This window comes from Monodelphis domestica, chromosome 1 (assembly GCF_027887165.1).
Source record: "Monodelphis domestica isolate mMonDom1 chromosome 1, mMonDom1.pri, whole genome shotgun sequence".
NCBI classification, from domain to species: Eukaryota; Metazoa; Chordata; class Mammalia; order Didelphimorphia; family Didelphidae; genus Monodelphis; species Monodelphis domestica.
In genome coordinates, this window is record NC_077227.1 from 581,868,757 (window position 1) to 581,929,704 (window position 60,948).

At 40.4% G+C, this 60,948-nt stretch overlaps 1 protein-coding gene, 1 long non-coding RNA gene and 1 pseudogene across 3 annotated transcripts; 2 read left to right on the top strand and 1 right to left on the bottom strand.

Moving 5' to 3' along the window:
* Positions 1-10,214: 10,214 nt before the first annotated feature.
* Positions 10,215-13,371, bottom strand: ADRB3 (adrenoceptor beta 3). 2 transcript variants are annotated; one of them, XM_056813513.1, is made up of 2 exons: positions 11,980-13,371; positions 10,215-11,053 (listed from the first exon to the last, which is right to left on the bottom strand). In XM_056813513.1, the coding sequence occupies exons 1-2, from the start codon at positions 13,181-13,183 to the stop codon at positions 10,929-10,931; spliced, it is 1,329 nt and encodes a 442-aa protein (XP_056669491.1). In that variant the 5' UTR covers positions 13,184-13,371; the 3' UTR covers positions 10,215-10,928. The 2 variants fall into 2 exon arrangements, with proteins under 2 accessions (XP_056669491.1, XP_001381860.3); XM_001381823.3 differs by having other exon boundaries at positions 11,874-13,362.
* Positions 13,372-34,747: 21,376 nt separating this feature from the next.
* On the top strand, positions 34,748-50,027 carry LOC130456535 (uncharacterized). Its single transcript, XR_008915548.1, has 2 exons — positions 34,748-35,361; positions 49,667-50,027. It is a non-coding gene; the product is annotated as an uncharacterized LOC130456535 (long non-coding RNA).
* A 2,477-nt stretch (positions 50,028-52,504) lies between these two features.
* Positions 52,505-53,218, top strand: LOC100029765 (60S ribosomal protein L12-like; annotated as a pseudogene).
* Positions 53,219-60,948: the final 7,730 nt, after the last annotated feature.

A 60,948-nucleotide genomic window follows, 5' to 3' on the forward strand; every position in this document is an offset into this window, starting at 1 on the left:
TAGTGAAAGTGTACACACTGCCTTCCAAGACAGCTCATTCTACTTTGGTCCAGCTCTGTTGGGCATTTTTTCCCTTATATGGAGCAAAATTTATTCTATGCAACTTGCACCCAAGGGTCCTAGTTGTGCCCTTTAGGGTCAAGTAGAACGAATCTAATCCTTCTTTCTGCCATCATGACAGCTCCTCAAATACTTGAAGACAGCTGTTGCCTCCTCTCTAGTTCATTTCCCAGGCTAAAAAAGACGTGTTCCTTCAATGGATCCTCACATGGCATGGTTTCTAGTTCTCTCACCATCCTGGTTCCTCTCTTCTAAACTTACTCCAAACTATCTATGTCCTTCCATAAAATGTGATCTGAACCCAGCCCTTTGTCTGTGGCATGGCTAAGGCACAGGATACCAGCACCATCATCTTCTAGGCTTAGATACTATTGTTCTCTAGGAAGCCCAAGGCCATGTTGTGCTGCTGACCTTCCATTGCATAGGAAGACCCCTGCTCTGCTCATTTTTATCAGTGTGATCTTTGGCAACTATTTCTACCTGTCTGGGCCTCCAGTCAGTCCATATGCATTTATTAAGTATCTACAATGTACAGAAGAATTCCAGTTTTTGGTAAAAAGTGAGGCATGGGGCTAGGGAATTGGACTAGATGTTCTCTAAAGTCACTTTCAGATCTAAGTACCCCTTTCCTTTCCCACATCAAGGGGGGGTTAGGGGCACTGTGCTCCCCTCAAACAAAAATCTACATAAAAATTTTTGACCCTCCCTTCTTCTCAGAGAAGCCTGAATTTTTTTTCTTTTTGGAATGTTTACAGTAAAAGAAATTATTTATACTTATGGTATTAAAAGATAAAATATGTTGATATCACACAATACTAAACATATTTTTGGCATTTCTCAACTTTTCTTTCGTTGTCTGCTGGCCTTTGTGCATTGTCTGCAGCTTCTGCAAAACTCCCCCAAAATTCCTATTTGATTTGTTATGCTGCCCCACAAAATAAGGAAACCATGTTGGGGAAAGTAGCAATGTAAGGGATATTGTAATGATACTATTGGGATTGAATCTCTCTTGTGTGCACCTGCCATGAAGATTTTTCATTTTCTATTTTTATTTTTTCCTTTTATTTCTTTTTCTTTTTCTATTTTTCTTCTGTGTAGGTCTTTTTGTTGTTGTTGTTTTGTTTTGTTTTGGTAACATTTAGCTCTTCCTATTGTAGGCAGCTAGGTGGCACAGGACTAGGGTGCTAAATCTGGAGACAGGAAGACTTGAATTTATATCCAGCCTCAGATACTTACTAACTGGATGAACCTGGGCAAGTCACTTAACCTCTGTCTACCTCAGTTTCCTTATCTAGAAAATGGAGGTAATACTAGCATCTACAGCACAGTGTTTTTGTGATGATAAAATATTAGATACTTGTAAAGTGCTTTGAAAACCTTAAAGTAAATGCTCTTGTTACTCATAATAGTTGATATTTCTGTGCCACTTTAATGTTTACAAAGCACTTCCTTCACAACAACCCAATGAAGTAAGTTAACACAAATTTTATTTCCCCCATTTTGTAAATAAGGAAACTGAGGCTCAGAGAACCAAAGAGGCATCCCTGGGCTAACACAACCAATACCTAAATCTCACCAAGATCACTTGAGATTGGTGGCATCTTCCACTCTTCCTAAATTTCCAGAAGACATATTGAGATATCGGCTATAAATTTGGTCGGAACCACTCATTCCCCTCACCCCAAAATAGAGGGCAAACTGGGAAGGCTCCCAGAATCTCTGCTCATTAACCTTTTGGTAGCAGACCTACCAGAAGCCCACAGCAAATCTGATAAATTTATTCAGACTAAGGTGTTGATGGCTTATAGTGGTTCGATGTATTCCAGTATTAAAGGAATATGTTTGCATTTTTAAAGGGGCTTTTAACATCTTCACTCAGATCGCCTGATGGTGGGAATTTCAGACACGTCACTGGGGAATATATTCATGGGCGAGTCAGCTTTACGCTGTGCCTCCAATTATAGGAGATTTCCCTTTCTGCCTAGGAGAAGAGATGTCTGTGGCTTTTAGCCAGCAGGGGAGGCGAGGAGAGGGGGAGGATAACAACTGTTTTCTAGTTTCAGCCTAGAATAGATGAAGCCCAGGCACCAGTAACAGCACCAGTAACAACTACTTCTTGTTTCCAGATTCTGCCAGCAGGGGGCGACAGATTCACCTACTGTTTTTAGAGGGAAATTAACAAGAATTACAAAGATCAGTCTTCAGCCTGCCACTCCGCAAAAAAAGAAATATATTTCAAATAATTTATTGATATATTTAAATATATAATGATATTGATTTAAATAATTAAATAAACATGTGGTTAAATAATTTAAAATTGAAAAATAAATATATTTAGTCTTCAGTCTGCCACTCCACATATATTTAAATACTTTAGATATTTAAATTATAAACTTAAATAATTAAATAAGTATGTATTTAAATAATTTAAACTTTAAAATATATGCATTTAGTCTTCAGGCTGCCATTCCACAAATATATATTTAAATACTTCATTTGTATATTTAAATACATAAATTTAAATAATTAAACATATATTTAAATCATTTAAATGTTAAAATAAATATATTCAGTCTTCAGCCTGCCATTCCACAAATAAATATATATTTAAATACTTTATATATTCAAATATATAAATTTAAATGATTATTTAAATAATTTAAATTGTAAAATATAGTCAGTCTTGAGCCTACCACTCTGTAAATATATATGTTTAAATGCTTTATTTATATATTTAAATAATTAAATAAATATATTTGAATTAAAAATAAATATCTCTATTCTAAGTGATTCTCATTGTCCCCTCTATGACAAAATGCTCCCCTTTCTAACTGAATGCAATTTTTGCTCTGACAGTATATTTAAAGCTCTAGAATGGGAGGGTGTGTGATAAAATGTTAAGGAGTGGTGAATTTGAAATCTAAGACACCATGTTCAAATCCTTGCTTTGCTACTTTTGTCCTATGGGACTTTGCCCAAGTCATTTAACTATTTCTAGGCCTTGGTTTCCTTACTGGTGAGTCTACCTCTGGTTAGACTAGAAGGTCTTTAGGGTTCCTTGCACCTCTAAATCTATAATTCTTTGGTTTTCCAAAAAGAAGCCTTCCCCAGTTGCCTCACTACTTCAATGGCACATCACAGAGGAAAAGTTGGATTTTCAGAAATTTGACCCACACAAGCCGTGTAGGCTTTGAGTTGGGGCTTGGATCATGTCTGTCACTGGAGAAAATGTTAACTGGAGAATTGGCCAGCAGGGTAATGGAATTTTCCCTACAGCAATCCATGAAACAAATGTGTAGCAGGATTGTGGTTGGTATAAGAGGAAAATTATAGATTTTTTAAAGTGAAAAAGTAAGAAAGATTGTATTGGAATTGGAATATTACAAAACTATAAAGATAAGATTCTGGGAAAGAACCATTTCCCTGGGAGAAAGGGAGTGAATAAACCCCTAAATTATCAACATGGGTGCATAGAGGAATAGGTGCAATTAATAGACTACACATGCATGTATACATATATGCATCATAATGATTAGATACAATTAATGTTAATCATGTTAGCTCTGTTAGTCAGCTAGAATTTCTTAAGCACCCTACTATGTGTCAAGCACTGTGCTTAGAGCTAGGGACACAAAGAGAAGTTTAAAAAACAAAAACCTGTCCCTACTCTCAAGGAGCTCAAAGTCTCCCTGATTTGGTAGACAACTACAATCAAGATATGTACAGATAAGAATACTCTCAGAGGGAAAGCCCTAAGATTAAGGAGGACTGGAAAAGGCTTCTCGCAGAAAGTAGGACTTTAGCTGTTCCCCAAAGGAAGCTAAGAGAAGCTAAGAGGAAGATCAGAGAGACAGTGTTTCAGGCACGAGGGATAAACGATGAAAACTGCTTGAGCCAGAGGTGGAACTCTAAATGTGCTAAAAGCTAATACCTGTCCCTCCCCTCCATCCCAGTTCCCATCAAACAAGAAAGGCAGTTGGTCCTGAACACTGATGAAGAGAACTCATGGCTTAAAATGCCCTGACTGTTAAGAATCCTTTAGACTGGCCTTGGGTTAGGGGTGACAAGGAAACTGAGTTTTACACTCCAGGTGTAAATAAGAGCCAATCTTACCCACCAGACCACTGATCCACATGAAGATCAGACCAAACTAGGACAAAATAATATCATACCGAATTAATTCATTGAAAATCTCTTTTCCTTTGGCATCTTGACAATCAACTTTCTATTACTTTATTTCATTTCATTTTAACTTTTCTTTTAAAATTCCCTAGTGGATTTTTGTTAACTCTATTCTTCTCTTAGGTGAATTAAAGGAAAAAAAGAGTTAGTAGAGATTAGAACTTAATAAGGGAGCACAATTTTCCAACTTAGGACTGGTGGCATGGGATACTAAGAATAAAATTCATATAGAGCTTACCATGTGCCAGGCACTGAGTTAAACCCTTTATAATTATTAATTATTTCATCTGATGCTCAAAACAATACAAGGAGGTGGATGCTACAATTATGCTCATTTTACAGATCAGGAAACTGAAGACCTGGGATGACATGCATAGCTAACAAGTGTCTGAGTTCAGATTGAATTTAGGTCTTCTTAGCTTCAGGGCCCTGCACCACCTACAGGGAGTTACAAGCCCTGAGAATCAACTATTAGAACTAGTCTTCATCTCCCAGAAGTATGACTTCTGTAAAAATTAAAATTAATCTAAAATAATTAAAAATATTATATTTTATAAGATTTATTAATAGTCACTAGAAGTGACATAATAAAAAAGGTAACAAAATAAAACTCGTGCCTATGGCTAATCTACCTGTTCAAACAGGTCCACCAAAGTCAAGACCCAGGAAAGAAAGAGCATTGGCCACAGAAGACCACTTTATTTATCCCCCTGTCTATGGCAGCCCATAAGGACAGGAAGTCAGTAGGCTCCTGAGAAATGTAGTTCAAAGGCACAAGATGTCCAATTACACACTTCTCAGGAGACTGGGGGGGGGGGGGGAGGGGGAGAAGGGGATAACAAATAAACATTGTACTTGGAATCAGAAGGTCTGGGTTTGAATCTAGCCTGCTGCTTCTTGTTGAGTAACTGAGCAAGTCATTTGCCTTCCTTAGACCTGCTTCCTCTCACAGGAGGGAGTTGGAACTAATTGATCCCTAGAATGTGTAAAGATTAAATTTAACACTTCCCTGATTATAACAATGAAAATACTTAGCTCTCCCCTGATTGTGAAGACTAAATTGTAATCCCTGTCTATTTTTAGAATACCCTCCTTAAAGTTGAGTATGAAGATCTGCCCATTTTAGATTTAATCACAAAAGGTGAAACACACTTGAGTGGGAGAGGTCTGTGATCCTAGTGTGTGATAATGGGTGACCAATAAGAATCGACTGACTACTTTCTGGGCAGTCCTAAAACAAAGCGTCAACTGTGATTGGTAAACATAAAATTAGGGGAAGACACAGGAAGTGATGCAAAGGAAGTATCTTTAAAAGGAGCTGTTACTTCCTGTGAGAGGATATTCTTCATTCCTTGGAGTGCTGACTGGGGCTGAGACCCTGTTTCCTGGTGAGGCTGATAAAGAATCTGCTGACTGGATTGACAGGTGGTGAGTGAAAAGCTGACTCTTAACTGCTGGATTGTCTGAAGAAAGTAGCCTCAGGAGAGACCTCTCCTCTTGAGAGAGGCTCCCTATATCCCCCTGGTGCCTCTGGCTACAAGGGCCAAGTCCCCTCTGGCTAAGAACTAACTCTCCCTGCCCAGGCTAAGAGAAGAGCTGGAGATAAATTACTTAGTGTTTAGGTTAGATATCTTACCTTATCCTCTCTCTGATTTCTTGCTTCACTCTTTCTATATTTTGTAAATAAGTTGTAAATAAAATCTCTTTGGAATTAATTAAATTCCTGGTGACCACACTCAAAGTCCAACTCTTTTAAAATAAACTCCTTTCCCCCCTTACAAATGCTTTTAGGCTCTAAATTTCCAATATTATTTATTCTTCTTTTCATTCTCAAAGAAACAAAAGAGCAGATCAAAGACTGTTCTCCACCTATATTATCATTAAGGAAAATTAGGGCATTGCAAGTGTGATTTATTTCATTTCAATAAAGCAAAGTAATTATAGAGGATTACATCCCAGTCTACTGTTCCTTCTATTAAACACTGCTGTAAATTCCTATCCTTGCCCCCATCCTGGTAGCTATTCCCCCCTCCCCCGAGGGTTAAGAGCAGATGGCTTGAGGTAGGGATATACCAAGGACATCTTGTGTCTTTAACAAGAGCAGTCCTAGTCACTAGCTGGCTCTCATCCCTCCCCTCCAGCTAGGCTCTGTTTGTCTACACACAGAAATGCAAACACACCTGCCCTATTGGGTTAGCATCCTGCAGGGAGTATGAAGAACGATTCTCTTCTTCCTGAGAAGTAATCAGTGGGGAGCATTACTTTCATGGAAATCCACAGTCAAATTTATGGAATCTCTGGTTGTGTGGCTCACAGGGTGCTAGGCACAATGGGACAGGATATAAGAGACACTTTCATAACTTACCATCCATTAGGGATTCTTAACCTGGGGGCTGTGAACATTTTTTAAAAATATTTTGATATTTGTATTTCAATATAATTGGCTTCCTTTGTAAGCCCATGTATTTTTGCATGCATTTAAAAACATGATTCTAGGAAGGGGTCCACAGGTTTCACTAGACCCCCAAAGGAGTTCATAACACACAAAAGATGCAAGAACTACTGCCCTAGGTGAGGGATCACTTATTCAAACACTCCCTCTCCCTTCACTTTCTGGACAACAGCCATAGTAAAGAACTTTTGGGGTAAGACTATTTTACCCCACCTAGGGCAAAAGCCCTTGTGATTACTAGAGTTCTCACATCCTTGACATGACCCTGGCCTCAAATTGCTTCCCTGAGGGAACATCACCTTGGGAATAACTGTACCTGCAATCCTTGAAGAAACTTTCTCTAAACTCTTCCACTCTAATTCTCTCTTTACTTCTTCTCAATCACAGACATTAATTTTTTGTTTGTTTGTTTCATGTTTCATCCTGAATATTTTTATCCCATGCTGCTGTTTAGTCATTTCAGTCACATTCAACACTTCATGACTTCAAAACCATTTGGGGTTTTCTTGGCAAAGATCCTGAAGGGGTTTGCCATTTTCTTCTCCAGCTCCTTTGACAAATGAGGAAACTGAGGGAAGGGTGAAATGACTTTCCTAGAGTCACACAGGAAGTAGCTGAGGCCAGATTTGAACTCATGAAGCTTAGTCTTCCTGACTCCAAGACCTGGTGCTCTAGTCATTGCACCTCCTAACTGTTTGACTCTATTGTATCCGTCTACTAAAATGTATCCTCTTTGAGGGCAGAGACTGTTTTTCTTCTGCATTTGTATCCTCAGTCTGAAGCACTTTCATCTTCTGCCTTAATATCAATTCTAAGACAGAAGAATGGTAAGGGCTAGGCAAATGGGGTTAAGTGACTTGCCCAGGGTCACATAGCTAGGAAGAATCTTAAGGCCAAATTTGAACCCAGGACCTCCCAACTCTTTGCCTGGTGATCTAACTCTTACACTACCTAGCTTCCCCTAGCACATTTTTTTTTTAAACTGGACCTGCAATATCCCCAGTATCTTCAATGAGGAAACTATCTTTGGAAATTAAACACTATTTTGCAATTTGATGGTTCAGAGGGTGTGGGGCAATGAGTGGTTAAATGACTTGTTCAGGGTCAGATAGACAAGATCTGTTGGTCAAAACCTGAACCCAGGTCTTCCTAACCCTGATGTCAGTTCTCTATTCATTACTCCATGCTGCTGGTGCTTAATGTTTGTCAATTGCTTGAAAGCAGTCTCACCATCTTGAGGGGTCCTTTTCTTAGGAACTTTAGGAGTAATGCATATTTCTACAGAGCTTTAATACTGAAAAAGAGTTCTCCATCCAACCACCCAGTGAAGCAGATAGTACAAGTATAACTTTTCCCATTCTGCAGACAAAGAAAGCAAGCTAAAAGAAGTTAAGAAATTTGCCCTGGGACCCACATCTGAAGAAGTATAGGAACAGGAATTCAAACCCATCTCTCCCATCACCAAGTTTTATGCATTTTCCACCACCATTCTGCCTTAATTATAGAATCAAGTACTTCTTAGGGGTGAAAAAAACCTCTATGGCCATCTAGTCTGACATTCTCCTTTTATACCTTGGGAAAATGAGAAGTTAAGTGACTTCTACAAAGTCACCCAGTAAATAGCAGAAACAGTATTTCAACCTCTGTCTCCTGACTCTAAATCCAGCATTCTTTTCCACTACACACCAAGCTACTAATCAAAAGGCTCCCTGGCCCCTTGGTTCTGCTTTTGACAGAGGAAGTGATGCTTTTGGAAAAATTGCTCCTCCATCCTCTCAAACCTCACCCCCTCTATGGTCCCCCCCAACAAAATCAATCATCAATCTTCCTGCTGGCTGAAGTCCTCTTACAAGGCAAGTGTGAGGCCCAACAGGCTCTTTCCAGTTGGTCTGTAAGTTTTCACATCTCTCTGTACATGGATGGGATGTTTGACTTCCACCCTTCAGATTGCCAGCAATAGGTTCCAAGAGCAGCCTGCTCCCCACCAAGGATGTAAATCTCTCTCTCTTTGCAGCTGGGCCATGGATTTCTGGAGAAATGCCAAGAGCTGCTGCCTCTTGAGCTGTCAGATGAAGGGGTAACAATCCACAGATGGAGCCTACAGCCTTAGCACAAGTCTAAACACTCAAATCTGAGGTTGACAGCTGGCACAGTGGAGGGCCAGTGGACTCCTGGCACAAGGAGGTCATGGATAACATTCAAGGACATTTCTACTAACCTGAGCTTCTCCAAATTACCTTTTTCCCACTCCCAAGTCAGTTAGTTTTGGAGATAATATGGAGTCCATACCCTCCCCTAGGCTAAAGCAAAGACTTTCTCCTACCATCAACAAGGGCTATTCTTCAAGGGCAGCTAGAAACTTGGCCAGAAAATCTTCTAGGGTCCCAGATGCCAGAGATGGAGTGATGCTTTGGACAAAAAGGAAACAAGTCATTCTGGGGAGATGTACATCCCAAGAAATAAAATCTGGGTTTCTTGGAAATGGATAGAGCAACACAATCCAGATCCCACTCATACCCAAATACCAATAAACAAAAAAATCTAACAACCCAGAAGACAGAGTCCATGACTTGCTTAAAAAAAAATCATCCACAATGCCTTGCATGTGGTAGGTGCTCAGTGTGTTGATCAATTATTTTATAAACTAATATGGACAAAATCTGTTGCAGAGGTCATTAGCAAGTGGATTTTCTAAATCTATAAAAAAGCAGTAGGGGAATATCTAATGGACCTTGAAATCAGGAAGGCCTGGAGATAAGCCCGAACATTTAACTAGCTATGTGATTATGAACAAGTCACTTAATCTCTTAAAGTCTCCTAAGTAACACTGGAAAACTATGAGTTACATACAAGTTATCAATCTGTAGCAGTGAAGGGATTTCTCCACTAATAGGGAGTCTATAGCAGTGGAATCACAGGTCCAGGTCAAAAAGAGAAAATATTTTTAAATGAGCACAGACATATTTTAAGCCATAGTTTTATGTCCAAGCAAATAATAAAAGATTTTTGAAAGGCAACTGGAATGGAGGGGAAGGTGGAAAGATGATCAGAATAGATTTACAGCATGATACATCTTTTCTCTTTGGCACACACAAACATTTACACATAGGCACAAACAAGGGCAGCATTTTACAAAACCATGTTGGATGTTTGGTGTGCTAGGTGCCCTCAGGCTCACAGCAGGGGAGGCAACATAGATCCTGACTTGAGGCCCAACTAACTATTCCTAAGCTAAGGTACAAACTCTGGACCATATAACTTTGCTATTTAATCTAGATATGTAGTATTTCAGATGAGGATTACCTAATTTGTAAAGGGTTCCAGGCCTTCTTGCCAAAATAATCTGAAGTTTAACTTGAAGATAGAAGTTTGGAGGAATGTGATGAAAAGGGGAAGAGGGAGGATTATGAAGATTATTTCTCATTTACTGAATCTGTTAAGAGCTAGACCAAGGATAAAGAGAAAATAGGGGAAAGAGGGAAATGAATTAGAAGGAAAAAGAATCAGAAGGGGCAACAAATTCATTTTTATAGAGTGCCATTTATTGATTTGATTTAAAAACAAAAGAATAGATTCACCTTTCTATAGACACCCAAAGTTTATAGAAACTTTCAGGGGGGCTATCCTCTTCCCACACCCACACAAAATAATAAGAGTCCCTCTGACACTACTGTGAGGTAGATATGAGCTATTCTCTTCCAAAAAATGAGGGTGAATGAGGTTTAGTGGTGAAATGAGGGAACCAGGAACAAAACCAAGACTTCTGGATTTTTCCAGTCCCCCTACTCTTACCACTGGGCAGCAGCATCTAGGGATATTCCCAAAGGCTTGAAAACTGCAAAAAGTCCTCTGAATGCCATCATCCCCTGATCTAGGAAACTGGAGAAATGGAACAGGGATGCTCTCTTTGCCCTGAGACCTGACTATGCAGCACCAACATGAAGAGAAGGGGTGCCCTCAGGCATGGCTTTATCCCTCCTGTTCCTGGGACAAATGAAGGTAGGCTGAAAGGATATACCCAGTTGCTGAGGTAGTGATAGGTTATTCGGTTTCCTTTGGAAGCTGATTCCTTTTTCTCTGTAACAGCATCTGGAAGGAGCTAAGATCTCAGTCTACTCACTCTCACCCAATAGACTCCTTAACTCCTTATCACAGCAACAGACAGCTGATCCTGAAGCGCACAGGGTGGAAGTCAGGGGCGTAGATCTAATAGTCTCACCGCTCCACAGAGGGCTTAGCTGGAAGACCCTCGTCTCAGGACACAGTCTGACTGAGCTCCCAGGATGTTGCAAGGGGTCTGGGATAATGAAATTGTTGCTTCTGTCGGCTGCAACCCAAGGCAAGGAACTCCTCGAAGTCCTGAAAGGCAGAAACATCTTGGGTCTGGGGAAAGGAGGGAAACGGGGCGCTGGGGAGGTGGATTAGGGGGCTGGTGAACGCTGGGCAGGACTTATTAAAAAGATCACTGAATAATGAGAAATGCCCAGAGAGACAGGGTAACCCCTTTCCACTTCCCAACCCTACACCTCTGCCCTCCCCCCAGTTCCTGCGGAAGAATTCTCACTCTCACAAGTTTTTCAAGCAGGTTGGTCCTTCACATCTCGGGAGCAGATTCTCTCCTTCTCTGCCAACCCTTTGGAGGGCCAGAGGTTGGCAGCTAAAGCCGGTTGGGCTTCAGTTCTCAGAAAGCTGGGGGTCTGGACCAGCCAGCGCTTGTACTGTAGGCAGTGATCTGGGAGCACTGACCCTAGCTGTAGCCATTACCCGCACCACCGTCACCTAACCCCTCCTCCCTCCCCTCTGTTCCCCTCCCCCACTCCCGCTCCCAGCACAGAGCTAGGAGTAGGGTACTAGCTTTTAGTCCCAGCATGGGGCACCGCCCTCCCTGTCTGCACACTGTAGCCTTCGGAAAGCTGAAGAATGCAGTGTTTCTCCAAGGGCCGAGTTCTGCCTCTTGCCTCGTGCCCCAGAATTACAAAAGAGATAAGAATCCCGAGTTCCTTATGTCTGGCAATCCCTTTTGGTAAGCATGGCAGATTCTCCCTCCCCGAAACATTTCTCCACCTTTCCCCATTGCGACCACCCCCTCCCCCAATCCACTTTTTACAAGTTTGCAGAACAAGGCACAAGTATCCCTTCCTTATCTCAGTACCGGGGCCTTTCACTTCTTGGTACCTACCCCTCGAGCTGTGGGCATAGTGCAGTCTGGGTTACCTCCCGCTGTTCCTCCCACGGAGAGCGTACCCTGCCGCCTTGCTCTATGGTCTCGGTCCCATCTTCTATACCTTGACTCTGAGCAGCCTTGACTGTGCCCGCGACTCCAGCGGTTGGGACTGGGGAGGCTTCAGGGCTTCGGGGGAGGCAACGACGGGGACTCGGTGAGCGAGGTCTAGCGTACAGCCGGCGGTCGCAGCGGCACAGCAGACGGCGAAAGGCGCTGCGAAAGTCAGGGCTGCGGCAGTATATTAGTGGGTTGAAGGCAGAGTTGGCGTAGCCGAGCCAGTTGAGGGCGAGGAATGCCGTACTGGGAACCAGCGTAGGCCCCCCGAGGGCGCGCACCACATTGGCGACGAAGAAGGGCAACCAACAGAGGGTGAAGGTCCCCATGATGAGACCTAGAGTACGCAGGGCCCGGTGCTCCCTGAGAAGCAACAGGCGTGCTGGTCGGCGGCCGCAGGAATGAACTCCCCCTGGAGGGGCGCAGGGCCTTTCCTGGGAAGGGGGCAACAGGGAAGGAGAGGGCTCCTCTGGAGGGAAGCGGCCAAGCTCCCGACGAAGCTGGCGCAGCTGGCGAGTAGCCACAGCAAAGACCCGTGCGTAGACAAAGAGCATGATGAGAAGGGGGAGATAGAAAGAGACAGAGGAGGAGAGCAGAGCGTAGGGCAAGTTGGAGGCGAAGGCGCAGCAGAAAGGATTGGAGTGGCAACTCTGTGCCTCGGCGTCTGCTCCTACGCGCCACCACTGGCTCATGATGGGTGCGAAAGACACTGCGGTGGACACGACCCACACCAGGACAACGGCTGCTCGGGCCCGGGGCTTGGTAACCAGGGAGCCATAACGCAGTGGATTAGTCACTGCAAGGTAGCGGTCCACAGCTAGGGCGCAAAGAGTCTCAATGCTGGCGGTTACACACAGTACATCAATCGAAGTCCACAGTTCGCAGACCGTGGCGCCGAATGGCCACTGTCCAGTCAGCGCCAAGGTGGCCCCCGGAGGCACCACAAGAAGCCCCACTACTAGGTCAGCCGCAGCTAGTGAAGTCACGAACACGTTTGTCATAGTCTGGAGCCGTGGGGTCCTGGCAATGGCCACGATGACCAGCAGGTTGCCTCCCACAGTCGCCAACACAGCTAGAGCCAAAAGCGCCCCTGCCACTGCTGCTGCCCACGGCGCCGCGGACAGCCCACTAGTGTTGGTGGTGGCAGACGCCACCGTTGGGTGGTTTGGCCACTCGAGCAAAGAGCTGTTCTCGTGGGGCCACGGAGCCATCCCCGCTTGAGAAGCAGGGGACGGAAGAAGGGAGAGGGGATTGCTGGGCTCGCCCAGCTCAGGGGAGGGGGTGGTAGGGTGTGGGAGCGGCTCCCCGGGCCTGGGCCATCTTCCTCTCCTGACTGGGACCAAGAACGCTCTGCCTTCCCCCCCTGGTGCCACCACTTCTGGGAGGAGTGGCGGCCCTTAAAGGGGCAGCAGCCAATAGTCCCGAGAGGGGAATAGAGGGGTGGAGAAAGGGAGGGGGAAAAGGAGGAAGGGGAGAAGATGAGGGAGGAGAAAAAAGAGAGGGGATAGGAAGAAGGATGGATGCTTGTCTTTTTCCTTTGCCAAATCTGATTCTGTCCTCTTTGACTCACCTGTCTGCTTTTCAACCCCAATTTTGTACTACCTCCCCAATTTAGTGCTGCTTCCCCATACCAACACAGGCTTGAGCTCCAAAGGAGAAATAAGATATCCAAGATGTAAAGAACAAGAATCTCAAAGGAGTAAAGGGACAGGAGGAGCTAGGTGGCTCAGGCCTTCAGACAGGGGTCCTGGGTTCAAATATGACCTCAGACATTTTCTAGCTGCACAAGCCACCTAATCCTAATTGCCTAGCCCTTTCCACTTTTCTGTTCTAAAATTGATACCAAAACAAAAGGCAAGGGTTTTTTTAAAAAGTCAAGGGACAGATTGGGCCCAAATATCTCCAGCAGCCTCTGATTTATGGGATGGCTCTCTTCTGGATTCTTTAATTTAGACAGAGACTTGGTACCCTCTCAGACCTCAATCCTGAATAGTACCCTAAAAATGAAGCAACAAGAACTTTCACTTACCTGTTTTTCTTTCCCATCCTTTTTACTTCTCTTTAAAAATTAAAATTAAAAAAAAATTCTATTCTCTCTTTACTCCTAGTGAGAAACTTACAAGTTTCTGGTAGAATTTGAAAACACTTCCATTAGGATTTAGAACTGTTTGAGAGCCTATGCCAGCCACAATTCTCTTCCCATTCTTCCATTCAAACCACCACAGTGATCTTCCCAAAGCATACTGTGTCACTCCCATATTCAATAAACAGCTCCAATAACTGAAGGATCAAATAGGAAATCCTTTATCAGTTCAAAGCCCTTTACAACTGGCCTTCTCCCCCCTATCTTTCTAGCCTTCTTACACCTTAAACCAACCCCTACCCCACCCCACCCCACCCCTAGGCACTTTGAGATCCAGTGACACTGGCCTTACTCACTATTCCTCAAACAAGGTACTTCATCCCAGACTCACAACATCTTAATGTTATTTATGCCTGGAATTCTTTGACTCTTCATCATTGCCTTGTGACTTTTCTGTTTTCCTTCAAGACCAAGCTAAAACCCCACCTTCTATAAGCAGTCTTTCTAGGTACCCCTTAATTCTAGTGCCTTCATTCTGTTGGTTATCTCCAAGTCAACCTCTATGCAGCTTGTTTGTACATAATCCTATGCCTGTTGTCTCCCTGCCTTAGACAGTGAGGTACTTGGAAGCAAGAAATGTCTTTTGCCTTTTTCCATACACCCAGTGCTCAGCATTTAATAAATGTTTCTCAGATTGATTTGGTAATGTTCATTGACCTTATATATAAAAGGCAGCTGTGATTTACTGGCTTAGAGAGCTTGCCTGAGTTCAGAAGATCTGAGTTCAATTTCTGCCCCAGACACCTGCAGTATGATCTTGGATAAATCACTTAACCTTTCATCACTCCAGGAAACCTGCCTAGACTATCTGAAAAGCAACTGTGAATCTCAATTGGTAGAGGGAATTCTGGAAATTCTACCAGTGAAATCACAGTCTCAATTTACAAACAAGTCATATCTCTTCCTCCTCCATATTTGTATTTTTAGATAATCTTTTCTCTTAAGACTGTTGGGCATGAATACATTTTAAAACATATTAAATGGGAGAACCTCTCAATTTAAGGATGAGATTTCCCCCATCTATTAATTCCCAACATATAAAAATAAATCCCATATAATCCACCCCAAATGTTTGAAAGTGATTTCCTTCATTTGCCTGAAATATATATATTTTAAACCCTTACCTTCTCTCTTAGTAGGAATTTTAAGCTAGAAGACTGACAAGAACTAGGCAATCAGGGTTAAGCAACTTGCCTAGGATCAAACAGGACACATCTAAAGTCAAATTTGAACCCATGTCCCTCCCATCTCCAGGCCTGGCTCTCACTCCACTAAGCCACTTGGCTGCCCTACCAAAATAATTTCTTATTAAGAATTTTTTATAATAGGTAAGTTGTAAACTGTCATCCTATACTTAGAATAAGACAGTATGACACTCATACCACATTTTCATGGGCACTATTAATTCTACTTTCTGGCTGAGGCAAGCCAAAACACCTGTTGAGACTTTTGCTTGACTTTACAGTTAGAAACAGATGCTCTCTGAGACCAAACTTCCCTTATATCTTTTGGCTAATATGTATCTGAGCTGGGATTCTGACTAATCTAATTTCTAATTCTGACTGCTGAGCCAATACTCTCTCCCCTAAACCCTCTGATTCTCCCACCTGCCAGACCCGAACCTCAATTCTGGGCTCAATTTTTGGCAGGTGATGCTCACATAATCACTAAGTCAGTTTCTTTCTAGCTAGGGTAGAGAAGGGATACTGGAAAATAATAGGCTCTGTATTGAAGCTGGGGATCAGGAAGATCTGATCTTTTCTTTTTATCAAGACCCTTCTAGGTTGGGCCCCAACTTCCTCCTCAGAAACAATGGGACAAAAAGGGGGAAAATGATCATGGAAAATGCCTGCAGGGCCATGGCCCCTCTTTTGAATGCTCTTGAGACTGGACACAGTGTGTAGCTAGGCTGAGTAATCCCTCAGGGAGCCTGAACCAGGAGCAGGGGATGAGGAGGGAGGAAGGTCCTATAATTATCCCTGGAGAAAAGAAAGCAACTTCATCTCCCAAGGACCAAATGGCTCACCCATGACCCAAGGTTGCCAGTGAATCTGCAGATGTCCTTCATGCCTATGCAGTTCTCAGCCTAAGCTTTGAGGTGCCAGGAAATGCCCAGAGTCTATAAATGGAGACATACTAACCTATAACTGAGGAATTCTTGACTTTTCGTGCGTTATGGACCCCTTTTGGCAGCCTGGTGGAGCCCATCGGACTCTTTCTCCAAACTTTTTTTTTAAACCCTTACCTTCTGTCTTAGAATCGATACTTAGTATTAGCTCCAAGGCAGAAGAGTGTAAGGGTTAGGCAACTGGGATTCAGTGACTTGCCCAGGGTCATATAGCTGTGTCGTTTGTTTTTAGGGGCAGTAAAATGACTTCCAAATTTGGGGAAGTTAAAGTTAAGTCATATAAGCACCAATAGGAGGGAAAAAGAAGCAATCTTTTTACAGAAAAGTGCATGAGGTAATCTAATTTCTAATATTTTGTACAACTTTGGTCAAGAAAATAAAAAGGGATATATAATCCTTCTATTCCAACATTTGAAGAAATGTTACATAGAAAAGGGAAGAGGCTTGTTCTTCTGGGTCATAAAGGGCAGAACTAGGGTCAATGAGCAAAAGTGAAAAACAAGGCAAAATTTAAACCCATAAAGGAAGCATTTTTTTTAAAACCTTACTTTCCATCTTAAAATCAATACTGTGTATTGGTTCCAAGGCAAAAGAATGGTAAGCAGTTGACAATGGGGATTAAGTGACTTGCCCAGAGTCATACAGCTAAGAAGTATTTAAGATCAAATTTGAACCCAGAACCTCCCATCTCCAGGCCTGGCTTTCAATCCACTGAGCCACCTAGCTGTCCTCAGAATGTTTTGAAATGAATAAAATAAAATACATAGGATTACAAAGGAAACCAATTATATTAAGAACCTCTGGTAACCCATCCCCCTAAAGCAGCAAGGAGTGGCATTGACTCCAGTTGGCCTCCAGTCTTTGTTGAGACTGCTAGCTATTTCTTAGGGTAGAAACCCTAAGAAGCCTTCCTAACCCTGCTTTTGCAACACACCAGGGTATTGCCAGTTATCAGGTGACTCTTTAAAAAAAAAAGTTAATTTCTAAAATACATAGATGCCATAAAAACCTTTTTTTTTTCTTTTTAATTTTTATACTCCATGACTTGGGGGGGGGGGCATCAAATCAAGTAATTCCCAAATGTTTGGGAATAGAGTTTACTTTAGAGGTTTGTAGTGTTTAAGAAGTTCATCCTTTTAAACTGATTACTTTTCCTCTCTTGGTATCATTTCCTCATCTGTACAACAGGATAATAGAATTGGAGCCAATAGAGAACTTAGAGACCATCCATCTGAAGCCTAGAGAGTTGGATCAATTTGCCTTTGATGCCGTAGTTATGTTTTGCAGAGTTGGGACTAAAATTCAAATTCTAGAACCCCCAAAAGAGCATTCTTGACTCTATGAGACTTCTAAGTGAAGGTAAGGGTTTGGTTTTGTTTTTAACCCAAATGAGGTCACAAACAGTTGGACTTGATTAATTGACTAAATAATCAAAAAGGCTTGCCAAGCATAATTTCTTCACCCCAAAATGTGAGGTACTTAGTATCAGAATCATTATTATTATCTTTGCTTTAAAATTGAAACACAAAAAAGTTAATGACTGAGCAAAGATCATTTAGCTCAAAAATGTCTGAGCCAGGACCCAAACTCAAGTTTCTCACTCCAAGGAGAGTTCTCTTTCCACAGACCCACTGACCTCTGGTTGTATGAATTATGGAAAGCCAAGGGCCTGAATCATTTACCCAAAACTATCCTTTGCTAAAAACTAAGGAAGACACTTCCCAGCTGTATGATCCTGGGCAAGTCACTTGACCCCCATTGCCTAGCCCTTACCACTCTTCTGCCTTGGAACCAATACACAGAAAGCAAGGGCTAAAAACAATTAAAAAAAAAAACCTAAGGAAGAGAAGCAATAGATAAGAGACAGCATGGAATTATGGAAAGAGTACTGGACTTGTGGTCCAAAGCCTTGGAATCCAAGTCTTGGTGGTACAACATTTTACTTTTATAATCCTGGTCCAGTCACTCTGAGACTTAGTCTCCTAAATCCATAAAGTAAGAATGTTAATATTTGTTCCATTGGGCCTTGCTTTACAGAAAACATTTTGTAAGCCTTTGAGAACTGTGGAAATTTGGATTTGTATCCTTTCTGGTGTTTGATAGATCTGGATGCCAGTATCAAGTAACAACAACAACAACAACAACAACAACAACAAAAATCCAATAGCAATACCAAGAAATAGGAAAGAAATCTCAGGTACCCCTTGGTAAAGGGGTTTTCTGAGGAGGAACAGGAACTCCTCCATCCTATTCCCAATCTCTCTTGTACTACCTTTCATTTCCTATAAAGACTTTTGTGATAACAGATCAGGCAGCCAACTGGGTCACCTATCCCCCATAGTCTCATGAGGTAATTCTCATTTTTTGGTGCTTTTCTGATTGATTCTGAGGGGGAACTGGCCTGTTGTTTTTGGAAAGTCAGTCTAATGACTTGGCACCATGGGAATTTGCCCAGCCCATTTGATGGAGGTCATCCAACTCTGAATAGAAGCAGACAACAGCCCTGGCCCATATCTTCCAGATGACTTTCAGCTTATGCCCTTGGAAACCAGCAAATGGAGGTTTCCGCAGTTATTAGGGATGAGTCTCTTGATAGGATATTTATGTGTGTAAAGACCCCAAGAGTATAGGCAGGCAGCAGCACATATTGTCCCACTAAATCAATAAGCACAGGGAGCTAACCACTGTGGCTTAAGATATGGGTCAACAGGGAGGCTTGAAACTCTGTGATGGAAGAAGTTGCAATAGTCTAGGACAGTGATGGAGAACCTTTTAGAGATGAAGTGCCAGGCCACCCTACCATACCCTGCTGTACCCCCCCTCCAGAGACCACCTGCTATGCCCCCCTTATCCCACACAGGGGAGGGAGGAAGGGCTCCCATTGGGTTGCTGGGCAGAGGGACAGGAGATGTGAAAAAAATGACTGTGGAGAGGGGGAGGGGAGCAGCTCTTCCCCAGTCCCTCTGCCTTTCTAGTAATGAACTCTGGTGTTGGGGAAGGGCAGCCATGCCTACAGAGACCACTTCCATCTTTGACACCTCTAGAATCTCTTTAGAAAACCTTTTCCAAGTTCAAGTGCCCAAAGGACAAATTCAAATTGTCTGTGAGCCCTCCACCCACCCACCCCATTACCAGAGAGAATTGAGGGAGAAAGTGCTTGCTTTGGGTAGTTAGACAGAGGGGTGGGGCATGGAAAAATGTCCTCAGGTTCAGGGAAGAGGGGGAACAGAGTAGTAGCTCCCCAAGTGCCAGCTCTGCACAGATGCCACATCTTCACTAACTCTGGTCTAGGAGCATTCTCATCCTATCATATGGCCACAGCTATGTATGCATGTATGCATGCACTAGATAGGACAAAGACTTGGGTACACACTAGGTGGGATTTGAAAATTGTATAAGCCATTCATCCTCACCCTCCCTTTAACAGGAAGGAAGGAAGGAAGGAAGGAAGGAAGGAAGGAAGGAAGGAAGGAAGGAAGGAAGGAAGGAAGGAAGGAAGGAAGGAAGGAAGGAAGGAAGGAAGGAAGGAAGGAAGGAAGGAAGGAAAGGAAGGAAGGAAGGAAAGGAAGGAAAGGAAGGGAAAGGAAAGGAAAGGAAAGGAAAGGAAAGGAAAGGAAAGGAAAGGAAAGGAAAGGAAAGGAAAGGAAAGGAAAGGAAAGGAAAGGAAAGGAAAGGAAAGGAAAGGAAAGGAAAGGAAAGGAAGAAAGAAGGAAAGGAAGAAAGGAAGAAAGAAAGAAAGGAAGAAAGAAAGAAAGAAAGAAAGAAAGAAAGAAAGAAAGAAAGAAAGAAAGAAAGAAAGAAAGAAAGAAAGAAAGAAAGAAAGAAAGAAAGAAAGAAAGAAAGAAAGAAAGAAAGAAAGAAAGAAAGAAAGAAAGAAAGAAAGAAAGAAAGAAAGAAAGAAAGAAAGAAAGAAGAGAAAATGGTTAAATAGATGGAAGGATGAGTAGATAGATGGATAGATAGGAAGATGGATGGATGGATAGATGGATGGATGGATAGAGAGAGAGAGAGAAAGAAAGAAGGACATAGCTATGAATAGATGGTTATCTCTTACTGTGAGAGACAACCTGACCTAGTGGACAAAGAACTGGCCTCAAAGTCCAAAAAACCTGCATTCTAGTCTGACCACTGATCAGTAGTGGCTTTGCAACCCTGGACCAGTCATTAAACTTTTTTCCAATCTCTCTAAGACTCTGAAGTTACAAATCACATGCCAGTTTGCATTGGGAGAGCACAATTCCTCCTCAGGAGTGTCCTATAGCAAGAAAATCACAAGTTTAATCTGAAAAAAAATCTTTTGTTTTTATATCACCTTCATTTCAAAATATTCCCTTCTCCCATCAACTACTCAAAGAGTCATTCCTTTAATTAATCAATCAGAAGGCATTTCTTAAATGCCTATTATGTGCCAGTCTTTATGGCATTTTTTTTTCAATCATGTCCAACTTTTTGTGACCTCATTTGGACTTTTCTTGGCAAAGATACTGAAGCGGTTTGCCATTTCCTTCTCCAGCTCATTTTACAGATGAGAAAACTGAGGCAAACAGAGTTAAGAGACTTGCCCAGGTCTAATAAGTGTCTGAGGCCAGATTTGAGCTCAGGAAAATGAGTTTTCTTGATTCCAAGTCCAGTACTCTATATCCAATACACCACCTAGCTGCCCTAAGTGTGCCAGACCTTAGAGCACAAAATTAAAAAAAGAAAGGAAAAACAGCAGTTCCATACTACTAATCAGCACATTAGCTGAATGTGATAGCAAATGCAAAATTACAAAATAATATTTCCCCCAGTTTGGCAATAAAGAAAGGGAAGGATATTTTCTCATCTCTCATTCAGGAACAAGTTGGATTATTATAATTATACAGAGTTCAGTTTTGGGTTTGGTTTTGTCTTTTGTCTTTTTGTGTACATTGTCGTAGTCATTGTGTAGGGTATAAGAGGTGTTTAGGGAAAACTGGAACCTCTGGTATGAGGGCTTGCTGAGCCCTTTTCAGGGCTGCTCAACAACCTTTGGGGTCCACCTTTCATCTCGCTCTGTCCTGTGGCTCCAAGAAGCTGTAGCATGTGCCATGATCCTGCCCTGGTAAACTGTCTCAGCAGACAGGATAAACCAGATTGAGGGTAACTGAGGAGAGAGGATGAGGCTGGGGAGGTGGGAAGGGGTACCTATGCCAGAAATGCTAAGATTTACCCTGGTGGGAAGTGCAGATAAAAACGATTTGTTCCAACAACCATGAAAGTGGCTGAATCAGGTGCTGTGAAGTGCTTAGAGATTAATCAGACATCAAAGACACTAAGATCATCCACTGCATCCTGAACTGTCAGCAGTTATCTTGATTTTTGTCTTGCCACTGGAGTTGGAAAACTCTGGAAGAGAGAGTGAGACTGACTTTATGCAACTCTGCTTCATTTAAATCCAATTTGTGCTCAAGTCAAAAGATATCAATCAGTTATGTCCTTTTGGTCCTCTTGGAGTAATGAAAGACAACAACCAACCAAGTCATTGTGCATGTTATTTTCTGTCATTCTGGTAACTTCATTTTGTAATCAGTTCATATAAGTCTTACCTTGCTTCCCTATATTCTTCACATTTGTTGTTTCTTATGGAACAGAAATATTCCATTCCATTCATATACCACTAATCGGTCTGGCTATTCCCCAAGTGATCGGCATCTTTTATTTCTATTGCTTGATTACTACAACAAGTTCTGCTATAAATATTTTGGAGTATATGGAACTTTTTTTAATCTTGGACTTCCTTAGAGTATATTCCTAGTGGGTCCATCACCAACTTTGAATCTGATCCAATCCAATTCACCAAGCATATATTAACCACCTACTATTTGCAAGGTTCAAAACTAGGCATTAAAGAAATAAGAACAAAATAAAAGAATCCCTGACCTCAAGGAAATTCAACTTTACTGTGAATTTACCTTTCAAAGGATTGTGGGGTTCAGTCAGACTTCAAGGTGCCAATTGTATTAAAATAGGATAATGGTGTGTCAATTGTAATAACTAGATACTTTGGTGTCAATTGTAATAAAATGGATACTCAAGAGATATTTCTACTTGTAATAAATGAGATACCCTGGTTTGACTAGAGAGATACTAGGGGAAACCTGAGGGTGCCTAGTTGTAATAGGGAGATACTACTATTAGGGGAAACCTTAAGGTGCTTAGTTGTAATAGAGAGATATACTAGGGGAATATTTGAGGGTGTCTATCAATTCCCTTGATGGCTAATTGATTATTTTTCCTACCCTCCTCCTCCCTCAATACCACCCTTCACCACCCTCTTATGAAGCCTTTAGCTTTGCCCCTCCCCCCTCCTTCCCTGAGTGGACTATGAGATTTATGAGGAAAATACTCTTTTCTCTTCCTTTCTCAAGTAAGGGAGCTTATTGGGGAAAACAGGACAAGGATGGAAAATGAGGTGAGAGGGATGGGGTTATCCCTAGTCTATAAGGAGGGGTAGGAGGATTTTGGGAAATGTCAGTCCTGTCATAGCTGTGACACAAAAGTCTATCAGGGAGTTATGAAGGACAATTGATTTTCTTTTGTCTTCTAATCAGCTCAGTATATAACGGTCAGTCACAAATATCAGCCACACCAAAGCCTCAGCCTAGGTCAGAAGAAGCCAGTCTCTCCCTTGGTCAGAAGCCAAGGAAATCTCTCCTTCCCTTCTCTCTCCAAAACCAAGAGACCTAGTTCAGTTCCACTGTGGGGTTAGCTTCCAACTGTCTCTTCCTGGGAACATTCCAAACAGAATGTTACGTTTGATTGACAGCTCTTCTTTTCTCAGCTTGTGTTGTATGCTTGCCTCGCAAATTCTCTTACACATCTCTAAAGCCTTTGAGACTTCAATATAACATATATGATGTCTCAAAATAAATACTCAGAGATGAAAAGGAGAATTTTCTGACATTGAAAGTATTTGTATTCATGAAAAAACTTTAGAAATAAGTATCTGAAGTAAGATTCGAACTCAATTGCCCTCATTTCTCCTTTTGGTATTTAACCCAATAAGAGGAACTGTTGATTGTTAACTGTGACACAGAGTGTACACAGATTTAATTCCCCTTCTTTGGTACCCTGGCTTCCTCATTCCAGGGTCAAGCTCTATATTACACAGCCACTCTAACAAAAAGCTTTGGTTTTTATGAATTTAGGAATGAACTGTGTGATAGGTTGAATGATTCTGAATTTTTGAGGTAACGAAAATGCTATCTATGCTTATTTTGTTTCTGTTTTCTTTAGTCTAGGGGAGGGGAAATTAGACAACCAATGATTATATAGTAATTAACGTGTATCAAAAACTCATCGTGAATTCAGCAGGCAACATGATTGATTTAATAAGTCTAGGTTTATAAAATGGACTTATGAACTTGAGCCAAAGAACCTTGTTGGATAAATGACAAAATTAGCTTTGGGGATTTAGAGGGGGAAGTTGAGTAGGAAGACACCATTCTCATTGGGGCATTACAAGGAGACTAGAAATAATTAGAATGGTCCAGGCTAGGTCTTGGATATTGAAATAAGATGGAAAAGTTGTCATTTAGAGCCTCCTCATCCAGAGCTAAGTAGTTTCCTTTGATCCACATTATCAATGCATAAATCAACGCGCATTTATTAAGTTTGTACTATGTACCAAGCACCATGTTAGGAATTAGAAAAATGAAATCATTCTTTCCTAAGGGAGTTTACCTTCTATTAGCATGTACATACACATATATAAGGAAAATATTTTTGAAATCAGAGCTATGATTTCATCAATTTATTTAATTCACACTGTTGGGCCTCCCTCTATCAATATAATGGGTTTGTGTGTTTCAGGTTATAATCTCAGAGAATTTCTTTAGGTCCTTGAGAGGTTAAGTGATTTTGCCTAGGTTTACATGGCCAGTATGCTCCAGAAGTGATACTTTTATCCATGTCATCCTAACTCTAAAATGTATTCTCTATCTACTAGCCTATGCTGCCTCTTGATTCAAAATATGTACAAAATAGGGGGCAGCTGGGTAGCTCAGTGGATTGAGAACCAGGCCTAGAGATGGGAGGTCCTAGGTTCAAATCTGGCCTCAGACACTTCCCAGCTGTATGACCCTGGGCAAGTCACTTGACCCTCATTGCCTAGCCCTTACCACTCTTCTGCCTTGGAGCCAATCCACAGTATTGACTCCAAGATGGAAGGTAAGGGTTTAAAAAATAATAATATGTACAAAATAAAAACAAGGTAATAATGGGAAGGTATTAGCAGTTTGGGTGGGTATAAAGGCTTTACATAGAAGGGATCAAATACTTGAGTTAAGTTTTTTAGGAAATTAGAGATCCCCAGAGTCAGAGGTTAAGAGAAAATATTTTAGGCAAGGAGGGATAACTGTCCAAAGAGATTACTAATTGTTACTTAGATGGTTCTGAAATCACATTTTCTCTTTTTCTTTGCTAAAATTAAAAAAAAAAAAACAATAACCTAACAACCTAGAAATGACACTTTTGAGGAGTATGGTGAAGGAAATAAGTATTGGGCTCAAGCAGCAAGACATAGTGGCAGCAACAAGAGTTGGAGGGCAGGTCATTAGAGTGCAGGTTTACTAAGCAGAGAAAAGTGGAAGTCACAAAGTCAAAGGACAAGGTCCCCTGGATCAGTTCCAAGAGAAAAGGCTGATGCCCTACACAAAGCAGATGGGGTCCAATGAAGCCTGAAGTCCAAGGCTGGATTGGTAGCTTTTGTCTAGCATTCAACTGATACTAAGAACAGACCACTGCCTTAGAGTAGGTTAATTAGACCTTCCCAGCAACTATTTCTTTTCATATTGTTGTTGTTCCGTCATTTCAGTCACATCTAACACTTCATGACTCCATTTGGGGTTTTCTTGGTAAAGACACTGAAGTGTTTTGCTATTTCCTTCTCCCTCATTTTACAGATGAGAAACTGAGGCAAACCAGGGTGTGTGTGCCCAGGGTCACACAGCTAGTAAGTGTGTCTGAAGCTGGATTTGAACTCAATTAAGATCAGTCTTCCTGGTTCCAAGTCTGGTACTCTATCCACTGAATCATCTAGCTGCCCTCATTTTTTTTAATAGGCTCTAGTTAAAAGAAAATGCTTAAACCAGGGTACATTTGAACTTTGATTTTGTTATTTGTTGAATACTTTTATCATCCACATTAGTACGTAAGCTCCTGGATGTCGGGAATCATGTTAAATTTATCTTTTCATCTCCCCCAGTACCTCTAATCAGCTTAATAAATGTTTTTTGAATGAGATAGTTAAAATAAAAAGGACAGGTTAGTTAGAAAGCTGAGGAGGCCCCTGAACTGAGAAATTTCCTCTACCCTTTGATGGAGCTCCCAAATCAGGGCATTTGAGATTAAAATCAGTGGAGTAAATAATTTCTCATCAGCTGCTATCAGCAATCTTATGCATTTCCGGAAGCTTCACCCAGAGAAATTTGAAAAAAGTAGCTAAAGCAGAGCTTTAACCCTAAAAAATGCCTGCTTGGACCAGCACCCAGGACCTAATCATGAGACAATAGCCTTACATAGAGGGGTGACCAAGATGATCTCAGATGTGATACAGTATATTTCAGACCTTAGCAGTATGGCATTGCCCTCCAACTGTTACTCTTCTTCACACATGGCATTTGTACCACTTATACCAAACTCCAAAACCTTCTCAGGGAAATCCACAGTAATGTGAAAAAGATTGTTCTAACCCAGGGGTCAGCAAACTCCAGCCCTGAGGCTGGCCCACCACCTGTTTTTGGTATAGCTTGAGAACTAAGAGACAGATTTGACCCACAGCAGTACTTTACTGATCCCTGGAGACTCAACTATCCACATGAGAAAATTGAATTGAAGAAACAAACATTTAGAAAGCACCTATTCTGTGCCAGGCACCATGCTATGTTTTATAAATATTATCTCATTTTTCCCTCACAATAACCCTGGGAGGTAGATACTATTTTTTATCCCCATTTTATAGATGAGGAAACTGAGGTTAAGTGACTTGCCCAAAGTCATAGAACTAAGAAGTGTCTGAGGCTGGATTTGAACACAGTTTTTCCTGACTCTAGACCCAATGCTCTATCCACTGTGCCACCTAGATTCCCCTAAGTAAGTACATACATGCATATCTTCCACAAAGTTCAACTCCACCAAAGTCCACTGTGGTGGAAAGATAGCTTGGGGTTCCCAAAGGCTAGATCCATGGAGCAAAAGTTCTGGCAGGGCTTTCCAAACAGAAAAGGCTTCAAGTACATATCTGAAGTTAGACTGGGTATCTATTCTCGAGGACTAACTCAGTTATACTTGGGGAGATTTATTCCCAAATTGGATATACACTGAAGAATGTTTCAACCACCATAACTCTTAAAAAATATTTACCAGATTATAGAGAGCTGTGGTTTTTTAAAAAATCTTTTCAGTAGGTGCAGCATTCACAAATACAAAATCATACAGATGTTTAAAGTACAGAAGAAAGAAGGGAAAGGAGGAAGAAAGGACAGAAAGAGAGGAAAAGAGGGAGGAAGAGGGGGAAATAAATAAAGATGGAAAAGCAAAGGAAAAGAGAAAAGGGGAAAGAGATACACAAAGAGAAAAAGAGAAAGGAAAGGGAGGAAGAGAGGGAAAGATGACAAGAGAAAGAGAAGAGAGACAGAGATACAAAGAAAGGAAGAAAGAAAAGAGTGAAAGAGTGGGGAGAGAGAGTTAGCGATGGTGAAGAGAGACAAAGAGAGGGAGAGAGAGGCAAAGAGAGATGAAGAGAGACAAAGAAAGGAAGAAAGAAAAGGAAAGAGAGAGAGAGAGAGAGAGAGAGAGAGAGAGAGGGAAAGAGAGATAAAAAGAGGAAGAGAGAAAGGAGAAAAGAGAGTGAGACAAAAAGAAGAGAGAATGATGAGCAAACTGAGAGCTGACCTCATAGTCAGGAAAACCTTGCCATCTCTGACCCATACTGGCCGAGTGGCTCCAGGGCCACTGAGTGCCTCAGTTAACTGTCTAAGGTTATAAATTTCAGAGAAAGAATTGAGCTACATTGCTAGAAAGGAAGCACCTTATAACAATGAAATCACAGACCCAGTTTTTTCCCTAATTTATGTATGTATAAGTGCAGATTCAGAGTTAGAGAGATGGCCTTAGAATCAGACCTCATACCACCTTACAACTAGCAAATTGGCTAATATGGCAGCAAAGTAAAGTGATAAATGTTGGAGGGGATGTGGAAAAATTGGGATACTAATACACTGCTGGTGGAGTTGTGAATTAATCCAACCATTCTGGAAAGCAATTTGGAATTATTTCCAAAGGGCTTTAAAAGAATGCTTGCCCTTTAATCCACTAAGATCACATCTTTGTTTATACCCCAAAGAGATAATAAGGAAAAATACTTGTACAAAAGTATTTATAGCTGTGTTTTTTGTGGTGTCAAAAAAATTGGAAAATGAGGGGGTATCCATCAATTGGTGAATGACTGAACAAATTATGGTATATGATGGTGATGGAATACTATTGTGCTGTAAGAATTGATGATCTGGAGGCTTTCCATATGAACTGGAATAACCTCAATGAACTGATGCAAATTGAAATGAGCAGAACCAGAAGAACACTGTATATATAAAGTAAAACATTGTGGAAAAATCCAACATAATAGACCTTGACACTAGTAGCAATGCAACAAGCCAGGACACCCCTGAAGGACTTATGTAAAAGAATGCTATCCACATTGAGAGAAAGAACTATGGGAGTAGAAATGCAAAAGCAAAACATATGACATCACTTATCATATGTATATATGGGTAGATGATTTGGGGTTTAGGCTTTTTAAAAATTGCTCTATGAAAAAATGAATAATATGAAAAGACAACATTTGTACAAGCCAGTGGAATTTCTTGTCAGCACTGGAAGCAGGGAGGGAAAAGGGGAGGGAAAGAAAATGAATCATAGAAACGTGGAAAAATATTCTAAAAAAATAATTAATAAAATTTAAAAATAAAAAAAATAAAGATGGATGAGTAAGAAAGCAAAAATAAATAAAAAGAAAGGAGCAGAACCAGGAGACCATTGTACACAGGGACTGATACACTGTGGCACAATCGACTTTTCTATTAGCAGCAATGCAATGAACCAAGACAATCCAGAGGAATTTATGAGAAAGAATGCTATCCACATCCAGAGAAAGAACTGTGGGAGTAGAAATGCAGAAGAAAAACATATGATGAATCTGTAATAGTTAAAAGGGTTGCCAAATTGTAATAATTAAAATTAAATTATGAGGCTGTTAGTAGCTTTAGTAGTTTTATTATATCAAAGTAGTGATAGTAAAGAGGAAAATGTAGGAAAGAGTAAGAGAGCAGTTTAGCTAAATACCCTAATTGCCATTTTAATGGAATGAGGCTCATCACTGACAAAGGCTCCTTCAGGTCCAGTCTCCAGTAGTGTCTCCAGCAAGAGTGTCACCAACGCAAGAATGTATCTTCAGACTTCTGGTCACGCCTTTTGTAAGTCGTTTTCTCTACCTACTCGCTCTCCCATTTCACATCTCAGGAACCAATCATAGTTCCTTAATTTGCCTGGTTGGGGGGGGGGCAGTTCCCATTTCCTTTCTCTGAGGATGTGCCTGAATTTGTATATCAATGGTAAAGGATCTTCAATTTCCTGACTGATTACATCAAAGTTAACTGATTGATTACATCAAAGAAAACAAAGGGATGGTAATTTCCTTTTCACAGATCACATGGTTCGTTGGGGATGTGATTGGGGTTTTGGTGTTAAAAGATCACTCTATGGAAAATATGAATAACATGGAAATATATTTTGAACAATGACACATGTATAGCCCAGTGGAATTGCTCATTGGCTCAGGAAGGGGGGGAGGGAAGAGGGGAGGGAAAAATCATGAATCATGTTAGCATAGAAAAATATTCTAAGCAAATTAATTAATTAATTTTTAAAAAAAAGAATCAGACCTCAGTCCAAGCCCCTCCTCTGGCCTATACCAGCTGTGTGACCTTGGATGAGTCCCACCTTCTCAGTGGTACAAACACCTCTTTAAGACTCTAAGTTGCATGGTAGAGGGAGTTTTCTCATTAAGGTTCTCACACTAATGAAATCACAGATTTGGTACAAAAAAAGAATAAGTACACCCATTTACATATCTTTATCTTTGTATATGCATGTGTGTACACATGTATTACATTGACATATGTACTTATTCTATAACTTATTCTCTCAACTTCTTCACCTAAGGATAAGGCATTTACTAGCCATGTCAGCCTGGATGAAGAGGATAAGTCACTGGTGATAGTTCATCATCTCTTAGCAATAGCAGCTCATATGTTTGTGGTTTCATGCAAGCCATAGGTGAGAGAAGGACAGAGGCCACCCCATGAACCTGAAGCCCAAAGAAGCTCATCCTTTTTGCTTGCTACCAAAGGAAGGAAAAGGAAGGAATTACCCCCCAAAGGAATCTCTTATATGAATTCCTATTTCTAGCTCAATAGACAATCAAAAGTCCATTTCTTTATCATGTGGTTAGCAGAGGAAACAATTATCAAACACCGGACCGTGTTCCAAAGTCCATAAAGTGATTGCATCAGGCCAAACCTGCTATGTATGCATATAAGAGCTGGGCTTTCATTGGCCAATTCACTATTGAAATATATGTATCAACATGTAAATTATCAAATTGTGTGTGAATAAAATTTTGGATAGTTTCTGCAAGTGAACAGTGAATTAGGTCTAAAACTGAGAAGGAAGAAAAGCTACATCTCATTTAGGAAATTAAATATAGTATTTTCAATTCAAACCTATTCAATGTAAAAAACATTTCTCTTAACACCAACATTCCCCTGGTAATTGTTAAAAGGCTGTAAATTATGGTACACATGATCTTAGAAATAAAAATTAAAATCACAGGTGATCTGGTATGGAATCAGTCAACCTTTTAAATTCATTTTTATTTCATTTTCAACTCCATCAATTAGCACGTATTAAGCAACTACAATGTGTCAGTACCAGACAAGATAATAGAGATATAATTCAAAGAGTGAAACAGTTTCTATTCTCAGTTGTGTCCACAAGTATATCTATGACTATATGTAGCATCAATATACAGTAAATGTAAATATGTACAAAGTAATAAGGAGTTATTAGTAGTTGGGCTGGTTGAGTAATAAAGGTTTCATACACAAGATGATGCTTAATCTGGGCCTTAGAAGAAAACATTCTTTAAGGTGGGGAAGGGACAATGATATAGCAAGGCTGAATGACTCCAGTGGGAATATGTTGGCCTCAGATATTTTAAGGCAGCTAGATGATGCAGTGGATAGAACGCCAGCCTGGTATCAGGAAGATTCCTCTTCCTGAGTTCAAATCTAGCCTCAGACTTTTACTAGCTGTGTAACACTGAACAAGTCAATTACCCCAGTTTGGCTCAGTTTCCTCATCTGTAAAATGAGCTGGAGAAGGAAATGGCCAACGACGCCAGAATCTCTGCCATGACAACCCCAGGTGGGATCATGAAGTATCGTAGGATTTAAATTAATATCCAATATTCCAGGTATTATATTTTATAAACTTTATTATCTAACAAAATAGAATCACATGACTAATTTTTTCTACCTGCTCAAAAGTCCCTCATCCACAGCTGCCCTCACAATGTATAACTGGAAATCTTATGCCTTTGAACTACATTTCCCAGAAGCCCAGTGACTTCCTGTCATTACATGCTAATGTAGACAGGAGATAAATAGGGTGGTCTTCCATGGCTAGCTCTTTTTGCTTCCTGTCAGCAACATTGGTGGAGCAGGTTGTTTGAGAAGGTAGATTAGCCATAGGCACGTGGCTTTATTTTGTTAAATAATTACCTTTTTATTTCATTACTTCTGGTGCTTATTAATAAATCTTATAAAATATAATATTTGAAGTTATTGTATATTAATTTTAATTTTTACAACAAGAAAAGAAGAGAGCTAGAGATGGAATTCCACAGAATTTATATCCTGTCTACGTCAGTACATAATAACATGAAAAGAGTGGGGTGCTGGGAATCAGAGTTTTGCTGGTAATCATAGTTATTTTTTTAGAGTAACAGATTCTAATTACACAATCCCTCCTGGGATTCTTTGGGAGACTAGTTTCCCCAATGGATCATGTAAATATAGCCAGCTTATAAATGACAATAATTTGGGGATAAAAGGGAAAGAGAATAAAACCAATGATTGCTAGATGCATTGGCAAAAAGCCAGTTAGGGGGCAGTTCCCTTTGGCATAAGAATATACATACAAAATAAATGCATTCAATCCCTCACAGTTCAATTTCACTACCTCCCAAAGTTCATTCTGGATCTTTCAGTGCAGTGTGAGGTTTCTACAGGCATCTCCATGGCACTTTCTCCAAGTAGTTCACTTCCTGGATTCTGGGAGGTAGCAAGTTTCTTCTCCTAAAATTACTCTCAAACAATAAAAACTTTCATAAAACTAGAATTTTATGACAATTATACAACACCCCCCCCCAGGAGGGTGTTGACAAACACTCAGATCAACTCGAGATACATTAATTTTCATTAAGAAAACAGCTTTATAAAAAATGGTAGCATAGCAGGTAATTTAAGAATTTAAGAAAACCGTTTGTGTCTAAAATGTCACCAAGAATCTAGATCAATTCTGGTGGAGGGGTAGAGTAAGATGAAGAGTTATGAATATTAAAAAAACATCCAGATGCCACTAGGTTACCTGGGTAATGCTCCCTCTCAAGAGCCATCCCCTAGGAAAATCTTCCCACTTCCTCTGATATGAGACTGTAATAGTTGCAAAAGGCATGTCTTTATATGTCTCATTCATCACATTTTTATAAATGCAGAGGTGGGGAATAGTGCCATAGCACTTCACTTTAGCTACTAAATGGACCGTTACCTCTTGTTACAAACAACTCAAAGGTACTTTTACAATGGTATCTTCTCCTGTTCAGTTATATGGGAAGGTACAAATAAAGACAATGTAATAGCAAATATAACTAATTATCAAAACACAGTAACTTAAAGTGACATGATGTAACAGAATATATTAGATTAGAACCAATATGTGAACTTAACAAATAAAATAAAATCTTAAAATAAGCAATCATCAAATACAATATATGTGACAGGATACAGGCACTGAATTCGAGTCCTTTTTTCCAATTCCAATACAGACTTCCATAAAACAATGGAGTCTGAAAAGGCTTGAAATTTTCTCCTCCAGACTCTTTAAGGTTCCTTCCTCTCCCCAGTATCATCTTCCATCTAGATTCTTTTGGTCATACCTCTGGGATCTCCCATAGTGAGGGAGAATTCCACACTGAGCATAGTATGGAGGAATCTCATTTGGGATATGTTATAGAGACTGGGCAGGCTAAAATGGCAAGGGGGTGTAGGAAGATGAATTTCTCCCCTGAATCTCAGGATTATTCAAGCTAATCGCAAGGACCAGTGTATCCAGGAATGGTAGGGGGAAAAAAAAAACTGGGATCTGTTTGAGATAGGTAATACGCCAGTCTTTCATAGAGTGGCCATGCTTGCAATTCTACTTCCTGTTTGGAAGAGTAACCTTCCTTCCCCTCCCCCTAGGGGTAAAAATGCCAGGGAGCAGCTTGCTTCCCCTGCCATGTGGACAGGGAGTTAAGAGGGTAGAAGTGTCTCCTCAGGTAAAAGCACTTTAGGAGATTATTGCCTAACAGAAATACACCCAGGCTTCCAAGGCAAGCAGCAAGTACTCAGCTGTGGCAATGTAAGGGAAAGAGGGATTTATACTTTCCCAGACTCTGGAGAGTGGCTCCAAGGGCTTCTAGCTTTTTGGCAGCATTCAGCAGCAGCAGCAGGAGGAGGAGGAGGAGGAGCAGCAGGAGGAGCAGGAGCAGGAGGAGCAGGATCAGCAGCAGCAGACAGAAGAGAGTTCCCCAAATTAGGGGGTGGGGGTGTGTATGAAAGGCCACAGACAGAGAAACATGGTTTCAAACTAATCTCCTCAGAGAGAATTAAGGGTTCTGAACCGCACTTCTGTGGTTTTCATAAATGTAGGATTTAAATCAATATCCAATACTCCAAGTATTATATTTTATAAAGTTTATTATCTAACAAATTAGAACCACATGACTAAGTTATTCTACCTGCTCAAAAGTCCCAAGTCCACAGCTGCCCTCACAGGAAAGAAGAGAGTGAGAGACAGAACTCCACAGAATTTATATCCTGTCTATGTAAGCATGTAACAGCAAGAAGAGAGTGGGGTGCTAGGAATTGTAGTTTTTTTTAGGGTAACAGATTCTAATTACACAACAACCTAAAAATAAATAAAACAGCAGACCTCTGTTGGATGGCAAGTCCATTGAGTGAATTTTTCATGAAAGATTTCTAGAAAGACATGGATGAATATAGCAATGGATAAAAAAGACATGGAGCAGCTGTGATCTACACTGATGGTGTGTGTGCACCACCATCATTGAATTCAATTGCCTACTATGTTACAGGCACTGTGCTAAGGATTTTTTTAAGGCAAAAGAAAAATATATATATAAACAAATAAATGAAAAGGCAAAAGAGAGTTCCTGCCCTCAAAGAACTCACAGTCTTAAGGTAGGGGGAGGTAGGAACTAGTAATACAAAAGAGTCAGTACTACTTGTCCTTAAAAAAAACCCTGGGAAGTAGGTGCTATTGTTATTCCCATTTTATAGATCAGGAAACTAAAGCAGTCCAAAGTGACTTGCCCAGGGTCACACAGTTATTAAGTCCCTACGGTCATATTCAAATCCAGGTCTTCCTGACTCCAGGCCTGGCACTTTATCCACTGTACCAACAAGTTGTTTTTAAGTGAAGATCTAGTGTCTTCTCCTTTAGGTTCTTGAAAAGTGAAAAAGAAAGATCCAGGCAGAGATAAGCTGGTAAATATTTAAGGACTAGCTTTCCAAAGTAAAAAAAATGTACCAATTAAAAAAAAACAAAACACCACAACCTTACCTTCCATCTCAGGATCAATACAATATGTTATTTCTAGGACAGAACAGCTGAAAGGGCTAGGCAATAGAGGTTAAGTGACTTGCTCAAGGTCACATAGCTAGGAAGCATCTGAGGTCAAATTTGAACCCAGGACCTCCCATCTCTGGGTTTGGCTCTCCATCCATGAGTCATTTAGCTGTCCTTCCACAACATACTTTTAAGTTTAATCTGCATTATTAACATTTCCTCTATCACTTTCTTAAATCTGGACAATTGACAAAACAATCATTCAAGCCCTTGCCAGTTTCCTAGATGTAAATGCTCACATTGAATGTTTAACCACCCAGCACATCCTGGATCCAGGGCTAACACTGTCTTTGAGTCCCTTCCCCCCTTGCTCTCCCCACCATACTTCATTGAAGTCCTTGGCATTCAAAGACTCCTGAATGTCAAGGGGAAGAGGAGGTAAGGTGAAAAAAGCTAAATGTTCATCCTTATCCTGAAGTCTCTAATGTATTAATGATCAGGACAGGTTTTCAGTCTTCCCAGTAGCAGAACAGAGACAATGTGGATAGCATCCTAGGCTTGGAACCGGGAAAATCTGGCTTCCAATTCTATCCCAGACACTTTGTAGTTGTGCGCCTGTGGGCACAGATCCTCTGTTTCCTCATCAGTGAAAGGGCACAAAATGGTACATAAAGTACCTACCTCAAAGGGTTATTATGAGGTTAATAGGAGATAGTATATGTAAAGAACTTCAAACATACAATCAAAGATTTAAAGCATAAAGGAGTATTAGAGGTCCTCTAGCCTCATTTTATTTAAGTAACTTTCCAACTTCACCCAGATGGTATGTGATAGAGCTGGGATTCAAACTCAGGTCCTCTGATTCCAAATCCAGCACTTTTCCCACTGTACCAAGCTTCCATGCCAATAAATGTCAGTTATTATTATCTGGATCTCAGGAGCTTGCCTCTGTTGCCATTTCTGTGCTGTAGTGACCTGCCAAAGAACCCCACGGGTCAGAGGTGGAGGTAGAACAGACCAATGGAAAGAGAGCGACATTTCAATGGGAGTTTGCCCTCTGGCTAGCATGGTACCCTGGGAAAAGCACTTCGGAGAGGACCCAGAAGACCTACCCTCAAATCCTAACCGTAAGCCACTGAGCGACCTCAAACCAATTAGATGACTTCTCTGCACCTCAGTTTCCTCACCTTTAAAATGAGGAGGTCAGAGCTCGAGAGTCCGTTTTCCAGCTTGAACAGTTTATGAATTTAGCAGGATTCCGTTAAAGTCAGCTGGTAGCTGCCCTGCTTGGGAGGCGAGGAAGTACTTTGTCTCCATGTTATGACCAAGCACTGCTCTGCAAACATAGTTTTGCTTTGTTTCGTTTTGTTTTGTTTGGAGAGGGAGGGGAAGGTGTTGGAGCAAGATGAAAGATGTCCAACACAAAATGCCAGTTAAAACAAGATGTCTTCTTTTCCCTTCTTTCCCAGCAGAGAAAGCTAGGGACAGCCCAGGCAATAACCCTATCTGGCTTGAGAACAAGATGGCATCTCTGACCAGCAACATTCCTCTCAACTCCATTCTCTCCACACCTTTCCCTGGGAAAGCAGTCCTGAATGAGAGCCAGGGTGGCTCAGGAGTTTGGGAAGGAAGGAAGGCAGGCAAAAAGGATGGTTTATTCTCTAACAGGCGCATTGATACCCTTCAGGACCTGGCCCCTCTAATTAGAAAATGGGTGGGGTCACTTCCGGCTGGGGGAAAGGGATCTGGATTTAAACTGGGCAATAACTAGATGAAAGCTCATCAGTAAAGTCAAGGAAGAAGTGAGGCGGGAGCAAAGGGAAGAGGGTCTGAGTCGGCAAAGATCCAAATGCCAGGGGGACGGGCACTAGCAGGGGGAAAGGGTGGAGGAAGGGGTGTTTCCTGTTTTCGAAGGAGAGGACACAAAAAGTAAAATGCCACATCCCCCCCCCCCTTGTCAAAAGGAGGCAGGGCAATTTACTTTCCCATCAAGCTGGGTCCAGATGTCTCTTGCCATTTCCCAATAAAAAAAGAAAGGGGAGAAGGAAAAGAATATTTGAGAGCTTATCATATCTCCCTGAATATCACAAGAATGCCTTGCCCCAGCATGATATATTCACACACACAAAAAAAGTGCATGATGTACGGCAGAGAAACATAGGAGGCAGCAGGGTAGCTCAGTGGATAGAGAACCAAGCTCGGAGACTGGAAGTCTTGGGTTCAAATTTGACCCCAGCTGTGTGACTCTGGGCAAGTCATTAAATCCCAGTTGCCTAATCCTTACCACTCTCTTGCCTTGGAACCAACATGTAGTGTTGATTTTAAGATGGAAGGTAAGAGGTTTTTTTTTTTAATTTAATAATACATTATATATAATTTTAACATCCAAACTGACAAAGCAACACCTTCCATTTTGCCCTTCTTTGCAGATGGCAGAGAATATAAGTGTGAAATGCAACATATAATGATAATGTCAGACTTTTTTGATGAATTTATTAGTTTTCCAAAACTTTTTTTTAACCACTTTTTTCCCTTGCCTTCCATCCTAAGGTGGAATCAATACTTGGAATCCACTGAGCCACCCAGCTGCCCCCAAAACTTTTTTTCTTTTTTTGTCATTATAAGGGATGACTCTCCAAGGGCAAGGACAAGAGAAAATACTAGGAAATATCAGTGATAGAAAAAAAAAGAGGTTTCAATTTAATTTTTTTAGAGAGCATAACATAGAATTTTAAAATGAAAGCTTTGGCCCCAAAGAGGGAGGAAAAGATGTATCTACCCTTCTTTTCAGAGGGAATAGTAGGGGGAATATCACATATTTCCCCACTAGGTGGATACATTGGTAGATATCACTGAACTGCCTTTTTCTCTTTAGTTTTTGTTATGAGATCTTTCTGGATAGGTTGAAGGAGGCATATACATTCTAAAATGCAGGTGATAAAAAAAAAGAGGGGGCAGATCAGAAGCTCAGTGGATTGAGAGCTAGGCCTAGAGATGGGAGGTCCTTAGGGTCAAATCTGCCCTCAGACACTTTTTGTATAACCCTGAACAAGTCACTTTACCCCCATTGCCTAGCCCTTACCACTCTTCTGCCTTGGAACCAATACATAGTATCTATTCTAAAGTGGAAGGGAAAGGTTTAAAAATAAATAAACAAATAAATAAATAAATAAATAAATAAATGAATAAATAAATAAATAAATAAATAAATAAATAAATAAATAAATAAATAAATAAACAAATAAACAAATAAACAAATAAACAAAAAACAAACGATAATTTTTTTTAATTTTTAAAAAGATTTAAAAATCAAGATATGAGTTGTAGCTTAGAGAAGAAAGAAAAAATGAAAGAAGAGGAAAATGATGGAAAAAAGAAAAAAGGGAAGGAAAAAGGAGAAAAAATGAAAGAGAAAGAAAAGAAATTTAAAAGAGTAAAGAATGAGAGAGAGAAAAAAAGAAGGAAGGAGACATCCTAATGGATATACAGCTGTCCTAGCTAAGCCCTAGCTCTAGGAATCTCTTAAAGCCTCCACCCAGAATGGTACAAAGCAGATATAAATTCAGCTGCCTGGGGGTGGGGGAAACTTATTCTGGTGATAGAATAGAGAATGAAAAAAATCCTAGACCATCCTCTGGGAAAACAAAGGGGCTACTCTAGGTAGGGTCAGCTAGGCTATCTATCTCTTCACCTACCTCCTCATTCTCCCTCTATCCCACCTCCCATGAACATGGACTTCCTTTGCTTTTTATGGCAAGCTCCTCTCCCACTCCACCCCCATTTATTTTTGTCTTCTCAAACTCTATCCCAAACCCAGATGAAGATGGAGATAAAAACAGTCACACATCATGTGTGCCTCTAGCCTGAGCCTGGGCCTGACCCCTAGGAGTTCAGAATTCCCTTTGTGAACACTGCCTCATGGAGTTCTTGTGGAATTCTCTTGTGATCTATTGGGAGAGGGAAAGAAGTCATCGCCCTCCCCATTTTACAGTTGGAAAAACAAAAGCCCTGAAATGGGACTTACCTAGGGTGTCGGGTGTAAAGAGCCAACAGGAGATAGATAACACTAGGAAGAGAATAGTGCATTCCTTGACACACAGAGGTCTTCCCATCTCAACCAGGTGACTGACTACCTTCTCTGCTATTGAGTTCACTCAGGGTATTAGGGAAATGGAAGTGGAGATATGTAGTAGAGGGACAGAGCTAGGAAATCAAGGAGACATAAAAGCATAGAATTCTGCTGCCTGGGAGCTCCATATCTGGAACTCCTCAGTTATGGATCCCATATGGCTGACCACCAGCTCTTAGTTTCTTCTCCCTTAAACCTGGATTCCCACCAATTTCTCTGGAAGGAAATAAGATTAGTCTAGTAGCAGAAGAGAAGTAGGGGAAGGGTTCTTCCCTTGCCCTCAGGGGAAGACTGGGTGGGTGGGGGCTCCCTCACAGCAGGATGGATTTGTTTATGGGGGCACAGTTATCTGCAAGCCCAGTCTAAGGAAGGATTGGGGGGAGCAGGGAAACAGGGAGGGAAAGAATGTAAACAGTCCCTGGAATGTTGATTCTCTCCTGGGAGGTGGGGGGGAGTGAAAGGTTCCCTGACTTTCTCAGAAAGGTTCTCTCCTAAGCATTTCTGGACTCTATGACTATGTCCCAGAGGCAGTAGGGGGCCTCCAAGGCCCTAAATGCTCCCATTGTCCCCTGTGCCTTTAGTAGCATCATCCTGCACCCAGAGGTCAGGAGGAGGGCTTTGGGGAATTAAAGATCTCAGCTAGGAGTAGGATGTTCCCCTGGCCCCTCCACCCCCATCAGCCCTTCCTCCAGGAAGGAGAGGGAGGGGTGGATGGACTAGCTGGAATCTGTTTTATGTGGTGCCAGGGATAGGGTCTAGGGAAGAGAAGATGCAACCATTGTTCTTGGGAACCAGTAGAGAACTGTTTATACACACAGTGTGCAAAGACGCATATGGCAATGGGGCCATGAAGTCAAAGGTATACACATAATAGATACTTCCCACAAATGGCCCAGTGTAGAATAATAAATCCCACACTCCTTAGCCTGGTATATGAAATTTTCCACCATTTCCCACCAGTCTACCTCATCTCCACCTCATCTTACTCTGTTCCCCCTCATGTACTTTCTGCTCCAGTCAAACTAGAAGGACCGCTGTTACCCTCAAACATCTCATATTTTCTTGGACCCAAGGACCCTTTCCTTTCTTTACCTACTGAGACCCCACCTGTCCTTCAAGGCCTAGCTTATCTTCAGATTTGTCCCCAATGGAGCATAATGCTTTCTATACAAGACATTTGATAAATATGATAGAATGAGTGAACATAAATCCAATATACATACATATTACATATGAAGAGAGACTTTTGTCATCCCATGACATCATTGGTACTCTTCTAAACTGAAGGATGAATAACAACACACAATATACATCCTACATTATATGCTATATATTGTATTGATATTATTTAGTTGTATCCAACCCTTTGTGATCTCATTTGGGATTTTCTTGTCATTTCTTTTTCCAATTCATTTTACAGATAAGGAAACTGAGATAACCAGTTTTAAAGTATTTACCTAAGGTCACATAGCTAGTAAATGTCTGAGGTCAGATTTAAACTCAGGAAAATAAATCTTCCTGACTCCAAGCCTGGTACTCCATCCACTGGGCTATCTAGCTGCCCATATAGTATATTATACACTATTTAGTCCATATAACACTATGTAGACATATTGTAATATAGTATATAACATATAATGCTGTATATTCTATATTATATACAACATATTATATATATATCTACCATACATGTACTATATTATCTCTTTTCTAATTATATTATACATATTATATAGATATGATATAGCATAATCTTATGTATAACAGACTATATTGTTTGCTATAAAATAACATCTTCATATCTGCCCTTAATGGAACATAATTCCTTGTATGCAATAGACATGATAAGCATAGAATGAATCAACATGCACATGCATCACTGGCATATATAAGTATATAAGTATGTAATATAGTATATCTTCTTAGTATATACTATATAGTGCATAGTATAGAATATAGTTATACGATTGTATATGGCATATAATAATATGTATATAATACTATAGAAATTACTACAAATATATAGTATGCTTGTGTTATATATAGTATATGTAACATAATATACAGTATATGTGACATATATAATATACAGTATATATAACATAGATATATATGCTATATAAGACATTCAGAGGCACATAAGCACTTACACAACTATTTATGCATGTGTGTTCATGAGAGAATAGCATGCTCTGTGGTTCAGCCAAACTGGTTTTCTTTTTCTTTCTTGCAAAAAGCATCTCATTTTCATCTCCATGACCAGAATATTCAGTCAGCCTCCTCTCCACCACCTCTGAAAATCTCTAGCTTCCTTCAAGGCTCAGCTCAAGCTCCGTCTTCTACTTGAGACCTGTCCTCATCCCTTCAGCTGCTGATGCCTTCCCCTCCCAATTACCTTCTGTAATGAGGCTACTGACCAGGGAGGGCCCAGACCACAAGCACACAGTTCTGCCTCTGTTGCTGTCTCTTTTGCTTATACCCTTTCTTGGTCCCAGGTGAATAAGTATTGGGCTTTCTTACTGCTCCTCACCGAAAGCATCCCATTTCTCTCCCCTTGTCCATAAACCTGAGAAGGAATTGGCAAGGTGATGACCTTGTGAGGTTCACTAAAGGCTCGACAGCTGGAGTCCAGAATAGTGTGTGCCAAGAGATAGTAGCGGAATGGGTAGCTTGGATCCATAGCAGCAATTTAGCCCAGTGAGACTGCCCGGGAGGAGCAACCTGCTTGACCTAGTTGAGCAGAAAATTGACCCAATAGCTGAGCCATCAGGCCCTAGGAATGATGCCTGTCCATCAGCTATGCCACATGCAGAAGTAAACTTGTTAGGTGCATGCTTGGGAATCAGCACTTTAAGTAAGCATTCACTCCTTCCTATGTAGTGGGAAGAATGTGCCTTGGGCTCCCAGCCTTCCCGGTAACTCCATTTTCCATCAGTAGCTCTACTTGGCCAACTCCAGGGAACAACATGCCCATCCTCTCTGGTGCCATACCCCCTTGGAGGCTATCTCTTCCTCCTTCCTACCCCCGTCAGCTTCCTTTTATGTGTTATTTTTCCTTCTTAGATTATAAGCTCTTTATGAGCAGAGTCTGTCTCTTTTTCTTGTTTGTATTCTCAGCACTTAGCACAATACCTGACATTTTGTTGTTTGGTTGTTTCAGTCATGTCTGACTCTTCATGACTCCTTCTGGGTGTTTTTGGCAAAGATACTGAAGTGGTTTGCCATTTCCTTCTCCAGCTCAATTTAAAGATGAAGAACCGAGGCAAACAGGGTTAAATGACATGTCCAGGGTCACATAGCCGCTAAATGTCTGAGGCCAGATTTGAACTCATGAAGATGAGTATTCCTGATGCCAATTCCAGTGCTCTATCTACTGTGATACTTAGCCACCCCAACCTGATATATAGTAGGTGCTTAATAAATATTTATTGAATTGAATTTATTTGGGAGTATGTTTTTGAAATTCTGTCTTTGCTATAATTTTTCAATTAATATGCTTTTGTAGGGCAGCTAGGTAGCTCAGTGGATTGAGAGCTAGGACCAGAGATGAGAGGTCCTGGGTTCAAATCTGGTCTAGCTCTTACCATTCTTCTACCTTGGAACCCACACACAGTATTGATTCTAAGATGGAAGGTAAGGGTTTAAAAAATATTCTTATATAAAAGTTAATTGATGTCAACTCAATAAGTGATAGAGAAGATAGTCATTCATCCTTTGTTTAGAAAAGGATGGGTAACACCATGGAGTGATAGCTTAATTTGTGAGTGAGTTGGATTTAAATGAGGCAGTCATACAAAGTCATCAGCCTCATCTCTCTTCCACAGTCATCACAGTCCAGGGGCAAGACAAAGTCAGGAGAACTGGTGATGGACCAGGATGCAGTGGATGACCTTGGTGTCTTCAATGTGTGACCAGGCATGTCAAAGAGCCTATTTCAGACACCTTCATGGTCATTAGAACAAACTGTTCTCATCTACCCATTCCACTGGGGGAAATTTCACATGCTTGGAGTAGAAATGCCCCTAAGTCACTGATGGGTTTGAGACTTGTTCATTATCCTCAACCAGGTTTGGCCCATCCGCCAAGATGGTTTTCTTGGGATGTGGCTGATGCATATACTACAGCTCTTTGGGGAAGTCCCCAGAAGCCTTCAGGCTTATTCCTAGAACTAGGAAGAAGAAATACCTCATCTTGCTCTGGGGACCTGTCCTACCAGTTTGAGAGTGGGTTGGGAGGGTAAGCCCAGAGCTACATTTCCATTTTGTATCTCTTAATATATACTTATACGTGCATGTGTTATCTCTCCTCACTAGATAGTAAGATCTTCAAGGACAAGAATTTTTTCACTTTTTGCCTAATAGTCCCAGTGCCTAGAACAATTCTTAGCATATAGTAGTTGCTCTCTAATTGCCTAGTGATTGATGATAGAGCAAAAAGAATGCTGACATCAGATGACCTGAATTCAAATGCCAGCTCTCCTTTACTCTCTGTGTGACTTTGGGAATGTTCACCTCCTTCTTTAGACTTCAGTTTCCTTGTCTGAAAAATAAGGGGGTGTCATTGGATGTTTCCTCAGTTTCCCTCTAATACTTCCCAGACTCCTGTGAATCAAAGTGATGTTCATGTAAGCCCAGATTCATGCACGCACACAGATAAATCAGTTCCACAGCTTTACCCTGACGCAGCGCACGTTCCTTTGAATGAGCTGAGAATGAAAAGGCCAAGCACATGGTAGCAGGAGGCTACAACCCCAGTGGAGAAGTGGAATGAGGGTCAAGGGGCCCACACCCTTGGCTGCGTCTCTATCCCCTCAGCTCTCAGTAGTGCTGCTGGTGGCACTGAACTGCAGGTCCTGGGTTTGTCGTGGGAAAATCCTTTTAAAGCATGAAAGATAGAGCAGCCTAAATTAAGCCCAGAACATCCCCCTCCTTGTTCAGAGGGAAAAGACTGCTGGCTAGCCAGCTCTGCAGATTTCATTGTTGTTGGTCTCAGAGGGAAACTCCTCAGGCTAGTCCTTGATCTTCTAAGAGAGTAACTGGGAAATAAAGTACCCACATTTTTTTTTAGCCTCAGTCACTCAATCAATAAATGGAGAGCCTACTTTGTGCAAGTGACTATATACTAGGCCTCTGCGGGACAGGAGAACTAAGAAAAATATATATACATTGTGAGATGCATTCAAGAGGGATCAGATTTATGTCATTTGGCCCCACCCGGCAGAACTATGACCAGTGTGTTGCCAAAAAAAAAGGTAAATTTGGGTCCTAAAATACAAGAGGAAATTCTTAACTATTGTTGTTCAGTTGCTTCAGACTCTTCCTGACACCACTTGGGGTTTTCTTGGGGTTTGACATTTCCTTCTACAGGTCATTTCACAGATGAGGAAATTGAGGTGTACTATTAAGCTAAGGGACACACAGCTTCTAAGTGTCTAAGGCTGGATTCGAACTTGGATCTTCCTGTACTCTACCACCTATCAGAGATATCCAAAAGCAGAATGAGTTGGGTAAGAGAAGCAGTGAGTTCTCTAGCTCTAGGAGTCTATCCAGCCCCAGATGCTAAAAGATCCCTTATCTGGGCCATTAGAGATACAGGTTTGTGTTTGGTGCTCAGGTATGGATTTGGACTAAAGATTTAAAGGACTCTTTCAACTCCCAGATCTTGTGATTCTTTGAAAAGATAACTCACAAGACAAGGTATATTCTTGGCGTAATTTAAGTACCTTGGCATAGGAGAAAAAACACCAGATTGAAGTGAGATCATCTGAACTGAACTTTGAAGGATAAATAGTTTGAAAGGCAAGAGGGACAGAGAGACCTTCCAGAATTAATGGACCACAGAAGCAAGAATCCACAAGGTGTGTTCAGAGGACAATAAGTAGACCATTTTGGCTGGAGTTAAGATTATATATGCTGAGAGCAAGAGTCGTTCACTACATTCCAGGAATATGAGGATATAATAGCCCATGCTTCAGATTGGTCGTTGGGAGATAGGATTTGAGGGCCTTGAAGGAGGCATCTTCAAAAAGGAAAATAATTCCTTTCCCACAATCCTATGGATTTACTCTGTCACTACAATTCCAAAGGACTCATGCTGAAAAAATTTTGTCCACATCTACAGAGAGAACTGACTGCAAATTAAAGTATAATTTTCTCATTTTGTTTTTCTTGCTTTTAAAAAATATGGATGATATGGAAATGTGTTGTGCATGATTTCACATGTATAATTGATATAATATTGCTTGCCTTCTCAGTAGGTATGAGAGGGAATAAGTAGGAGGAAAAAACTTTGGAATTTAAAATTTAAAAAGAAAATAAATAAATAATAAATTTAAATATTTTTTTTAATTAAGTTCTGTCACTAGAAATTTATTCCTTTGGATAAAGCTTCCCACAGCCTTATCAAGCTAGAAACATTCCTGTGACAGATAACATATTTAGTTGTATCATTGTGAGAATTAAATACTCAGGCCATTTCCTGAAACAGGGCAGGGAAGGATCAATTATCAAAAGTATTTGATAGAGAAGATACCAAATGCTTGGGGGGGAAAATCCTGGAGCTAATAACTTTTTTAAAATATATTCTTTATTTATTCTTAATATTCTCTTCTTTTAAAATGTTGAGTTCCAAATGCTCTCCCTCCTTCCCACCCCCTCCAATACTTATTTAGAAAGCCAACAATATGATATCAATTATATATGTGAAATCATGAAAAACACATTTCCACATTAGACATATTTCAAAAAAAGCAAAAAAAAAGAAAGAAAGAAAAAATTATGCTTCAATTTGCAAACAGAGTTGATCAGAGTCTTTTGGAATTGCCTTAGATCATTGGATTGATCAGAGTAGACAAGTCTTTCACAACTGAACATCTTTGCAACATTGCTGTCACTGTGTACAATGATCTCTTTTTCTCTTATCCTTTCGTCTTCTGTTTCCCTATTGGATATGTTGCATCTCTATACACAACTGAGTATGTATATATATTCTTTCCTCTTGGAAGCAATTCCAATGAGAGTGGGTTTCATGCATTGCCCACTCCATCATTTTCCCTTTAACTATACAGGTCTTTCCTTCTATGCCTCTTTTATGTGAGAAAATTTTCCCTATTCTACCTCTCCCTTCCCCCTTCTCCCAGTGCATCTTCATTGTTTTTGAAGATCACTTCAACATAACTGATTCATTGCCCTCTATCTAAGTAAGTGCCTTTTAACTGCTCTAATATGATGAAGTTCTTAGAAATTACATATTTCATCTTCTCATATAAAAATCTAAACAGTTAAACGATCCTTAGGATTACTCACATGTTTACCTTTTTACTTTTCTCTTGTGTCTTGTGTTCAAATGTCAAATTTTCTATTCAACTCTAGTCTTTTCATCAGGAATTTTTGAAAGTCTTCTATTTCATTAAATATCCATTGTTTCCCCTGAAGGATTATACTCAATTTTGCTGGGTAGGTTATTTTTTATTGTAATCCTAGTTCCTTTACTTTCTATAATATCATATTCTAAGCTTTCTTTTAGAACAGTTTTATAACTCTCTGGGTGTTATGAAGATTGGATTTAGCTATCTCCTGATTGTAACAATGAAAATAATTAGCTCTTTCTTTATTGTGAAGATAATTGTAATCTCCTGATTGTAACCATGAAGGTACTTAGCTCTTCCTTTATAGTGAAGTTAGAATTGTAAGCTACAATCTATTTTTAGATTTTAACTACAAAAAGATGTTAAGTAACTACAAAAGGTGAACTTAACAAAAGAGGTATTAAGTAACCCAAAAAGATAAAATCTAACCAAAGAAGATGAGAACTAAAGAATGGGCAGTCCTGGAGAAAAGCATCTGCTGTGATTGGTAGACCTGAAAATTTAGAAGAGGTGACACAAGAGAAAAAGGTCTTTAAATAGAGGAAAAAAAGACTGAAGAGGACAGTCAGTCACCTGGCTTGGAGTGAAGGACCGAGGATTGACAGGAAGGCAGACACCCAGACTTCTTTTAGACTGTCACCATTGGTGAGTGAGAAGCTGACTTAGTGACGCCACCTTTCTGGAGTGGTGAAGCCTCCAGGTAAGGCCCATCTTCTTGAGACTCTCTTCCTCTGGCTAGGGCTTAGAGATTCCAGTTGGTATCAGAAGAAGCCAGAGGTTTTTTTTTTTCTTTCTCTTTCATTGCTTAATATCTCCCTTCTATTGTAAATATTGTAAATAAACTACCATAAATTCTATTTACTTTAGTAATTCAATTTGATTTAGAAATTAAATCCCTGGAAACCACCTAATTAATATATTCAGAGTCCAACCACAAATAAATTTAACAGTGTGATTCCAAATTGTTCTCCAAAATGGTTAGATCAGTCCACAGTTCAACAAACAGTTGCATTTGTGTCCCTGTTTTTCCACATCCCCTCTAACATTTGTCATTTTGCCCTTTTGTCATTTTAGCCAATCTGATGTGTATGAGATAATATCTCACAATTGTTTTGATTTGCATTTCTCTAATCAGTAGTGATTTAGAATATTGCTTTGTAGTGATTTATATATGGCTTTGATTTCTTCATCTGAAAATTGTCTGTTTATATCTTTCACTCATTTATTATTTGGGGGATGGTTCTTATTCTTATAAATCTGACAAAATTGTTCATTTTCTTTTCATGATTTTCTTGAATTACTCTCACTTCTTTTCCTAATTTTTCTTCTACCATTTTTATGTCTTTCTTTAACTCTGCAAGTTATTCCTGTTGGGCTTGGATTCAGTTAGCATTTTTCTTTGAGGTTTTTTTAAATAGCTTTTTTCACACTGTTGTCTTCTTTTGAGTTTATGTCTTGGTCTTCCCTGCCCTTTTTTGTTGTTGTTATTTACTCATTTTTCCAGGCTATTTCTTGACTTTGAACTTTATGTTAAAGTAGGACTCTGCTCACCTTGGGGTAGGGAGGCACTGTCCCAAGCTCTAGGCTTTTTTTGTGCTGCTGTTTTCAGAAATAATTCTAGGGGTCTGCACATTTTCAGTGCTTCCAATGTGGTATGATCCTGGGAGAGGTGGGGTTACTGCTCTCCTGTTCAGCCCTCTGGCCTTTCTCAGTCTAGGTCCCTGATCCCCTGCAGCCACAAGTGCTATCATTCTCTTTGCCTTGTAACTGTAGACAGGGTCCCTTTTCTCTTGTGACTGACCTCAGTTCTCCTTTCTGCCCTGGAACTGCAACTCAAAATTGCATATGAGCCATAGAGTTGCCAACCAGCACCAGCTATACTCAGTGCCAACAAAGAGTCTCCTATAGTCAATCTCTGATCAGTTGTCCAATCCCCTTACCAGTTGTCCAGAGCCCCTCTTGGGCTGAGAGTTCCCAAAGCTGCTGCTGTATCTGCTACTGGGGCTCTGGACAGGCTTCCACTCTGGTGTCAAAAACTTATCTTACCTACCTCCTAAGTATTGTTAGGCTGGGGAAATGTCTCACCCTGACCTTTTGTTGGCTTTGCCACTCCAAAATTTGATCTGAGGTTTTATTTTTAAGTTGTTTGAAGGGCAATGTTTGTAGAAAGTTCATCTGAGTTACCTCTAATCTGCCATTTTGACTCTACCCCTCTCTTCAGGAACTTATCATTTTTAAAAAGTAAGAGACAACATTAAAAACTACCAACCCACATGCCTACTTTTCTATCTTCACAAAATCCTTATAGGATAACCCCCAAGCCTTATCTCAGATAAAGCTGGACCCTTCCCATGTATGAGGATCCCTGGAAACATCCTCTGTCTGAGACTTTTACTGTTGGATAACTTAGCAGTCTGTACCCACTAGAGAAAATGGCAAAAAAAAAATTCTCCCTTTGTTTTAAGCTGTCCTCATCCAGCCATCTTTTCCAGTGTGTGTTTCCCTACAAGTCAGTTCTTTCTGAGATGATTTTTGCACTTTTGTATTTGTTGGTTCATTGGATGTTTAAGTACTAATACTTACTGTATTACTGAGTCCTCCATTAGCATTGAAAATTAAGCTAATACAAGAAGTGTGCCATCTACATTCCTAAAATACAAGTGCCAAGCAGTTTCTAGAGCATACGATCCTAGAGCATACAATGATAGCTCACAAGTATGCTTTTTTTTTTCCTTTTAAGCTACTTGCCTTGTTTATGACGTGAATCCAGACAGTTTGTCTAGGTTGATTTTGGACTGCAGATCCATGGGATAAGTTTGCATATTAGCCTGAAAACCACCAACTTGAAGAGATCAATCCCTCTTCCGCTTGTTCAAGACTTAACTGCTGCTGTTTTCTTTGTCTCCAATTGAGCCTAACTTGTCCTATCAATGGTTAAATTTGGAATTCCAAAAGGAATGCTCTTGCCATGATAGATATCCAATGAGGGAAATTTAAGGAACCCTTTGGTAGAGGGACCCAAAGGAAATTGCCTGGATCTGAAAGAAGATCATCACCTATGGTACAGGGACCTCTGGGGAGATCTTGATGTACCCTGTGTAGAAAGGAACACCTAGACATTTTGGTCCAGACCCCAGTCAGATGGTGTTGGGTGCTGAGGGAATTGTGGAAGAGTTTTCACATAGAACAATTGATTTCTCACCTAAGGGGAAGGGTAGTGACCACCAATTGACTCTAAGACCTAAATTCCTTTGGTAAGAGTTGGTCCAGGAAGCTCTTCCAGGAAGAAAGAACCCAATTTCCTTCTGAGATAGGAAGCTGATTTTCTTTGACTTTTCTTTTTCATTTTTGAGTACCAAGTCTGTTAGTCAAAGATTGATATTTTATGAACTTTGTAAATGTTCTTTATTTAATATATGTATAACTGCATTTGGGGATAATAGGGCTTCTCACCACTGTATTTAGTACTATATTAGGATCATGCTATATTAACTGTTCTGAGAATCATTCGACATAGCACCAAAGAAATAAGTATATGTGTGTGTTATTCTTCCCAGGACCCCAAAGAACTATTCTAGACTGAGGAAATGAATAAAATGTTCAAAATGCAACCCTGATTAATTGTTTGTGGGTTTTTTTACTTGTTTTTGTTGTTGTTGTTGTTGTTTTTTAAACCCTTACCTTCTGTCTTAAAATCAATACTGTGTATTGATTCCAAGGCAGAAAAGTGGTAAGGGCTAGGCAATGGAGGTTAAGTGACTTGCCCAGGGTCACACAGCCAGGAAGTGTCTGAGGTCAGATTTGAACCCAAGACCTCTCATCTCTGGGCCTGGCTCTCAATCCACTGAGCCACCCAACTGCCACCCAACTGTCCCCCTCCCCCTAATAATTGTTGAAGATGGTCATAGTTATTGGGTTGTTGTTTTTTTTTTAATAGAGGAGAGAGTCAAACAAGAACTGGTGGAGCCTGAAATCTCCTATGGAAGGCGTTGAAGAGCCTACTTCCAGAAATGCCCAATGATGTATAATGAAGACACCCTAATTCCCCTTTGAAGTGTGGTAACCATTCAGGTCTATTAACTACACTGTAAAGAGTACTTGACTACTTGACTGGCTGTGGGGTCAAAATTGAAGTGCATAAAGAAGGGACAAACCAGCCAAAGCAAATCTCTTACTCTCATTCTCTTTCCTTACTGGCAGCATCTGAGGAAAGAAAAATTCTGTAAGCCTCTGAAGGGCAGAGGCTTTCTCATCTTAGTCCAACATCCGATCCATGAATAAAACCTTCTCTTCTTTCCTTTTTGGCATTTATTCTTTCCTGTTTAGGTGAAGGACTATTTGGAGACAGCTACAGCCTTGTGCGCTTCAAAAGGTCAGAATGGCCAGCTCCCAAGAGTCTGGGGACCAATGTCAGTGCCAGGCTTTATAGCAAGCCAGCCCAGCATCCAGGCCCTGAAACACAACCTGAAGGGACTAGCCTTGTGGTAGGTGAGATGAGGACTCATCCAGTGGTTATGCCACATTTGGAAGTGAACTGGGTAAGACCAGTAGTATGTAGGAATTGCTTGAAATTTGAGCCCACTCTACCCAGGAACTGAGATGATATAGGGAAGTATGTGCCCCTCAGTGTCAGGAGCTGGTGAGGAAGAAGCTGTAACTTCTTTTTGTGCTATATCTTCACAGTAAATATCCCTTTGTAAAAGTGAATTGATATACATTGGTTAAATGAAACTGGAGTGCAATTCATTGGTGGTTAATATTGTGGAGAACACTTCTGAATGGGAGCTTACACCAAATACCATCAGAGAAAGGCACTCCCAACCCACAAGAGTACCCCTAGAACCCTGAGGTAGAGATGTAGTCTGCTCAGCTCTAAGAGACCAAGTCCAGATTCTCACTACACAAGCATCATGGGCATCCTTACAAAAGGTCTAAGAAGAAAGCAAGCAGGCTTCCACAAATGATTTTCTACAGTCTCATTTTTACAGTCATACAGGGTGCTGAAAGGTACAAAAAAAGAGCCCACTATGCATTTTGTTTGTTAATATCTTTTTTTAAATTTTATTTAATTAGTCAATTTAGAACATTATTCCTTAGTTATAAGAATCATGTTCTTTTCCTCCCCTCCTCCCACACTTCTTCCAGTAGCTGACATGCAACTCCACTGAGTTTTACATGTATCCTTGATCAAAACCTATTTTCATGTTGTTGATGTTTGTACTAGGGTGATCATTTAGAATCTACATCATCACCAATCGTATCCCCTTTGTATCCCCCTCAACCCATGTAGTCAAGCAGTTGTTTTTCTTCTGTGTTTCTACTCCCACAGTTTTCCCTCTGAATGTGGATAGTGTTCTTTCTCATAGATCCCTCAGAGTTGTTTTGCCTCTAATGGAGAAGTCCATTACATTCCATTGTACCACAGTGTATCAGTCTCTGCGTATAATGTTCTCCTGGTTTGTTGGTTAAATATCAAAAAACTGTTGACTTAGTAGAGCAAAATACCACCTTCCTTGAATATTCTTCTTCAACAATGTCACCATGCATACCTCAAAATCCTACAGAATTCCTTGAACAATACAGAAATAGAGATAACTTTGTTCAGTTGTTCTTTGATTAAAATCAAGCCAAGCATAAAACAGAGACGCTCACCAAAAGTGATTGCCACTAGGTAGAAAGTGATTCTGCTAGCTGATACAAAGAAAGACTTGAAAAAAGGGAGGACTGGCCCCTCTGGTGGGAGAGCCTGCTGAGCCTTTTCAGGGCTGCCCCTCCACCTTTGGTATCCACCTGGCACTCAACTCTCACCTGTGGCTCCAAGAGTGCATGCAGAGTGTCCTCACCCCAGTAAAACTATCTTGGCAGACAGGCTAAGTGAGCTTGAATATAATCAGGAAGCTTCAAACCCATCAATGAGTTGGGAGGTATCTACCCCAGTCAAGTGAAGACTTCCCCCAATGGAATGGGGATATGAGGACAGTTTGTTCCAATGGCCATGAAGATGGCTAAAACAGGTACTGTGGAGTGCTTAGAGCTTGGTCAAACATCAGAGACACCAGGATTATCCATTGCGAGCTAGACCATTATCACTGGTCTTGGCTTTTATCCTATTGCTATACCTAAAGGATTCTAGAAAAGATGATATAGATATATAGATATAGATATACAATACACATATTTATATGTATATGCATGTTTAATATACAGTACATACATATCCCACTTTATACATATGTATATAATACATAATATATACATGCAGTACATCTTTATATGCATGTGTCCCTACACATATACATGTGCATGTATATACACACACACTGACACTCATTTGCCATACGAATAGTACTAACACCACTACCGCCATCACCAGTAATGGTATACCTCATCCCACCATAATAACCACCTTGTTCTTTCCACTTACATTGTTGGAATCATTGGTTATGTTACTTTCCTAGCCCTGCTTTCTTCACTTGGTTTCAGTTCATACAAGTCTTCCCATGCTTCTCTGCATTCTTCATATCTATCCTTTTTTGTAGCACAATAATATTCCTTTACATTTATGGACCACTGTTTGTTTAACCATTCTTTGGTCGATGGACATCAATTTTCTTTCTAGTTTTTTACTACTACAAAAAGGGCTACTATAAATGTTTTAGAGTATTTCGTTTCCACTGGGATCTCTGGTTTTTAAAGAATGGAATTAATAATTCCAAATTACTTTCCAAAAAGGTTAGACCAATTTCACAAGTGCACAAACAGTGCATTAATGTGTCTTTCTTTCTAGAGTTCCTCTAGTACTGCGTAGTTCCGTCTTTTGTCATCATTACCAATATGCTGGGTATTGACTGTTGATTGAATTGAAAAGGCAAGAATGACTTCTGCTCATCATGGGTAGTGAAGGTACAACTTCTTTAGGTCTTCCTGAATCCGGGTTCATCTGACACTGAACAGCCACCTCACAACATCCAGGCCAAACTTCTACCTTTGTCACAGCCATGCCACCCAAGTTTGACCCTAATGATATTAAAGTCATGTTTTTAAGCTACACGGGTGGTGAAGTTGGTGCCACATCTGCTCTGGCCACCAAAATTGGTCCCTTGGGTTTATCTCCAAAAAAGGTTGGTGATGATATTACCAAGGCACCTGGTGACTGGAAAGGGCTTAAAGAACATAGTGAAACTTACCATTTAGAATAGAGAGGCCCAGATCGAGGTTGTGCCTTCTGCCTCAGCCCTGATCACTAAAGCCTTAAAAGAACCACCTCAGGACAGAAAGAAGCAGAAAAATATTAAACACAATGGAAACATCAGTCTTGATGAAATCATCAGCATTGCTTGACAGATGATCCCTGGCAAGAGACCTCTCTGGAACCATTAAAGAGATACTTGGAACAGCCCAATCTGTGAGCTGCAATATTTATGGCAGACATCCTCATGATGTCATTGATGACATCAATAGTGGGGCTGTGGAATGCCCAGCTAGTTAGAAGTCACAAAGGGAGACTATTATAATAAACAAACAAAAAAAGTGACTTCTAAGGATAGCTCTCTTCTGTAGAGTGATTTTAGGTTTACAGAACACTTTTTCACAGTATCTCTGTGAGGTATTATACATTTGATGAGTGAATGTATACTTCTAGGGATGAAGCGATCTAGCAAAGTAACATAGCTACTGTCAGAGCTGGAATTTTGGGATTTGGGGGATCCAAACCCTTTCTGAAATCAAAGCCCAGGGGCCTTTCAACTCTACTGTTCTAGGGTCCCAAAGTATTAGAAGAGAGCTAGGAGAAAGATTGCCTGGGAAAGAGAGAAAGTCATATGTGATATCACCAAGGAAACAAAATGGTAGACAAAGAATGTGCTCTGGAGACTGACCACTCAAACTTGGGGATAATTATTCATCAGGCCCTTTTAAGTCTGAGACCCTTAGTTGTAGAAGTCCTCTCTACACCTCAAAGTCTCTTTCTCACTTCCACTTTAGTCCATCAATGTCCATTCCCTCCAAAAAGACATGAACTCTCCCAGCTACAGCCTGGAGGCAATATGCCTCTTTTAGATCTCTAAGTGACCCCTCCCTGTGCAAACTGTGGACCCCTTAATGATCTATTGAGCAAAGAAGCAGGAAATGCCAGCCAGGGCCTGGGGCTTGATGGCCTCATCAGCCTCAATGGTTGAGTATGACTTCAGGGAAGGGGATGGGAGTGAGGTTACTTCTACCCTGATGTCATTGCTATTCAAAGAGTCTCACACTCTTCCTGCCTAGATCTGGGTAATGGGCTCAGCGTCTGGGCCTGGGAGGAGACACAGCTTCCTGGGGGCATCACCCTGCCATACTTAGGGAGCTGACGCCTTCCTCTTGGGCAGCAGCCTCCCCAGACAGGATGCTTGGCTGAAGGCCAAGCCCCACAATAGGCAGGACAGGAACAGCCAGATAATCTGTCATTTGCTGTCTCAGTTAGTCAGCAAAATTAATTGATAACTTATTGAGAGCAGAATCCTCTATTGGGCACACCTCTTTTCAGACTCAAAGCCAAACTCCAGTGCCACTTTCCTTATCCCCAAGTCTGATCATTCATTCATTCATTTGTTCATCAGGGATTTACTAAACACCTCTTCAGTACTGTGCTAGACTCTAAGGACATAAAAACAAAAGACAACAGTCTCATCTTTAGAATCCTGCATTTTCTTGGTCACATCTTCTGCTCAGAATCTTTCAATGGTTCCTTATTGCCTACCAAGCAAAATTCAAGCTTCTTGGGCTATCATTCAAGACCCTCCACAATCTTTTCAACCTTATGCTACCCTAATTCTGTCCAGCTACTTTATAATACTTGAGCCAAACAGGGCTGCTCACTGTCCCAATACATGACCTGTACTTTTCCTGTCTCCAGGTCAAACACGGAGGGCATTGAATATAGCAGGAAATTAAGAAATATTTACTAAATTCAATTCAATTCAATAGATACTAGGAATACATAAAGACTAAGAGCTGGCATTGCTATAGCACCATATCCAGGAATGATTGTGATGTGAAAAACAAAAGAAATCAATAAAACTTTTTTAATGTTTGGGAACAAACAACAAAGAAGGGAGTAGATCTACTGCTTGGACCAGATGGTATAGTAGACAACAAAGGGAAAGCAGAACTATTCAGTTTATAGTTTGTTCCTGTGAGGCAGTATTATCTGGTGGGAAGAACCCTGTTTCTGAAGGCACAGGGTCAAATCTGCTTTAATGCTTACTCCCCGAGGACTCTCATTGAACATCTCTGGATCTTAATTTCCTCACCTCTTGAAAAAAAAAGAAGAAGAAGACAGATTACATGAACTTTGGAGTCTTTTCAGATCTAGGATCTTTTCTTTCAAGAAATTAAACTTTAGAGGACAGCTAGGTAGCTCAGTAGATTGAGAGCCAGGCCTAGAGACAGGAAGTCCTAAGTTCAAATCTGCCCTCAGACACTTCCCAACTGTGTGACCCTGGACAAGTCACTTAACCCCTATTTCCTAGCCCTTACCACTCTTCTGCCTTGGAGCCAAATCACAGTATTGACTCCAGGATGGAAGGTAAGGGTTTAAAAAAAAAAAAAGAAATTAAACTTTACTATGTGGAAAAGCTACCTATTATCTTGCACTGCTCATATGATGTAACTCTCTGGACATCCTAATGACACCATAAACTCAGCATGTCCAAAATTGAGCTTGCTTTCTTTTCTCTGAGTTGATTCCTCAATCTGACATCAAGTTTTGGTCCATGGAATGATCATTCCCCCAAATCTCTATGGCTAAAAAAGCTTTATGCTATTGTTAACTTTTCCCTCAAGTGCAATTGTTGTTTTTGCTTAGTTCTTTCCATCGTGGCCAACTGTGATCCCCATTTAGGGTTTTCTTGGCAATGATAGTAAAGTGGTTTGCCATTTCCTTCTCTAACTTATTTTATAAATAAGAAAACTGAAGCGAACAGGGTTAAGTGACTTGCGTAGGATAATACAGCTAGTAAGTGTTTGAGGCTGGCTTTAAACTCAAGAAGGTAAGTCTTGTTTTCAGGCCCCACACTCTACCCGTTATGCTACTTAACCACCACACTGTGCAGTTACCAAGTCCTATTATTAAATCTAATTCTGACATATGTCTTGTATCTGTCCTCTCTTCCTCATTCTCTTTGCCACCACCTAGTAGAGGCCTTCATCAACAATGGCCTGGATTTTACCTAAATACTTTGCTTAGTATAAACATTATTTATTTTTTATTTTTTAAATAATAAATAATTATATTTATTTTTACATATGTATTTATATATATTTATATATATTATAATAATAAATAAAAATTATTTATAATTATTAAATGTTTTGTAATAATTTAAAAATAAGAAAAATCATCACCTAATATAGCACTACATTAACTGTACAGCCTGTATTGTTATGTAAATCTCTAGCACAATACAAAAATGAATTAAGTGGATGGTGTGAGAGCACTTGAAAAAGATGAAAGTCATCCGTGGGCATCACTTCAAACTCATTAAAAACGCACCAGACCAAAATAAAATGAGTTTAATTTGCAATAGATTTTCTGATAAAATTAGGGGAATGCTGCACAATCTGCAATTCAGCAAAGATTTGAGCAATATATCATTTGATAAGATAAAGAAATACTTGGTAAAGGATGGCAATAGTTTCATAACAGATTAAACAGCTGTATTTAGAGTGTTGATTAATAGCTCAATGTCAAGTAAGGAACTGATCTCAAATGCCATGCTCCATAGGTGTCTGTCCTTGGGCCTGTTCTTTTTTTTTTTTAAACAATATTTTATTTGGTCATTTCAAAACATTATTCACTGGAGACAAAGATCATTTTCTTTTCCTCCCCCTCCTCCCCATAGCTGATGCACGATTCCACTGGGTTTCATGTGTGTTCTTGACTCTAACCCATTTCCATGTTGTTGGTATTTGCATTAGAGTGTTCATTTAGAGTCTCTCCTCAATCATATCCCCTCAACCCCTGTAGTCATGCAATTGCTTTTCCTCGGTGTTTTTACTCCCACAGTTTGTCCTCTGCTTGTGAATAGTGTTTTTTCTCCTAGATCCCTGCAGATTGTTCAGGGACATTACACCGCCACTAATGGAGAAGTCCATTACGTTCGATTATACCACAGTGTATTAGTCTCTGTGTACAATGTTCTCCTGGTTCTGCTCCTCTCGCTCTGCATCAGTTCCTGGAGGTCGTTCCAGTTCACATGGAATTCCTCCACTTTATTATTCCTTTTAGCACAATAGTATTCCATCACCAACATATACCACAATTTGCTCAGCCATTCCCCAATCGAAGGGCATCCCCTCATTTTCCAATTTTTGGCCACCACAAAGAGTGCAGCTATGAATATTTTTGTACATGTCTTTTTCCTATTATCTCTTTGGGGTACAAACCCAGCAGTGCTATGGCTGGATAAAAGGGCAGACATTCTTTTATCGCCCTTTGGGCAGAGTTCCAAATTGCTTGGGCCTGTTCTAATTCAATATTTTTGGTCAAAGAAACAGATGGTCATATTTATCAAATTTGAAAATAAAAGGAAGTCCTTATATACAGCCAATAAAACAATAGACCTGACTACAATAAAATAACAAAATGATTTTAAATGAATGTTGCCAAATTACCAAAAAGGATGACTTCAAAGAAAAGCCAATAGAAGAAAACTCCAGCCTAACCCTTTGCAAAGGTAGGAGGACCATGGGGAGTGGTACATTTCAATATATTTTCAGCTTCTTTTCATATGTTGATCAGTTTTGCTGATTTTCATTTTTCTTTTTTTTCCTTTAAAAATATTATTTGCTTCATGGGATGGCTCTGGGGGAAGGACAGAAATACTGGAGGAAATTCAGGTGGTATTAAAATATACATAATGTCTATATTTAGGCTATGAAACGGCAAAACTTTTGATCTTGAAATACTGTTGCTAGATCCATACCCCTAAAGAGATCAAAGAAAAAAGGAAAAGGACTCATATATGCAAAAATATTGATAGCAGTTCTTTTTATAGTAACAAAGAATTAGAAACTGAGGAGATGGGGCCAGCTAAGTGGCTCAGAGGATTCAGAGCTAGGATGGGAGATGGGAAATCCTCAGTTCAAATCTGATCTCAAATACTTCCTAGCTTAGTGACTCTGGGAAAGTCACTTAAAGCCCCATTGCTTACCCCTTACCACTCTTCTGCCTTGGAAACAATATGCAGTACTGATTCCAAGATGGAAGGTAAGGATTTTAAAAATGAAGAAAAAAACTAAGGAAATGTCCATCAACGAGGAATAGTTAAACAAGTTGTGGTATATAATTTTGGTGTAATATAATACTATTGTGCTGTAAGAAATGATCAAGGGGGCAGCTGGGTAGCTCAGTGGATTGAGATCCAGGCCTAGAGACGGGAGGACCTAGGTTCAAATCTGGCCTCAGACACTTCCCAGCTGTGTGACCCTGGGCAAGTCACTTGACCCCCATTGCCTAGCCCTTACTACTCTTCTGCCTTGGAGCCAAATCACAGTATTGACTCCAAGATGGAAGGTAAGGGCTGAAAGAAAGAAAGAAAGAAAGAAAGAAAGAAAGAAAGAAAGAAAGAAAGAAAGAAAGAAAGAAAGAAAGAAAGAAAGAAAGAAAGAAAGAAAGAAAGAAAGAAACGATCATGGGGAGGACATCAGAAAAACCTGGGAAAACTTAAATGCAAAGGGAATTGAGCAGAACTAGGAGAACATTGTACATAGTAACAGCAATATTATAAAGATGATCAACTAATTGTGAAACATTTAGCTACTCAAGGATCCATAACAATTCCAAGGGACTCATGATGAAAAATGCTATCCATCTCTAGAAACCAATGAATTCTGAGTGCAGACTGAAGCATATTTTTTTCGCTCTTTTTTTTTTCCCACAACATAGTTAATGTGGAAATAGCCATGACTTTATCTGTATAATGGGTATCATATTTCTCAATGAGTGGGAGAAAGGGTGGAGGGAGGGGGAACATTTGGAACTAAAAAAAAATCAAATTTAAAATATATAATCAATAATTTTTTTTCAAAAATGGAAGGAATCACTAATACCTTATATTACAGAATCAAGATCTCAAAACATTTTGGTAAGTTAGAACAATGGGACTGATCTAACAAGATTAAATTTAATTGAGATCAATGGAAAGTCTTATACAGATATTTCTAAATGTACTGTGCTGGTATCAGCTGGGGATGGCATAACTAGGCATGTTGTCCATGTTGAAAAAGTGTAGGTCCTTTAATGACCTGAAAGTTCATTCTGAGCCAGCACTGTGATGTGACTACAAATAAGATGAAACAAAAAACACTAGTGTAATTTTGGAAGGCATTCAGAATGAGAGAGATAATGGTCTTGTAGTGTGCCCTAGACAGACCACATCTATGATGAAATGTTCAAAATTTGGGGTGCCACATGGTAAGAGCTAGAACACATCTAGGGAAGAGTAATCAGGTTAAGCAAAAGTGATCAAAGCTTTATTATATAGGGATCTGGCTAAGGAACTAGAAATGTTTGACTTAAAGATGAGACAAGAGAGGAGGATAGGATACTTCAGATATCTAAAGGATTGTCATGTGGAAAAGTGATTAATTTTTGCTAGGTACAACTAGGACAAATGAATGGAAGCTACTGTGGCTCTGAATATAAGAAAGAATTCCTGACAAGTAGAAAAATGGAATGTTTTGCCTCTAAAGGTAGTGAGATTCCTGTCACTAGAGGTATTTAAGCAGAGTCTAGATGACCTCTTGTTGGGAGTCGTAGTAGAAGAAATTGCTGCTCCAGTATAAATGAACTAGAAGACTGCTCAGATCAAAGGATCACGATTTCAATCAACGGGCTCCATGAGTTGGCCCTCATAGACTACAATGTTACCTTCTCGAAGGAATCCCAACTTTCTCCCATCACCCAGGCTTATAGTGCCACCCTGTGGCTTGGACTTCTTTCCAAAGAGAAACATACTTAGGGTTCAGGAACTCTCAATGGGAAAGAGCATGTGCATCTATAAAGTATTTTTGCCTTTTGGCTTTGAGTTGGAGAGCTGGGGGAGCCTGTTCCTATTCAAAGTCTTTCCTAACCTAACCCCGCTCCCAGGACCCAGGTCCACACTTAGCTCTGCTGCTTTCTCAGGAACTCTGCAGTACGGGGGCCCAAAAGAGTCAGACTGTGCCCCAAACCTTTTTTATGGACCAAACTGAAGGGATGGCTCTGATCTCCAAAAAAAAAAAAAGTCATTCAATGCCTTCTTCCCAACGTCCTAAACAAAGGCTTGACACCCATTAATCTATCCAACTGGTTGGGAATTTCCCTGACCAACTCCTTTATAGATTCTTTTTTCTCTTATGTTCTTCATAGCTCTACAATCTGGTTTCTGACTCATCATTCAACTGAAACATCTCTCCAAAGTTACCAATGATCCCTTAACTGCCAATCTGAGCATCTTTTCTAGTCCTCGTCCTTCTTGATTCCTGTCCAAACTTTGTCCTCTTCTCCTTGATACTCTTCTCCCTAGGTTTTCATGACGTTGTTCTCTCCTCTTCCTGTCTGACCTCTCCTTTTGCCTGGATTTTTCATCTGTGCCATGAGCAATGAGTGGATGTTCCCCAAAGCTCTGTCCTGGGTTCTTTTGTCCTCTCTCTATATGCCATTCTACTTAGTGATCTCATCTGTCCCCATGTATTCCATTATTATCTCTATGTAGATAATTTTCAGATCTATTTATTCAGCCCTAATCTCACTCTGGGCAGCAAAGAGAGAGCAAAGTGTTAGACCTGAAGTCTCATCTTCCTGAGTTCAAATTCAGCCTCAGACACTTAGTGATCCTAGACAAGTCACTTAACCCTGTTTGCCTCAGTTTCCTCATCTGTAAAATGAGCTGGAGAAGGAAATGGCAGGCTATTTTAGTATCCTTGCCAACAAAATACCAAATGGGGTCATGAGGAATTACACATGACTTAACAATAACAAAATCTTCCAGCCTCTGGTCTAGACTCTCTAGTTACCTTTTGGACATTTAAAATTGGATACTCCATAGAGACCTTAAATTCAACAAGTCCAGAACTGAACTCGTGAGCTTTCCCACCAAAGCCTCCTTTCTTCCTAACTTCAGGTCTCTAGTACCATCATCCTCCCAGTTATCCAGGCTTGCAACCCAAGTGTCACTCTTGATCCTTTACTCGCTCATC

What these genes read in the sequence shown, in the direction of transcription:
- ADRB3 (XM_001381823.3), bottom strand. Translation starts at nt 13,183, where the DNA reads ATGGCTCCGTGGCCCCACGAGAACAGCTCTTTGCTCGAGTGGCCAAAC. An exon ending in CTATGCCCACAGCTCGAGGG is followed by an intron (nt 11,054 to 11,873) that starts GTAGGTACCAAG and finishes TCTGCCTTTCAG; the next exon opens with GACTTCGAGGAGTTCCTTGC.